This window comes from Aotus nancymaae, unplaced genomic scaffold (assembly GCF_030222135.1).
Source record: "Aotus nancymaae isolate 86718 unplaced genomic scaffold, 86718_ANA_hifiasm-v0.15.2.pri h1tg000016l, whole genome shotgun sequence".
NCBI lineage: Eukaryota > Metazoa > Chordata > Mammalia > Primates > Aotidae > Aotus > Aotus nancymaae.
The window spans coordinates 2,268,112-2,340,200 of NW_026988428.1; the positions used below are offsets into that span (position 1 = coordinate 2,268,112).

General features: G+C 41.0%; 1 protein-coding gene, 1 long non-coding RNA gene and 1 other non-coding gene across 5 annotated transcripts; 1 reads left to right on the forward strand and 2 right to left on the reverse strand.

The window, feature by feature from the left end:
* Positions 1-8,451: 8,451 nt before the first annotated feature.
* Positions 8,452-43,777, reverse strand: TMPO (thymopoietin). 3 transcript variants are annotated; one of them, XM_012469296.3, is made up of 9 exons: positions 43,230-43,544; positions 33,908-34,034; positions 28,791-28,949; positions 22,775-22,872; positions 14,506-14,625; positions 14,312-14,407; positions 13,795-13,905; positions 12,693-12,781; positions 8,452-11,225 (listed from the first exon to the last, which is right to left on the reverse strand). In XM_012469296.3, the coding sequence occupies exons 1-9, from the start codon at positions 43,506-43,508 to the stop codon at positions 10,940-10,942; spliced, it is 1,365 nt and encodes a 454-aa protein (XP_012324719.1). In that variant the 5' UTR covers positions 43,509-43,544; the 3' UTR covers positions 8,452-10,939. The 3 variants fall into 3 exon arrangements, with proteins under 3 accessions (XP_012324719.1, XP_012324720.1, XP_012324718.1); XM_012469297.3 differs by lacking the exons at positions 13,795-13,905; positions 14,312-14,407; positions 14,506-14,625 and having other exon boundaries at positions 43,230-43,774; XM_012469295.3 differs by lacking the exons at positions 8,452-11,225; positions 12,693-12,781; positions 13,795-13,905; ... (1 more) ...; positions 14,506-14,625; positions 22,775-22,872 and adding an exon at positions 24,411-27,160 and having other exon boundaries at positions 43,230-43,777.
* A 9,425-nt stretch (positions 43,778-53,202) lies between these two features.
* Positions 53,203-53,274, reverse strand: TRNAW-CCA (transfer RNA tryptophan (anticodon CCA)). Its single transcript has one exon. It is a non-coding gene; the product is annotated as a tRNA-Trp (tRNA).
* Positions 53,275-63,890: 10,616 nt separating this feature from the next.
* LOC105728924 (uncharacterized) lies at positions 63,891-68,741 on the forward strand. The gene is made up of 3 exons (XR_001110157.2): positions 63,891-63,996; positions 67,445-67,560; positions 68,520-68,741. It is a non-coding gene; the product is annotated as an uncharacterized LOC105728924 (long non-coding RNA).
* Positions 68,742-72,089: the final 3,348 nt, after the last annotated feature.

Genomic DNA, 72,089 nt, shown 5'->3' on the forward strand with positions numbered 1-72,089 from the left:
AAAAAAAAAAATCAGAAAGTGTGAGACCTCCAACTTTTTTCTTTTTTTTTTAGACTGAATCTGGCTCTGTTACCCAGGCTGGAGTGCAGTGGTGCGATGCAGGCTCACTGCAATCTCCGCCTCCCCGGTTCATGCCTCCCAAATAGCTGGGACTACAGGCATGTGCCACCATGCCTGGCTAATTTTTTGTAGTTTTAGTAGAGACAGGGTTTCATCATGTTAGCTAAGATGGTCTCTATCTGCTGACCTCATAATCTGCCCGCCTAGGCCTCCCAAAGTGCTGGAATTAAAGGCGTGCACCACTGTGCCCAGCCTGTTCTTTTTCAAGATTGTTTTTGCTATTCAGGTAAGACACCACTCACCTTTGTTTTTGTTTGTTTGTTTGTTTTGGAGACAGGGTCTCAGGCTGGAGTGCAGTTGTGCAATCTCAGCTCACTGCTCCTCTACCTCCTGGGTTCAAATAATTTTCCTGCCTCAGCCTCCCAAGTAGCTGGGACTACTGGTGTGTGCCACCATGCCTGGCTAATTCAGTATACAATTTCATGACCATGAAGCAACACTTATTTCACCACCACCCTGCTCAAGAAACACAACACTATACCCAGTTACTCCCTTCCTTCCATGACCCTTCCTGATCACAATCCCCTTCTTTTCACAGGTTGTCAGCATTCTGATTTTTTTGGTAATTCTTTTCTTTTCTTTATACTTTTAACACTTAAGTACGCATCCTCAAGCACTGTAATTTTACCTATTTTTCAACTTGAATTTAAATCATATAATGTATTATTTTTAACTTGCATATATTACTGAACATCGTGAAATTCATCCATGCTGTGTAGCAGCAATTCACACATTGCATATATCATATTATTATTATTTTTTTTTTGAGACGGAGTTTTGCTCTTGTTACCCAGCCTGGAGTGCAATGGCGCGATCTCGGCTCACCGCAACCTCTGCCTCCTGGGTTCAGGCAATTCTCCTGCCTCAGCCTCCTGAGTAGCTGGGATTACAGGCACGCATCACCATGCCCAGCTAATTTTTTGTATTAGTAGAGACGGGGTTTCACCATGTTGACCAGGATGGTCTCGATCTCTTGACCTCATGATCCACCCGCCTCGGCCTCCCAAAGTGCTGGGATTACAGGCGTGAGCCACCACGCCCGGCCCTATATCATATTATTCATATATATATATATATATATATATATCCATTTTACTGTTGATGGGAAGTTTTATTAAATGTCTGGCTTTTGCTAACTATGAACAGTACTGCTATAAACTTTCTTTACATGTGTTCTTGTCTGCAGATGTAAGAGTTTACCTAGAGGCTGGGCGTGGTGGCTCCCAGCACTTTGGGAGGCTGAGGTTGGCAGATCACTTGAGTCTAGGAATTCGAGACTAGCCTGGCCAACACGGCAAAACCCCATCTCTACTAAAAATATAAAAAATTAGCCAAATGTGGTGGTGGCGAGCCTGTAGTCCCAGCTATTCAAGAGGCTGAGGCAGGAGAATCATTTGAACCTTGAAGGTGGAGGTTGCAATGAGCTGAAATGGCACCACTGCACTCCAGTCTGGGCGAAAGAGCAAAACTGTCTCAAAAAGAAAAAACAAAAGTTTACCTAGGGTGTCTGTCTACCTAGGCATGGTATTACTCAATTGTTGGATACAGCTATACTCAACATATGTGTCAAACTGCTTTTCAGAGTTGTTCCAATTTATACTTCCACCACTGCACCTGGGTATCCCCATTATTCCACATGCTCTTTTTTTTGTTGGTTTGTTTGTTTTTTGAGACAAAGTCTCACTCCGTGTCCCAGGCTGGAGTGCAGTGGCACGATCTCAGCTCACTGCAACCTCTGCCTCCCGGGTTCAAGCGATTCTCCAGCCTCATCCTCTAAAGTAGCTGAGACTACAGGCACCCGCAAAGCGTCTGGATGAATTTTTGCTATTTTTAGTAGAGACAGGGTTTCGGCATGTTGGCCAGGCTGGTCTCAAACTCCTGACCTCAAATGATCCGCCCACCTCAGCTGCCCAAAGTGCTGCCCAGCCCCACATGCTCTTTGGCTATTGCACGATTTAAATTTTAGCGGGCTGAAGAGTGTGTAATGGTCGAACATTTAGGCATCCAGTTTTGTGAAATTTTTCAGTTTTGGATCACTTTTCTATTAGTTTTTTTTTTTTAATCAGTTTGTAGAAGTTCTTTATATATTTTGGATTATGAGTGCTTTGTCAGACCCATGTATAGCAAATATTCTCTCCCACTCTTTAGTTTGCCTTTCCACTCTTTTAGTGAACAGAATTTTTTTTTTTTTTTGGTAGATGGAGTCTTGCTCTGTTGGCAGGCTGGAGTACAGTGGCCCCATCTCAGCTCACTGTAACCTCCGCCTCCCTGGTTCAAGCGATTCTCCTGCCTCAGCCTCCCAAGTACCTGGGACTACAGTCGCGTGCCACCACGGCCAGCTAATATTTTGTATTTTTAGTAGAGACAGAGTTTCTCCATGTTGGCCAGGATGGTCTCCATCTCTTGACCTTGTGACCTGCCCACCTTGGCTTCTCAAAGTGCTGGGATTACAGGTGTGAACCACTGTGCCTGGTCCAGAAGTTTTTAATTTTACTATATATGGTCCCATGTATGAATTACTTTGATTACAGTTACTGCTTTTCAAAAACATTTAATAAAGTTTTACCTACTCAAAGTTTATGAAGATATATTCTTCTCCTAAGCTCTCTTCTAAAATATTTATTGCTTTACCTTTCCAATTTTAAGGATAATACATCTGAAACTAACTTTTCTTTTCCCAAAGCCTGTAATCCCAGCGCCCTGCCAATTTTTATATATTCTGAATACAAGTTCTTTGGCAGATGTATATAATGCAAATATCCTCTGTGTATACAGATATATGTGGTTATGTTGAATTTGCATTATCATTTGGTTCAAAATACTTTCCCTTGTGATTTCTTTGATCCATGGATTTAATGATGTTAATTTCCAAATATTTGAGGATTTTCCAAATATATTTTTTTGACTTTTAATTCTATTCCGATGAGTAAGTATGTAGTTTGTGTTTCAGTTCTGAGACTTTGAGACATTATATCCTTATGAATGCTCCAATGTGCCCTTGAAAACAATGTGTTTTCTGCTGTCATTGTATGTAGCATTCTATAAATGTCAAGTAGGTCAAATCAGTTGAAAGTATTGTTAATGTCTTTTATAACCTTGCTGAATTTTTCTTATACCAGTTACTGAAAGAAAAGTGTTGAAATCTCCAACTAGACTTCAGTATTTGTCTATGTCTCCTTTTGATTCTGTCATGATTTGCTTCATGTATTGGGAAGTTTTGTTATTGGGTGCATACACATTTAGGATTTTGTCTTCTAAATAAGTTGACCCTTTATGAATGTCTTTTTAAAAATCTACAGTAATACTACTTTCCCTAAAGCCTACTTTATTTGCTATTAATGTACCATAAACTTTCTTAAAACATGAGATTGTTTCTGCAATCTTTTTTTTTTTTTTTTTGAGACAAAGTCTGGTCACCCAAGCTGGAGTGCAATGGCACCATTTTGGCTCATTACAACCTTTGACTCCTGGGTTCAAGCGATTCTCTTGCCTCAGTCTCCTGAGTAGCTGGGATTACAAGTGACTGCCACCACGCATGGCTAATTTTTTAAAGCTTTTAGTAAAGATGGGGTTTCGCCATGTTGGCCAGGCTGATCTCAAACTCCTGACCTCAGGTGATCCACCCACTTCAGCCTCCCAAAGTGCTGGGATTACAGGTGTGAGCCACCGTGCTCAGCTATGATTATTTTTTAAGCTCATCAGCTATTGTTAGCGTCAGTGTAATTAATATGTGGCCCAAGACAATTATTCTACAAGTGTGGCCCAGGGAAGCCAAAGATTGGACACTCCTGCTTTGGACCACTTATAATACAATGATATACAGACAATTCCTAACTTAAGATAGTTCGAGACTGGGCACCGTGGCTCATGCCTGTTAATATCAGCACTTTGGGAGGCCAAGGCAAGCTGATCATGAGGTCAGGAGGTTGCGATCATCCTAGCCAGCATGGTGAAACTCTGTCTCTACTAAAAATACAAAAAATTAGCTGGGTGTGATGGTGTGAGCCTGAAGTCCCAGCTACTTGGGAGGCTGAGGCAGAAGAATTGCTTAAACCCAAGAGGCGGAGATTGCAGTGAACCGAGATTGTGCCCCTGCACTCCAGCCTGGGCGACAGAGCGAGACTCCGTCTCAAAAAAACAAGCGAACAAAAAAACCCAAACAAAATCTTTACCCATAAATTTACCATCTCTGGCACTCTTCATTCCTTTGTGTAGTTCCAGTTTTAAATCTAGTATTCTCTTCCACTGGTACATTTTTGTTTGTTTTTGAAATGGATGCTCTGTTGCCCAGGCTGGAGTACACTGGTGTGATCTCAGCTCACTGCAACCTCTACCTTCTTGGTTCAGTCAATTCTCCCGCCTCAGCCTCTGGAGTAGCTGGGACTACAGGCACACACCACCATACCTGGCTTAGTTTTTATAGTTTCGGTAGAGACGGGGTTTCACTATGGTAGCCAGGTTGGTCCCAAACCTGACCTCGTGATCTGCCCGCCTTGGCCTCCCAAAGTGGTGGGATTATAAGCATGAGGCATCGTGCCTGACCTCCATTGGTAGTTTTATCTGAAGATACGTTTACCTTGAAGGATATTTTTGCTGGTTATCTACACTGGTATTTCATCACTTTAAAGATGTTTCATTGGCTGGGTGCAGTGGCTCACACCTGTAATCCCGGCACTTTGGGAGGCCAAGGCGGGTGGATTGCTTGAGCTCAGGAGTTTGAGACCAGCCTGGGCAACATGGTGAAACCTCGTCTCTACAATAGAAAAAATTAGCCGGGCATGGTGGCATGTGCCTGTAGTCCCAGCTACTTGGAAAGCTGAGGCAGGAGAATTGCAAGAACCCAGGAGGCAGAGGTTGCAGCGAGCCAGGATGCCGCCACTGCACTGCACTCCAGCCTGGGTGACAGAGCCAGACTCCATCTCAAAAAAAAAAAAAAAGATGTTTCATTACTCTCTGGCTTGCACTATTACTGAGCAGTAGTAACTAACTGCTGTTTACCTATGTCTTGTGTACGGTTTTCTCTAGTTGCTTAGTTTTGCAAAACTTAAATTTTCAGCCATTTCTTAAACACTTTCTCTCCTCCCCTTGTATTACCATCTATGAAAGACTGCTAGATAGTGCCCCACAGTTTAGAGGCTTTGTTCAGGTTCTTTTCAGCCCTTTCCTCTCTCTGCTTCAGTTTGGGTAATTTTCTTTTCTTTTTTTTTTTTTTTTTAAGATAGAGTCTTCTCCTGAGTAGCTGGGACCACAGGCATGTACCACCACACCTGTATTTTTCCTATAAAAAATATAGAAAGAGGGTCTTCTTATGTTAACCAGGCTGGTTTCGTATTCTAGGCTTAAGTGATTACCTTGCCTTGGCCTCCCAAGAGCTGGGAATACAGGCTTAAGCCACTAGGCCTAGACAAGACACAAACAGTTCTACCATCCAAGAATCTCTCATACTCAGTTAACAGCCACTCCTCCTCAAAGTTATCTACTACTCTGACTTCTATAGCCACAGACTATTTTTGCTTTTCTACATTAGGAATTTTGAATGGAATAATGCACTACTTTATCCTAGGCTTGCTCCATTCAACGTTACGTCTGCTAGGTCCATCCATGCCATGCCATGTACAGATGCTCCTCAACTTATGATGAGGTATATATCCCAATAAATTCATCATAAGTTGGAAATGCATTTATAACTGCTAAAGGCTTACATCCTCTTCCTCCAAAAAGAAAGAAAATGTATTCACAAGACCAATGTGTTAATTTCTGGACAATAAAGTCATTAATGGTCTATTGTCAGGACTGAATTTTTATAATCAGCTTTGATTTATTCCAAATAAGCACAGTTTTAGTTCTTTGACTATAAGATCATTATTAGTTTCTCTCAATATAATGAACAATTAATAGTAATATTTAAATTGCTACATGGTTAGTAGTTAATGGAACAGTCAATATGTTTTAATTTTATTATATTTGAGATGGAGTTTTGCTCTTGTCATCCAGACACAATGGAGTGATCTTAGCTCACTGCAACCTCCACCTCCCAGGTTCAAGTGATTCTCCTGCCTCAGTCTCCTGAGTAGCTGGGGCTGCAGGCATGCACCACTACACCCAGCTAATTTTGTATTCTTGGTAGAGACAAGGTTTCACCATGTTGGCCAGGCTGACCTCAGGTGATCTGCCTACCTTAGTCTCCCAAAGTGCTGGGATTACAGGCATAAGCCACCATACCAGCTTCAAATGCTTTTAAAAAGCAACTTTCCCAAAGAACGCCTCAATGTAAGTTCAAAAAAAATTCTAAAACTGCACCCATGCACCATTAACTACATATAGTACTTCACAGAGGAAGCATCAAATGCCTGTTGCATTAAGTGGCAAAATTTGGTAACCAATAAATTTTAATCTATTTAAAAGCACTGTAAATACAGTATAACGGTTGTCAGTTCAACTAATGATTCCATAATCAGGAGAGCTTAACAGAATACATGGAGTCCCCTTGCACTCAAACCCTGTCTGCTCCTCTACTTTCCACCCAAATCTTTGGTGAAAAGGATATGTGAATTCTGAAAAGCTCTCAGTGACCATCAACTCAAGGCGACAGGCTGACCACAGGCTTATAGCCTCTTTCTACTGAGACTTGAATACTGATAATTAAAAGTGTTTAACACAAATGACAAAGGTAGAGTGAGACAGCAAAAGATACTTCAAAAAGCTGTTTGGAAGATTAAAAAAAAGAGAGAGAGAGAGACATTAGGCCTGGCATGGTGGCTCATGCTTGCAGTCCCAGCACTTTGGGAGGATCAACTGAGATCAGGAGTTCAAGACCAGCTTGACCAACATGGCAAAATCCTGTCTCTGCTAAAATACAAAAATTAGCTGGGCGTGGTGGTGCAGCTGTAGTCCCAGCTACTCAGGAGGCTGAAACAAAAGACTCATTTGAATCCAGGAGGAAGAAGTTGCAGTGAGCCAAGATGGTGCCACTGCACTCCAGCCTGGGAAACAGAGCAAGAAGACTGTCCAAAAAAAAGATTAAGAAACATAAAATGAATTAGCAAGGCTTACATTTATTATTTATTTGTTATTTTTTTTTGAGATGGAGATTCACTCTTTTGCCCAGGCTGGAGTGCAGTGGCATGATCTCAGCTGCTACCTCTGCCTTCCAGATTCAGGTGATTCTTCTGCCTCAGCCTCCTGAGTAGCTGGGACTGCAGGAACCCACCACCACACTGGCTAATAAAATTGTCTTGCCGTGTTGGCAAGGCTGGTCTTGAACTCCTGACCTCAGGTGATCCATCTGCCTTAGCTAATTTTGTATTCTTGGCAGAGACAAGGTTTCACCATATTGGCCAGGCTGACCTCAGGTGATCCACCTACTTCAGTCTCTCAAAGTGCTAGGATTACAGGCATGAGCCACCATGCCTGGGCAGAAGGTTTAAATCTAAATAGCCACAGAGAAAGATTAAGTGAGACCTTGCCTCAAAGAAAACAAAAACAAAAAACTAGGAGTGAGCTACTTTACCCAAAAGAACCCTTCAGCGGTTCAAAAGAGATACCACCAAAGTTGTGAAAAGAGCAGGGCTGAACACAGAAAAACTGGTTTAAAGCATGGAAACAGAGAATTGGTCTTTAAGGTTCCCTCTGCCATATTATATGCAACCAGACCCATCACTTCTCAGCTGTGTGCAAACATAATGAAATTTCTTAACATCTCTAACCATCAATTTTCTCATTTGTAATGAAATTAAGAAAATGCCTACTCCATAGGACTATCATGAGGCTGGAGTGAAACAATACATATTAAACACACAGAAAAGTCCCTGGCACATTGTAAGTATGCAATAAAACTTACTGTTGTTTTAAGCCTTTGATGCGATTTGCTTTCTAATTAATTATGGTGTCTATACTACCTTGACAAACACTCTTAAGTAAAATCACCTCTGGGGACACATGAATGGAGACAGAATGGCACTTTCATCTTGTGAGCACAGCGTCCTGATGTATCACAGTGACACTGGCTTAATCTCAAAGCAAGACTAACAATCATAAGGGTCATAGGTAAATACAGTAAAACTTGTAGGAAAAAGGAACTAGACTGACAAGTAGCAATCACTATACCGTAGAGTAGGAGAGTGCCTTGGAGAGCTTCCTAACGTCATTCTGCGAGTATAATAGCTACACATTGCTTACCTTTAAACAAATGAGGACCTGATTATGATTAGAAGTAAAACGTATGAACAAACTGAAATAAGAAAACCAAGTAATCCGTAAGTACCACATAAGAATTGTTATCTAGAAATCATAGTTTGTGCTATCTGAAAATCATTTATTGCAACGACAAAATTAGAGGTTAATTACTTTTTTATTATTGAATTATATTGTAAAGTCTACATCTACAATTTAATCAGGAAGAAATGCTTTGCATTTACATCAACGACACATTTATTCTAATGGAATAAAACAGACACACACAAAAGACCGAGTACATGTTTTTAAAAAATGACTACATGTTTTACCTGGTCCTATTTTTGCTATTTGGACCATACTTTTAAGTGAATTGATCTTACATACATGTTAAGTCTGATTTATCTCCCCACATTTTTAAACACTAAATGAAGCTCCTCACAATTTCTAATTATAAACAAAAGACTGAAAACAATATGGGAAAGAAAGTTTAAAAACAAAGAAAAGTTGAGTAAAAGGTGCCCCCTCTATGGCTCATCTCAAAGAAACACTTTTACTCAGAGAGGCAAACATTTCTGATCTAGGAGTAAGCTTCCCACTCACTCTGTAGGACCTGTACACTCTGCAGAAAGACCTCTAAGTCTTTCTGATCTCAATTGCAAAGTATGTGAAAATGTGTACAAAATATATAAAAGCTAAATATCAGAATAGGGCTAACTGAAATCAAAATTGTATGCTGGTCTAAATATACATTTTCAGCCTCTTCCTTTTTAAAAAGTATCTTTATTTCAGATGATATTTAAAAATAACTTACATTTTTAGTGTGCTTTATGGTCAATGACTGTAAAGTTGAAACTCAAATGAGTCAGTTTAAAATGTTTACGTCTTATTTAATTCTATTGAAATTTTCATCACCTACTACTTTACGTAACCAGGTTATTCATGAGGTAAGTTTCAGCTTAAAAAAAAAAAATCAACCACAAAGAACCATTTCAAGAGTACACAAATCATAATGCCAGCTGGGCACAGTGGCTCATGCCTATAATCTCGGCACTTTGGGAGGCCGAGGAGGATGGATCACTTGAGGTCAGGAGTTCAAGACCAGCCTGGCCAACATGGTAAAACCCCAACTTTACTAAAACTACAAAAATTAGCCGGGCATGGTGGCAGGCAGCTGTAATCCCAGCTACTCGGAGGCTGAGACAGAATTGCTTAAACCCAAGAGGCAGAGGTTGGAGTGAGCTGTGATTGTGCCACTGCACTCTAGCCTGGGTGACAAGTGTGAGACTTCGTCTCCAAAAAATAAAAATAAAATTTAAAAACAAAAAAATCATAATGCCCACCTCTTATTCAGAGTATACAACTTTATTAACTACTGCATATGATGTAAAATAAAAGCAAGTACTTTTTGTACTTTTTTTTGAGACAGTGTCTCGCTCTGTTGCCAGACTGGAGTGCAGTATTGTGATCTTGGTTCACTGCAACCTCTGCCTCCCAGGTTTGAGCGATTCTCCTGCCTCAGCCTCCCAAGTAGCTGGGACTACAGGCGCACGCCACCACGCCCAGCTAATATTTTGTATTTTTAGTAGAGACAGGATTTCACCATTTTGGCCAGGATGGTCTCAATCTCCTGATCTTGTGATCTTTCCATGGGGGCCTCCCAACATGCTGGGATTACAGGCGTGAGCCACCACGCCCGGCCCTTTTTGTACTTTCTAATCAAATTATGCTGGGAAATAGGGCAGAAAAAACTTGGCAAAATTTCTTTTTGGTAACAAGACAATGCAATAATGAATCTAAATGAAACATAAGACCAGTGTTTACAATATCTAACTTCTAAACAAACATACATACACTTACTTATCCAAAACATATTTTGGTTGCAAACTGGATTGACTGTGTTACAGCCTTATAGCTAGCTAACAGCTTTTTAAAACATATACAGCTAGCTAACAATTCTCTAAAATATGTGTATGTTACGCTAAATGATCTCTGCTAAAAATCAATTGTATGTAAATGGGTCTTACTGAAGTAGGACTTTCATGATACTGTAAGTCTTAAAAAGTACGATAGGGCTGCAACAATATTATTACTATTAATAAAGGTTACAGAAGAGATTATTGCTGTACTTTTCCTCATAAACACCATCAAACTTTGTTGCAGTTACAGAAAGTACAACCAAGTTACTTTTCCTCTTAACTGAATTTCATTGTTTCACGTTTGTAGTTTTTATTCAGCAGAGAATTCTTAAAATCTTTTCTGTAAGAATTCTAAGTATTTAAATGTGTTGCTTCACATTATACTACCATGTTTTGCCCTTCTTGTTTCCCAAATACACAAAAAACATATACATTTTTTCAAAAATGAAATAATATGCCCACATTAAAAAAATAAAGCCTACAAAAAGTTCCAGAGCTAAAAAAGATTATTCATATGGCACAAAGTGATCTCCTACTAGTCCAAAGTTCAAAAACATTTTAATGAAGTCCATTTATATATATTTTGTTTGCTTTTCAATGGAATACTATATTTATTGAGGCAAAATCACATTATTTTTAGTTCTTGGAGTCAACAAGCATACACAAATGTTTTTCAACACTGTTATTAAAAATAGGAGACCAAGTTGACTGTGCCAAAGAGATACCATTCAGTTGGATTTTGTAGCATTAACAGAAAGAAAATTAGAGAAGGGATTTACTTGGTTGGTTTCCATAGCTTGATAAACCAAAAACAAAAAAACTACCACAACAACAAACAGCAAAATTTTTATCCATACGGGAATGGAGCGTCCCTTTTTTGTCTTTTCTGACTTGACATCTGCCAAGGGAACATACTTAGGAACATATTTAGACGAAAAAGACTCCTCCATCCTGAAATCACTGAGTTCTAATGGTCGGCCTGCAGCCCCTTTGATTGGTCTGCGGCAACTAGCACTGTTGGGAGTGAAAGGAGGAAGAGAAAAATAATTTTAGATAAAGACATGATTTAGAGCAATAACATAAAATGTCATTGCCACTCCTAATTCCAAGCACATTCTCTGACATAACAGTAGAAAATTGATACATATAAAGCAGTGAGGTCAGTCAGCCTATTTAAAACTTCTACACATTTTCTATTTTAAAAGTTAGATGGGCCGGGCATGGTGGCTCATGCCTGTAATCACAGCACTTTGAGAGGCTGAGGAGGGTGGATCACCTGAGGTTAGGAGTTCAAGACCAGCCTGGCCAACACAGTGAAACCCTGTCTCTACAGAAATTAGCCGGGCATAATGGTGGGTGCCTGTAATTCCAGCTACTCAGGAGGCTGAGGCAGAATTGCTTGAACCTGGGAGGCAGAGGTTGTAATGAGCCGATTGCACCCCTGTACTCCAGTGTGGGCGACAGAGCAAGATCCGTCTCAAAAAAAAAAAAAAAAAAAAAAAAAAAGTTAAATGCATTCTTTATTAGAAAATAATATTCAAAACATGGATAGTCACTAAACCTGCCTTCTTAAAGGCTCTTCAAAGCTAATGTTTAGGAGTAAAGAGGAAAAACAAAACATAGTTTTGGTTTTGTTTCTTTCAGTTAAAATTTAAGATATACAGGCCAGGTGCGGTGACTCATGCCTATGATCCCAGCACTTCGGGAGGTCAAGGCAGATCATGAGGTCAGGAGTTCGAGAGCAGCCTGGCCAACATGGTGAAATCCCATCTCTACTAAAAATACAAAAATTAGCTGGCTGTGGTGGCATGCACCTGTAGTCCCAGCTACTTGGGAGGCTGAGGTGGGAGAACTGCTTGAATCTGAGAGGTGGAGGTTTCAGTGAGCCAAGATCATGCTACTGCACTCCAGCCTGGGTAACAGAATAAGACTTCATCCCCAAAACAAAACAAAACAAAACCAAAAATATATATATATATATGCATATAATATATATTAAATATATATATATAAATACAGCATTTTCAATTAGAAAAGAGAAATTTGGGGGAAAAAGTATTTCTTACTAGATTTTTGTTTAGATTTTAAAATATAAATTAAGTAGTAAGTAAATGATTTATTTAAAATCCTTTTACCAAAGTTAATTTTGAAACTCATTCAACTTTCAAGGATATTTACTGGTGGGCTTAGGGCAATTAAACTGCTCCCCCAAAAAACAGTTCATTCACTTATTTATTTAAGAGTCAGGGAGTAGATGGAGTCTCATTATGTTGCCCAGACTGGTCTCAAACTCCTGGGCTCAAGCGATCCACCTGCCTCAGTCTCTTGAGTAGCTGGGACTATAGGCATGCACTATTGTACCTGACTCCAAAAAAATAGCTTAATTCTGGGCACAGAGGTACATTAACTTTGTGATGAAGAATTAAAAATAAAGATTCCCTACTAGAATACACTAGTATTCATTTCAATGTATCTGAATACCTAATTCCTGTTGGTGTAGATGCTTCATAGGGGAACATTTCCTTAAGAATATCCCTTTCTACTCTTCTTTCCTCTGTTTTTTCTCCCACCTAATAAGAAAGAAAGAAACAAACAATCACAAATTAAAATTTAGTGTAAACGCACAATAATTAAAACATAATTTTAAATAAAGGTTTTAGAGAACAAAATGCCCTTAAACTCTATCATTTGGCAGATTTTAAAACTGCCATTTCTAAAGTATTATCTAGGTATCCACATGTTTCCAAGGCTCTCTTCAAGTTTCTTTAATATAAAGATACCTTATATATGTGGTTATTAGGGTGAAAAACTGCCACACATTCAAATTAACTGGGGGAAAAAAATTCAGTAACCTAACATGGCAGTGTTAATTCCCTCATTGATTTTCTATGTTTTTCACTATTAAGAGTATATTGTTTCTTCATTTAAGAATTCTGTAATAAAAGATAAAATTCAGAAGATACTCAATTAACATGAACCTTTAGCAAATTTTATGTTTTTAAACTATAGAGTCAATGCAATATGCCCAAATTTAAAAAATAAAGAATAATGTTTAGGTTGTTTTGCTATGTTTACCTTTATGTCCAGAACAAATAAATGTTTCAGCTCCTTTTGTAAGGATTCATCCAAATTAATATGCACCATGCAGTTAGTACTTTCAAGCTTAATTATACAGGAGTTAACCCATTCCAGCACCACGTAAAGTAACCTTAAAGTCTCTTATTTGACCCGTCAACAAAATAAAGTGTAGCCACCCTCACAGCCCAGCAGCACTTTCAAACTTGCATCCATGACAAACAGAACATATTTGTAAGCAGCACACAAATGACCACTCCCTTGAAAACTGGAGCTTAAAAGGGATATAGTAAGCAAAAGGATAGTATTAGCATGTCATACTATATTAGTTAATTTGTTTTCAATAATAAAAGTGTCCTTAAAATAATAATATATGCATATTTACACACACCACCCAATAAAGAAAGCTCTGCTCCCTCCCACTCCAAAAAAAAAAAAAAAAAACAAATATAAATATTTCCTCTTTGAAAGATCAATGATATCATCGATCTAAATTATATTCATTTACTTCAGCTCTTGTCAATGGTTTCTTTGGTGCTCTTCTGGATATGTCTGAGAATTCAGTGATTGGCAGAATAGGAGATGCATGCTTGAAATTTCCAGTCACCCTATTGACAACCTGCCAAGATTCAAATTATTCAGACTCAGAATTATCCAAACATAACACAGAACTTAAAAAGAAAAAGATATTTTATCTCTGTAATATTAGAAATTTTCCCTTAGTAAAGATTTAAGCAACAGCGGCTACAAACACAACTCCGTGCTTCATATACGAAGCCTCATTCTTCAAATATTTTAACAAAAATTATCCTTATACTTTCTTGTACATGAATCAAATGTCTGTACATAAATTGGATATTATAGAAAAATTCTAAAATTCAGAACTATATGGGGAAAATCAGTTTAGAACTTAAAAAAAAAAAACATGTAAATTTGAGATTTGCCAAAATATACCACCTCCCCATCTCCAATTAAAGGGTAATTTACAAAGAATACCACTTGTATAGTTTATGAAACATATTTACTAAGGATTCGTTGCTTGAAGCCATTATAGTTTCAGCTATGGGAGTACTCTCTGAAATTACTGCACCATCTATACGAAAATGTTCTGAAGTTTCCACCTGTTAGTTTGAAAACAAAACAAAAACAATAAATATAAAATAATACTAAAACCCTACCAATCTGAAAACCCAATTCTAAGGAATAAGCCTTGCATCACCCTTTTCCTTGGAGTTCTTCTTGACCCTCTTGTAGATTCCCTAGTTAATGCCTGCAGAGGTCCGCCTTTTGAAGATCCACTTGTCCATTCAGTTTCAGTTATTCCAGCTTGAGAATAGCTCTATTCAAGCATCAACACATTAAAAAGTCATATTCTAACATCAAATACTGTAATAAAGGCCATACTGGCACACTGAGAAGCCATAAAATAAAAGCCTCCAAATGCCAGCATTTACAAACAATGCTATGCCCTCTAAATATTCCTAAATGTATTAATTGAACTGATATTTAGGCATCAGAAAACACTTAAGTGGTAAAATACACTAAAGAATCCACCTATAATAGCTCACAAATTATAAAAATGATGGGAAAAAACGCACATCTATCACCAGTTCCTTTTTGACTTTTTGTTTCAGAAAACACTTAAAACGTGGTAAATACACTAAAGAATCCACATGTATTAGCTCATAAATTATCATAAAAATGATGGAAAAAAAGTACATCAACTATCACTGGTTCCCTTTTTGACTCACTGTTTGCTATTTGGCTCTAGAATTGGAGCTACATCTGTCCAAACAAAAAGCAGACTGATCATGACTTAGAACAAAGTCATCTATTACAAGTTAATTTCCTTTTAAAACAAAAATACAAACTTTTATAATTGTTGTATGAGGCCCCGGGTTCGTTCCCCGGCATCTCCACACACACACACACACACACACACACACACACACACACACACACACACACACACACACAAACTTTTATAATTGTTAGCATAGACTAAACATTATTTCAGTATGGTTAGAATCATTATAGTAGAATCAGTTTAAATTATAATCCCACATATAGCTTATTTGCACTAAAGAATTCACAGGTGTCAAACTTTTCCTGGAAATAGATAAAAAATTAGGCAGCCACAAAACCCATGTGGTCATTCTTATAATAAATATGCAAGCCTAATGTCACTTTCAAATCTCAATGCTATTCATATGTCATTACGGAAAGACAGAAAAGTAATAGCTGTTATCTTTCGGTCCCAGATTAATTTCTTTTTTCTTTGAGACAGAGTTTCGCTCTTTTACCCAGGCTGGAGTGCAGTGGCGCGATCTCGGCTCACAGCAACCTCCGCCTTCCGGTTTCAAGAGATTCTCCTGCCTGAGACTCCCAAGGAGCTGGGATTTACAGGCGCCTGCCACCATGCCTGGCTAATTTTCGTATTTTTAGTAGAGATGGAGTTACACCATGTTGGCCAGGCTGGTCTTGAACTCCTGACCTCGTGATCCGCCCACTTTGGTCTCCCAAAGTGCTGGGATTACAGGTGTGAGCTGCCTCACACAGCCAATCCCAGAATTTCTTTCACTGATCATTCCTCATTTACAAAAAATCCAGCAGTTCTTACATACTAATTTAAAACCCATTAGATCAGTTCTTAAATTGTAATGTGCCTATCAGTCATTTGAAGCTTTTGTTAAAATGCAGATTCTGATTCTGTAGCTCTTGGGTAGGGCCTGAAATTCCACATTCCTAGTAGCAAGGTTTTCAGTTTTGAACCCACTATTACCAGATGATTCTTTTAAATTATTTTAACTAGAAAACATCCATCAAATAAATAAAAAAAAAAAAAAGAAAAAAAAAAAGAAAAAAAAAAAGAAAGAAAACATCCATCAACGATTAGTATTATAGAATGTGTCTCTGTTGTCACTTTTGTTTTCAAGCTAATATTTAACCTAGATTACTAACTGATAGTTTTATGTCTCAGTCAGTGTCTATGAAATTTAAAGACAGATTTTTAAAAAAACTTCAATCCTGTGATGAGTGGTCATCCAACAAATATGCCTAAATGGCTGGAAGTAATGTTACCAAAAACAAAAATACTACGCAAGTTACAGACATAGTCTCATAAATCATGGTTTTGTATTTATCTATATTTGGAATTGACATCACAAGAGTTTTGAGGCCAGGCGTGGTGGCTCATACCTGTAATCCCAGCACTTTGGGAGGCTGAGATGGGCCTGAGGTCAGGAGTTCGAGACCAGCCTGACCAACATGGAGAAACCCCTTCTCCACTAAAAATACAAAATGATTGGGGAATGGTGGCACATGCCTGTAATCCCAGCTACAGGGGCGGCTGAGGCAGAAGAGTAGCTTGAACCTGGGAGGCGGAGGGCTGTGGTGACCCAAGATCGTGCCATTGTACTCTAGTCTGGGCAGTAAGAGCAAAATTCCCGTCTCAAAAAAAAGAGAGAAGAGTTTTCAGTCACAATCTGAATCTTTGGATTCCTTATCTTATCAATTAGGAAATATTTGTTGAATGCAAATTACTCCCAAAGAGAAATTTGTAAACATATTAAGACATACATAGAGTAAGTAATTTTTGTTTTTTTTTTTGAGACAGTCTAGCTCTGACACCCAGGCTGGAGTGCAGTGGCACAATCTCAGCTCACTGTAACCTCCAAACTCCAAGTTCAAGCGATTCTCCTGCCTCAGCCTCCTGAGTATCTGGGATTACATGCACTAGCCACCATGCCTGGTTGATTTTTTGTATTTTTAGTAGAGATGGGGTTTCGCCATGTTGGCCAGGCTGGTCTTGAATTCCTGACCTTAGGTGATCCACCCACTCCTCAGCCTCTCAAAGTGCTGGGATTGAGGGTGTGAGCCATTGCACCTGGCCAGAGTAAATACTTTTTAATAGTCCAATTTCTAAATATTTGAAAGGATAGTTTTATAATTTGAGATTCTCAATCCTGTGGCACAGTATCATCAAGGAAAGCTTAAAAAAAAAAAAATCAAATGCCCCCAACCCTACCATAACCAATTAAATCAGAATCTCTTCTAGAAGGGCCTGGGCATAGATAATTCCTAAAGCTCCTGAGATAATTAAAATCCACCTTAATCTAAAGAACCTACTATCAATTTAAGTAAAACATGACCAACATGGTTACTCATACTAAATTTAAACAACAACAACAAAAAAACAGCCTCATATTCCTCCATTAAAGAACAGTACTTTCAGATACTGCTGGTGGGAATGAGAAATGCTTCAACTCATATGCAGATGAATGTAATGGTGAGATCACCTAGCAATTTTACTTGCAGACATCCCCAAGATAAACTGGCAAAAAACATGCAATGACACATGTAAAATGCTGCTCATGGTTCTTCCTGGCATTATTCGTAACAAGACAGCTGAAAAAAACTCAAATATTCACCAAATGGAGAGTGGTTAAATTACAGCGCATCCATAAAATGCAACACATAAACTGCAGTTGTCCAAAGCAATGAGGAAGATGGCTACATCCTGAAATGGAGTAATATCTAGGATATGTGTTCAGGTTAAAAACAGAAAAATAAAGGTACAAAGCAGGTTGCCTTTTATGTAAGGGGAAAGCATATATAAATCTATATATTTACTTATATTTTCAAAAACAAAAATAGAAACCAAAACTTAATAAAAATGGTTATCTATAGATGGAAGGGAAAAGGATAGAAGCCAGAATTCTGACTCTACCTTACTTTGCCTACACAGAACTACATATATACTCTCAACACAATTAAAAATTAATAAAAGAGGGCCGGGCGCGGTGGCTCACGCCTGTAATCCCAGCACTTTGGGAGGCCAAGGCGGGTGGATCACGAGGTCAAGAGATCGAGACCATCCTGGTCAACATGGTGAAACCCCGTCTCTACTAAAAATACAAAAAAATTAGCTGGGCATGGTGGCGCGTGCCTGTAATCCCAGCTACTCGGGAGGCTGAGGCAGGAGAATTGCCTGAACCCAGGAGGCAGAGGTTGCGGTGAGCCGAGATCGCGCCATTGCACTCCAGCCTGGGTAACAAGAGCGAAACTCCGTTTCAAAAAAAAAAAAAAAAAAAAAAAAAAAAAAAAAAATTAATAAAAGAAAATGCAATCCTAATATTACAGAACAAAAAAACCTAACTATATATTAAGTTGGTGGCCGTATGACACAAAGAAAAAAATCCTTTCAAGTGAATTTAAGCACAGTAGTTTGACTTTACATTCTAGTGGGATATGTCCTAAAGACAAGGAAAACAAAATCCCAAATTGCATTTAACAGCCTTATTCTTAGTAGTAATACTGTATTATTTAGAAACACATATATGTTGTGATACTAACATAAGTAACAATATCATTTGAAGAACCAAGATATTCAGCATAAGAGAAAAAAGATACAAGTATAACACCCAAAATTAGCCTGTATTTGTAAATTTGAAATATCACCATGAATTAATGATTTACCTAGCACTATCTACAAAAAGACCCAGAAACAATGACAACCAGTAGGAATGAACAGGATAGCATCCAAATTGTTGTGCCTCCATATAGTATTTTCTATTAAAAGGATCAGGGTTCCTTGGAAACATGGCTGATTCCAGGTATGATACAGGAAGTATACAAGAGTCTGGGACATCTTAGTGTTCAAGAAAACAAGAAACTATCAAAGATAAATGGGGGAGGGAATTAAAAAATACAGGAACCAACTTAGTAATCCCTAACGGCTAGAGATGGTACAATGTGAACATGAAAAAAGAATAATGACCACAACTGATCATAAATTCAATACATAAAAAAACTAGAGTATTCAAAAAAAAAATTGGCCAGGCACAATGGCTCATGCCTGTAACCCCAGCACTCTGGGAGGCCAAGGTTAGAGTATCACTTGAACCCAGGAGTTTCAGACCAGTCTTGCCAAAGTGGCAAAACCTTCTCTCTATAAAAAATACAACAGTTAGCTAGGTATGGTGGTGTGTGCCTACGGTCCTAGCTACTTGGAAGACTGAGGCAAGAAGATCCCTTGGGCTCAAGGTTGAGGATACAGCAAGCCAAGATCATGCCACTGCAGTCCAGCCTGGGCAAGAGCATCTGACACACACAATTTTTTTTATTGATCACCTTTTGAAGTGACATCAATAATTTAATTTGAAAACTGATAAAAGGGAAAAGCATTTCTCCTAGTTCTCTTGTATGAATTTATTTCAAGTAAACTATGAAGTTTGTAAGGAAAAATTGTTTATAGAGGAATTTCAGTAAAAGTGAGAAAAATCAACATTTTTTGATTGAGGGAGACTCCATCTCAAATTAAAAAAAAGTAATTAAAGCTTACTTTTACTTACAAAATAGACCTAGGCAATAATCATCAATGGCTGTTAGAACCACTAAATGAAAGGGCAATGTGGCTTTATAATGGAAGGATTAGGCTTTTGACATCTAAACCAATTCTAATTTTGGCATAATCAAAAAGACACTCTATACCTCCTGAAACGATGTAACAGGAAGGCCACAGCATCATTTATTAAGTATTCTTGTGAAAGAAACTGAACGTGGATCTGAACAACCCTCTGGATCTGTGCCATCCAACATAGTAGGCCACTAGCCACATGTGGCCATTTAAATAAAAATTAAAACTTAAGTTTCTCAGCCACACTAGCCACCATTCAAGTAGTCAACAGCTAGTGGCTACTGTAATGAATAGCACAGATACAAAACATTTCTATCACAGAAAGGTCTACTGCATAGCTCACTACAGGTCTAACCCACTCTATGAAAATGAAGCGCAGAGAAAAGCAAATTAAATGACATAAAGAAGCAACTGCCAAATCCAGAATGTTGGGAAATTCTCTAACGACCTAGTTTTAACGACCTAGTTTCTTCACCAAATAAATGGAGGGAAGAGAAACAGTTACAGTGGTAAGAGTTACAGACTTGAGAGATTAAAACAACTAAAAATCAAACATGATATGTGGATCCTGTTTGGATCCTGATTTGAACAACATAATCATAAATGACACATTTATGAAACTAGAGAAATTTGAATATGAATTAGATATGAATAAATTAATTTTATTAGGTGTGATACTGACATTGTCACTGGAACAGCACTTTCAGAGATATATGCTAAAATACTGACTTTTTAATATGTGAAACAGTATGTCAGAGATTACTTAAATATATCCATGAAAAAGCAAAACAAAAAAATCAAAAGCAATTTAAGACAGGGCACGGTGGCTCATGCCTATAATCCTAGCACTTTGGGAAGCCAAGGCATGTGGATCACTTGAGGTCAGGAGTTTTTGAGATGCTTGGCCAACATGGTGAAACCCCATCTCTAATAAAAATACAAAAACTAGCCAGGTGTGGTGGCATGTGCCTGCAATCCCAGCTGAGTAGGAGGCTGAGGCAGGAAAATTGCTTAAACCTGGGAGGCAGAGGTTCCAAGTGAGCCGAGATCGCGCCATTGTACTCTAGCCTGGGCGACAGAGGGAGACTCCATCTCAAAAAAAAAAGAAAAAAAAAAGGGAATTAAAGCTAGAAGGTGTAAGGTGATGAAACAAAGCTGGTGAAACACTGACAACTGTGGCACAGCTGTAACTGGAAGGTCATTAACTCTTCCCTCCACTCTTCCACGTTTTAAATTTTCTGCATTAAAGCCACTGTCTAATTCTGCCTGTCATCTAAACCAACACTCCTTTGACTATTTACTCTGCCCCTCAGTTTAGATTCCCCCAACTCAATTATCCCTTAGACCATCTTTATTTTATTTATTTATTTACTTATTTTTGAGATGGAGTTTCGCTTGACATACAGACGAGTACTGTGGGGCTATCTCGGCTCACTGTAAGCTCCACCTCCTAGGTTCAAGCGATTCTCCTGCCTCAGCCTCCCAAGTAGCTGGGATTACAGGCACCTACCATGTTGGGCAGGCTGGTCTTGAACTCCTGACCTCAGGTGATCCGCTCATCTAGGCCTCCCAAAGTGTTGGGATTACAGGCGTGGGCCATGTGCCTGGACTAGACCATCTTTAATACCAAGACCATCTTTAACACCATGCCCCCTCCCCTTGTTTTAACCTATTATATGATCAGTCACATACTCTTGCTAACACCGTATCATCTTGCCTTCAAACTGGACCAAAATTTTCCATGCTTGTCTGTTTCAGTGTCCTTCACCAGATTTTCCTAAATTCTCTTGTTCTGTTATTTCCTTATTCTTCAACATGCTCCTGAAGCTCTTTGTTAGGACTACTACATAAAAGGGCAGTAAAATATGTATTCCAGTATTTGGTTCTATGTTAAACAAAATCTTCATTCATTCAATGCTCTGTACGTTCTTGTCACGAAGCTCATTCCCAAAAAATTGTTCTGAAATTCAACTTATCAACCACAGCAAATGAAGGGAGAGATTTGGCTTAAGGAGTCAAGAATAATTCCTCTAAGGATTTGATTTTAAAGCAAACAGGCCGGTGCGGTGGCTCACACCTGTAATCCTAGCACTCTGGGAAGCTGAGGCGGGTGGATCACCTGAGGTCAGGAGTTCATGACCAGCCTGGCCAACATGGTGACCATTTCTACTAAAAATACAAAGATCAGCTGGGCGTGGTGGCATGTGCCTGTAATCCCAGCTACTGGGGAGGCTAAGACAGGAGAATCACTTGTGGAGGTAAGGGGGAGGATGTGGTGGACGGAGGTTGCAGTGAGCAGGGATCACACCACTGTACTACAGCCTGGGAGACAAGAGCAAAACTCTGTCTCAGAAAGTAAAAAAAAGACAAACAGGAGATGGAAAAGATAAATAACCAACTAGGCAGATCTTTGAGCTAGATATAGTAGGGGTAAGTGACTCTAGGAATAGCTGTCTTATAAAGCATCAGTCAAATTAACGCTGGGTTAGTCAACAATTGGTTCTCTGTTCATTGACACCTACGCTTATTTTTTCCTTAGTTTCTCACATTTTGCTTTTGAAAAACTGAATTGCCTCTCCCACAATAAAAAAGGTAAATTTTCATCTGAAATAAGGGAAGAAAACTGTGGTCTTAGGACCTGACTAGCTTCAGAGTTTAGGGAAGAATCACAGAACACAAGACAGGCAAACATAAAATCAAAGCGAGAAATCTAGAGACAAAGACACAAATATAATACCTTTCCATTGCCTTTTAAAGAAACTGTGTCAAAAGTGCCTAGATATTTCCACCTTTTAAAATATTTCTTTCAAAACGCAGTATAAATGCCTTTGAACCACGCTTAGCACAGACTCACAGATGAGACATGTATTAAAAACTTGCTTTTGCTGTAATCAAAGGCTACACTACTGACAAAACTCACAAAGTTTAGATTTCTAATATCATTTAACAACAGAATTAAGTTTATTTAGAGTGCTGGAATCTGGGTGTCAACACTTAAAGGCTAAAACACAGATTAGTGTTGTCAGGAGATTATTTATAATTGTACATGTGATCATAAAACTAAAGATACCTGGTTGTGCTCAACTCTTCTTTGCTTGAGTGTTACTGGAGTCTTTGCTCTGCCCTTTAGTGGTTCTCTCTTCTCAAGCTTGAGCTCTATTTTAGAGTCTGGAAATAACATTAGAGAAACCATTACTCTCTGAAACATACAATAAACGATGATGTATTCCTAATATTAATCTGGAACCCTGGTTTTAGGCACATTAAAAGGTAAAAAACAAGTCTACTGGTAATACCTCACTAGTCAAAATTGTCTAACTGCAATTTATCTTGAAAACTTTTCCATTATTTGTACCATTTTTTGCTTATCTCCCTCTTTTATCTGACGACCATTTCTTCCTATTTCTCCTTTCCTTTTTCTGGGACTAATAGTTTTGAACATGAAGTGAATTCAAAATGCTCCCACAAAATCTTTTCACTAAAAAACAATTTAGATGTGGAAAAAGGCCATTTAAAACACATAGTTGTTACCATTGTTTTGTTCATACAGTATACTACTGTACAGCAAAGGTTGGCTCACTAAATTAAAATTTGGAACATGGAAGGGAAATTTTAAAAATGAAACAAAAAAAACCCTCATAAAGCACCAAGCTTTTCTAATAAATAACTGCCTTAACATTAGTAAGTGTAGTATAAAAGGTTTTTTGATGTAGTTACAAAAAACCTAAATACAACTGAGGTAAAGGAATCTTGTTCACAGAAAAGTATAAACAATCACAAATCACTTCTCATCCCATTCCATATAACAAAGATAACATTTCTTAGAAGAAAATATATTGTTTGACTTGTCACCATGATAGTTATTAACCTAACAACCCAGGAATATGTATTTTTTAATAGGCTTCAATATTCCATTCTCCTAGTCTTAAATTTATCATCATTTGAAGATCTAGATTTTGAAAAGACTGATTTAGTTAACATCCCTTTTTGTAGCATTTATCATAGTACAGCAAAATTGGTAAGTCAGCTGTTACTTCTAAAACTTCTACCAAAAATTTAAGTTAGATTACTTTCCTATCAAAGAGACAGAAAGGAATCAATTCTAAAATTTTACATGAACTTTATAAACTTGTGCTAAAAAGTGGTCAAGACAGCTATATGTGTCTTGCTAACTTTCCAGTGTTAATACTAGTTAGTCCAGAATCTATTTAATACTTGCAAGTTTCCCAAAAAAAGAACAGTGATTTTTACTAAGTTGTTTCAACAGTTCAATCTTTATTTAGGACTAAGACTTCAAGTCCATCTCCCAACACTTCTATTAACAGATCTATCAAATCTGTTTAGTACAACCCCCAGCAATACAAAATCCATTTTATGCTTTGTTAACTCAGAATCTAAGAATTAGAAACCACAAAGTAAAAAGACCCATTAGTAGTGGAATAGAAACTGATTAAACAAATAAGGTATCTGGTTACAGATAAATTCCTCTTATAAATTTAGATTCCAACAGCCAATAAAAACATGGGTCCTCAAACAGAAGAAAAACTATACAATAATCAGAGTATTTTCAATTATACTACTGAAATGTCAAAGTGAGTTTCAATGATGAAATGGAAAAGGGGTGTTCATATGCAAATGTTTAACTTGTTGCAACTCCGAGAATAAAGCACACATAACAACATGTTTCTGGAGACCACACAACACTGTTCAAATTTAACAACTTTATTGAATTTGCAGAAGCATTCTACAGTAATACATTTAAAAAAATCACATAGCACTCAGTAGGTACATGTATACATGTACATTTCAGAAGTCAACAAATAAAATTACTCTCACAAAGCTGCAAAGATGGACACGTATAATCTAAGAATGTGGTAATGGCCAGAGGGAGTACCCAAGAGACCATATTTTGTTATACTTAAGGCTATTATTTTCCACAATACCTCTACAGTTAGACTATTATCTTACAATCATAGAAATGAAAAGATAATACACTGCTTTATACAGATACACAGATACTGGAATATAGTATAATTTCTTATGGCTTAAAAAATTAAATTTGCTTTTAGATTCTGTATTGTTAAACTTAACTTTCCACAAAATACAATATATCGTGAAAGCAAAGTATTATTAGTATTTTTTTTAAAAAAGCACCATTATCTGACAAAATAGATGGTGAACATGCACTATCCCAGGATATCTACTATTATCCAAAGAAGTGTTTCTCAAAGTGTGGTCCATGGATTGGTACTGGTCCATGAATTGGTTGCTACCAGTCAATGAAAAGATAACTGACCTAAAAAGTATCTCTAGATTTAAATTCTTCTCCATGCTTATCTTGCCTGTGGATCAGTAACAGTTGTGGACTGGCATTTTGAGTTGCATTGATCTAGATTACTATGAATGATGTTGCAGACACGAGTAAATAAACAAAATATGAGCAAAAATATAGGTAAGTTTTAGAAAGTGAAAATATACTGAGATAAAAGTATCAAAAACAAAATCACTTCTGAATGTGTAAGAAATGTTTACTTCTGTCCTAGGTATAAAGCAGAATGCATATTATGCTATTAAACAGTAAAGACTCCTTATAGCCTAATTAGAATTCTCTTTTTTTGGAGAATTGTAAAAGCATAAGTAAAACAGGAAATAGAAAATCATTTAGAGACTAATATGTGATCTAGAAAGCTTTAAATCGTTTGTAGCAGCCTTCCTATCTATCCAAATCTGTAAAAAAGAAAAGTAGTTCTACACAGACAATTACTTTTATATTGTAATTTAATGGGTAGAAGCTTAACTTTTTGCAATTAGCCTGATCTGGAAACTAAAACAACCTTAACGGAAAAGAAAATGTTGGCATAAAGTACCTGAAATTCATAGAAAAGCTTCTGGGTTCCCCATATCAAAGATCAGATGTCTTTTTGTCTTAATTTTATTAGTGGGTTATTTCCACGTTTTTTAATTACTTTGTATACCTCTCCTCCAAATAATGTTCCACCTTTAAAGGGAGTAGCAGCCAGCTTATTCTTAGAAGCTAAATTCATTTTGCAATCCTTAAGCCAGAGATATCGACGACCTACAGTGGAATTTCCCATGGTATGGGCAGCCATCTTCACCTCATCAAATGCAGCTTCACAAATATATGAGGCTGCATCATATGTTTTGCTCAGAATCCCAAGTGCTTGGTGTGTACAACTAGGATCTGAGCTAAGAATTTGTGCAGCTTGACTAATGTCTGCCTGCATAGCCTTAGCTACAAAGGCAGTGTGGGTTGCAATCTGCAATGCTGATGCTGCAGCTTCATATGCTCTACAGAGTGCTAAGTCGAATTGTTTATCACAAGACTCAGTGGAGGCTGCTTGAATACCTCCTGGTGGAGTGGCTTCAGAAATAAACCCTAGGATTTCATCATCTACTTTTGGAACTGATAATATCCGTGTTGCCTCCCTAGATGAAACTGGATATTTGCATGCCAGTGAAGGCAGCTGCCTATCAACTTGCTGCCATTCTTCTTCAATTACTTTTAAAATAGATTCATGGAAGGGAAAAGAGAGTTCTGAGGCATCTATTTTATCATGCTGTGATTGCTTACACATTTCTAGACCTAAGGTAGTGAGCGAATGAGAGACAACAGTTTTGGCAGAAGAAGACATCAGTTCAGATCCAGGTATGTTTTGAAATGCCACAAAGGAACCTGAATCCTTTTCGTCCACTGACTTCTCACTCAGTCTAGGGACTTTTCGTGGAGGAGACTGGAATTCAGTTTCTTGAAACTTAGACTGATCAATTCTCTTCTGTATGTTTTCTACATCCAGTTGGGGTGTAGATTTAGAAGTCCCAGGCAAACTACCTACCCCACCCTGGACCAACAGAGAATTGACATAATCTCTGATTGCCTCAGCAAGTGGTGGAGAAATTAGTTGTGAGCTCTCAGACTCTTCTAGTGCTTTCCTTTTACTGGAGAGAACCAACTGATCTGAAATATGGGACCTCTCAGGACATAATGGTTGAATTCCACTTTTCTGTCTACCGCAAATATTTTCTACTATGTCTTTATAGTAAGCAGTGGTTGTTTCTTTAATCAGTGAAGGAGAAGCTGCAGCAGAGACCAATATGGCAGTGTGTTCAGGCTGAGAAGATGACGAAGAACTTTTCTCTAAACACCTATCATGACTAGACTTGGATGAAATGATCAAATTCCCTTCAGAGGCTAACTTCTGCAACTGTCCCCTGCCAGGCAAGTTTGTGGCAACAAGAGGCTCCCTATGTAGGTCTCGCTTAGAAGTATGTACTTTCTTAGCTGCCTGTAGTTCAGTACTGCCCAAAGGAGGACGGGTGGAGATTTCAGGAAATGAAATACCCTGAAAAAATCCACCACCAGAGGGAGTAGTTCCAAGTTCAGAAAAAGGAACAAAATCCCTAGTGGACTTCACTTTCTTGTGTTCTTTCTTCTTTCCTGTAGGGGCAAAAGAGGCAGGAAGTTTAAGCATTACCTGTGTTTGAGCTCATTTTATTCTTTGCCTCTTTGCTAAAAATAGTGCTGTCAAAGGAAAAGACTATAATTTCATATTCTGAATAACTAATCTGGCAGATTTGCCCTGATAGACAATGCTTACGGAGATATAAATAATTTGGGTCAAAATAATCACAAGACATATGAATTAAAAGTTTACAAAAATCAAGTTGTACTTATAATTTTTTTTTTTTTTGAGACAGTTTTACTCTTGTTGCCCAGGCTGGAATGCAGTGGTGCAATCTCGGCTCACTGCAACTTCCAACTCCCAGGTTCAAGCTATTCTCCTGCCTCAGTCTCCCAAGTAGCTGGGATTACAGGCATGTGCCCCCATGCCTGGCTAATTTTTGTATTTTTAGCAGAGACGGTGTTTCACCATGTTGGCCAGGTTGGTCTCAAACTCCTGAACTCAGGTAATCCACTGGTCTCTGCCTCCCAAAGTGCTGGGATTACAGGCGTAAGCCACCAAGCCAGGCCACTTATAATTTTTAAAGGACACTTATTTAATGTACTAAAAAAATATTTAAACAGCATGATCAAATTTTTTTTTTTTTTTTTTTTGAGACGGAGTTTCGCTCTTGTTACCCAGGCTGGAGTGCAATGGCGCAATCTCGGCTCACCGCAACCTCCGCCTCCTGGGTTCAGGCAAGTCTCCTGCCTCAGCCTCCCGAGTAGCTAGGATTACAGGCACGTGCCACCGTGCCCAGCTAATTTTTTGTATTTTTAGTAGAGACGGGGTTTCATCATGTTGACCAGGATGGTCTCAATCTCTTGACCTCGTGATCCACCTGCCTCGGCCTCCCAAAGTGCTGGGATTACAGGCGTGAGCCACCGCGCCCGGCCCCAGCATGATCAAATTTTAAGATACCATAGTCTACTAAGAATATGGTCAAAATATTTGCTTTAAAGTTGCCTTGAGGTCAGATTAACAAAAACTCTACTTAATTTAAATGCCTATCAATAGAGACCAGAGAAAATATGCTACATTTAAATGCTACCACTATGTATTAATTATGAGGAATAAACAAATAGAGATGTAATTAATAGGATTAGATTTTAAAAATACCGAGTAAGGAAAAGCAAGTGCTAAGATTTAGCATATTGTTTATATAAATTTTTATTATTAAAGTACTAAATAATAGCATGTATTAGATAAATGTATATGTAAAAAATAAAAACAAACTGGAAAGATAGGCATCGAATTAATAACAGTAGTTACTTCTGTGGAGGCAATAGGTACAGGTAAGTACAAGAAACTTTGCCTTTACTTGTAATACTTTATTCTCTCAGAAAAATGGAAAAAAGAAAAAAAAAAGAAAAATGAAATTTGAAGCAAAAAAGATAAGCTAACTGGCAATTTCAGGTTATGGAAAATTAGAAATTTGTACTATGTTGTTTCGTAGACTTCTCAATAAAAAGTATTTAAATCAAATTACTTACAGAATTATTCTAATGACATGAATCAAAATTGTATACCTTATCAATATTGTTTTAAATTTTACCTTCTTCATGGTCACTGTATTTTATGTGTGAAAAAATTACATACATTTGATTACATCATTTAAAATTTTACCTTCTTCATTGTCACTATATCTGTCAGAATCATTACTTCCATTCTGCCTTGTACTTTCTGCTGAAGAAGAAACTGTTGGCAGAGGAGTAGAAGATCTTGATTCTGTTCCTTGTTCCCTCAGTTTCAAAAGCTTTTTCTCATATAGCTTCCTGGTTGTTCCTGAATTAAAGCAGAATTTGCTTTAGTACTTGTATTATCTCATTTAGGGTACAGCTCAGACAGTATCTTCAGCAACATTTTAAGTTTATTTTCACCTTTTCTTTTTCTAAACTCAAATTCTTAAAAACACTATATAATGTGGCCAGACACAGTGGCTCACGACTGTAATCCCAGCACTTTGGAGGCTGACGCAGGTGTATCACTTGAGGTCAGGAGTTCAAGACCAGCCTGGCCAACATGGTGAAACTGCATCTCTACTAAAAATGCAAAAATTAGCCAGGTGCCGTGGCACACACCTGTAATCCCACCTACTTGGGAGGCTGAGACAGGAGAATTACTTGAACCTGGGAGGCAGAGGTTGCAGTGAGCCAAGATTGCACCACTGAACTCCAGCCTGGATGAAGGAGTGAGACACTGTCTCAAAAGGAAAAAAAAAAAAAGGCTGAAAAGGCTGGGCCCAGTGGATTACCTGAGGCCAGAAGTTCGAGACTAGCCTGACCAATGCGGTGAAACTCTGTATCTACTAAAAATACAGAAAATTAGCCAGGCCTGGTGGTGGGTGCCTATAATCCCAGCTACTCAGAAGAATTGCTCCAGGAGGTGGAGGATGCAGTGAGCTGAGACTGCACCACTGCACTACAGCCTGGGCAACAAGAGTGAAACTCCATCTCCAAACAAAAAAACAAAAAACAAAAAAACAAAACACGTACCCACAACTATATAATGGACTCTTTTCTACAATAGGTGTTTTTCTGAGAAACGACATTTCTTTCAATAGCATGCAATACAGAGTAGATTAACATAGGCCTTACTGTAGATGACCTACTAAAGAGCCATATATGACTATTTTTGACTAAAGTCTTAAACTTGTATATTTTCTCCATTACTATGTAATAGTACTTACCAATGTAGCAAGATCACACATAAGCAGATTGTACATCTATGAAGAATAACTATGATTAAACTTCCATAACTCAAAGATATTAATATGCCTGTAATTGGCCATTTAGTTATAGGGGAAATTTCTATAAATCACATTTAAATATACAACTTTGCAGTTAAAATGACCTTTCATGGAAAACACATATCACAAAGCAAAACTGATTACAAATTCTTAACAGATTTCAACAGCAACGACAGTTTAAAACCAAAATAGATTTTATTTTGTTTTACACTAGCTGTGTATCTTTCCTTAGCTTCTGAAGGATGAGCAAAGTAACAATGAGTATCTTTTTAGAATATGTGTCCAGAAATGTAATATAAGTAGCCTTAAGATGAACAGGTGATATATCAACATGTAATTTAATGTATGCTGATATTATAAACACACATTTTTCAGTTTCCCTTTTGGAATTTCTTCTTTTTTTGGGTCTAGCTGTTTCCCAAGCTGCAGTGCAGTGATGCAATCATAGCTAACTGCAGCCTTGAACTTGTGGGCTTAAGCAATCCTCCCACCTCTGCCTCCTGAGTAGCTAGGACTACATGTATGCACCACCATGCCTGGCTAAATTTTTTTGATAGAGATGAGGATTCACTATGCTGCCCAGGCTGCTCTTCAACTCCTGAGCTCAAGCAATTCCACTGCCTTGGCCTCCCAAAGTGCTGGGATTATAGGCATGAGCTACCATGCCCAGGCCTTTTAGAATTTTAAATTAAAAAATGTTAAGAGTATGATATATCTGTTGATAACTAACTGTACATAAATAGGCTTACTATTATTTGGAAGCAGTGTATACATTAAAACAAAATGTTCTAAATCTTTATTTGCAACTACACCTATAGCAAAACCTACCAAATCTCTAGTATCCACAATTTTATGTAACTTAGAATATCAAGACCACATGCAGTGGCTCATGCCAAAAACCTAGGATTTAGGGAGGCCTAGGTGGGAGGACTGCTTGAGCCTAGGAGTTCAAGACCAGCCTGGGCAATATGGTGACACCTCATCCCTACAAAAAATACAAAAATTATTCAGGTGTAGTGGCATGTGCCTGTGTTCCCAGCTACTTGGGAGGCTGAGGTGGGATTGCTTGAGCCCAGCAGGTTGAGGCTGTAGTAAGTTGTGACTATGCCACTGCAGTCTAGAGTGAGCAACAGAGCAAGACCTTGTTTCCAAAAAAGAAAAGAAAAAACATCAAAATAGGCCAGGCATGGTGGCTTATGCCTGTAATCCCAACACTTTGGGAGGCTGAGGCAGGTGGATCATGAGGTCAGGAGTTCGAGACCAGCCCGGCCAGCATGGTGAAACTTCGTCTCTACTAAAAATACAAAAAATTAGCTGGGTATGGCGGCACATGCCTGTGATCTCAGCTATTTGGGAGGCCGAGGCAGGAGAATTGCTTGAACCCAGGAGGCCGAGGTTGCGGTGAGCTGAGATCGTGTCACTGCACTCAAGCCTGGGTGAGAAAAGCAAACTCTGTCTCAGGAAAAAAAAAAAAAAGATAAGCTAGGAATTTAATAACTTCATTAACAAGTCAGTCACACAGTCTTGCTTTGTCACCCAGGCTGGAGTACAGTGGCGTGTTCTTGGCTCACTGCAGCCTCTGCCTCCTAGGTTCAAGAGATTCTCCTGTCTCTGCCTCCCAAGTAGCTGGGACTACATGCGCATGCCACCACGCCCGGCTAATTTTTTTTGTATTTTTGGTAGAGACAGTGTTTCACCATATTGGTCAGGCTGGTCTCAAACTCCTGACCTCAGGTGATCCACCTGCCAAGGCCTCCCAAAGTGCTGGGATTACAGGCATGAGCCACTGCACCTGGCCACCTGTGTTTCTTTAACTCTAAATGAGTGAAATAAAATGGGAGGATTGAATTAGATAATCTCCAGAATTACTTCAGTTTTTGAGATTTTGTTGTTTTTGTTTGTTTGTTTGAGACAGAGTTTCGCTCTGGTTGCCCAGACTGGAGTGCAGTGGCATGATCTCGGCTCGTGGCAACCTCCTGGGTTCAAGCAGTTCTTCTGCCTCAGCCTCTCGAGTAGCTGGGATTATAGGCATGCACCATCACGCCCACCTAATTTTGTGTTTTTAGTAGAGACGGGGTTTCTCCATGTTGGTCAGGCTTGTCTCGAACTCCCAGCCTCAGGTGATCCACCCGTCCTAGCCTCCCAAAGTGCTGGAATTACAGGTGTGAGCCACTGTGCCCAGCTGTTGAGATTGTTTTTTATGATGCTCATATCATACTTCCGCTGAGACATGGGTCTTATATGACAGTTGAGGAAAATCTGAGGTAACATAGCTGGCCAAATTTGTGCGAATAAATAAGTTAGTGGCTCGGTGCAGTAGCTCACACCTGTAATCCCAACACTTTGGGAGGCCAAGATGGGAGGATTGCTTGTGCCCAGGGTTTCAAGACCAGCATGAGCAACATAGGAAGACCTCATCTCTACAGGAAATTTTAAAATTAGCAGTGTGTGGTGCCACAAGTCTGTTGTCCCAGCTACTCAGGAGGCCGAGGCAGGAGGATTGCTTGAGCCCCTCATCGTGGGGCCAGGGGTGGGGGGTTGTCAAGGCTGCAGTGAGCCATGATGGCTATTGTACTCCAGCCACAGCAGTGGAGCAAGACCCTCTCTCTCAAAAAAAAACAAAAGGTGAGTTAGTGACTGACTTGTTAATGAAGTTATTAAATTCCTAGCTTAGTATCTTTTTTTTTTTCTGAGACAGAGTTTTTTTTTGAGAGAGAGGGTCTTGCTCCACTGCTGTGGCTGGAGTACAATAGCCATCATGGCTCACTGCAGCCTTGACAACCCCCCACCCCTGGCCCCACGATGAGGGGCTCAAGCAATCCTCCTGCCTCGGCCTCCTGAGTAGCTGGGACAACAGACTTGTGGCACCACACACTGCTAATTTTAAAATTTCCTGTAGAGATGAGGTCTTCCTATGTTGCTCATGCTGGTCTTGAAACCCTGGGCACAAGCAATCCTCCCATCTTGGCCTCCCAAAGTGTTGGGATTACAGGTGTGAGCTACTGCACCGAGCCACTAACTTATTTATTCGCACAAATTTGGCCAGCTATGTTACCTCAGATTTTCCTCAACTGTCATATAAGACCCATGTCTCAGCGGAAGTATGATATGAGCATCATAAAAAACAATCTCAACAGCTGGGCACAGTGGCTCACACCTGTAATTCCAGCACTTTGGGAGGCTAGGACGGGTGGATCACCTGAGGCTGGGAGTTCGAGACAAGCCTGACCAACATGGAGAAACCCCGTCTCTACTAAAAACACAAAATTAGGTGGGCGTGATGGTGCATGCCTATAATCCCAGCTACTCGAGAGGCTGAGGCAGAAGAACTGCTTGAACCCAGGAGGTTGCCACGAGCCGAGATCATGCCACTGCACTCCAGTCTGGGCAACCAGAGCGAAACTCTGTCTCAAACAAACAAACAAAAACAACAAAATCTCAAAAACTGAAGTAATTCTGGAGATTATCTAATTCAATCCTCCCATTTTATTTCACTCATTTAGAGTTAAAGAAACACAGGTGGCCAGGTGCAGTGGCTCATGCCTGTAATCCCAGCACTTTGGGAGGCCTTGGCAGGTGGATCACCTGAGGTCAGGAGTTTGAGACCAGCCTGACCAATATGGTGAAACACTGTCTCTACCAAAAATACAAAAAAAATTAGCCGGGCGTGGTGGCATGCGCATGTAGTCCCAGCTACTTGGGAGGCAGAGACAGGAGAATCTCTTGAACCTAGGAGGCAGAGGCTGCAGTGAGCCGAGAACACGCCACTGTACTCCAGCCTGGGTGACAAAGCAAGACTGTGTAAAAAAAAAAATATATATATATAGATATAAATATAGATAGACATTCAGATAGATAGATAGGTTCTGCTAATACAAACGATTAACGACAAACCAGTCCTTAGAACCTAAAGTAACTGCTAAGCAAAAGGAGAAAAAAATTTGGGGTCTCACTTCAGAGAAAAGACACTGTATTTGAAATTTTATCAACTTACCCACAATAGGACCAGGATTCACTCCATATTTCACAAGCTGATCCAAAAGGTCTTCATTAGTTAGCTCTGTTACATCTAGATCATCTTTATCATCTTGTCTGGGTTTATCAGTTTTCTTTGTGGCTTTCTGTAAACAAAGTTCAGTAATCATTTCCACATGAATTAAAAAGCGTCCACTTATTAGATAACAACACTGGATAACATAAACATACAATTCACCACCAAGTTAGTTTATAGTAACATTAGGGCTTAGCAATTTAATTAAGAGCAATTCATTATTGGAAAACATTTTCTAAGTTGAACTGTAATCATACAAACCTAATAGACAAGCAAGTAACTTAAATCTTAAAGACATTATTGTTAAAGTAGTCCATTTGGATTACTTATCTAAAAGAGCAAATAAAAGTAAAACTAACTGACTTTAGATAACATTTTCTTTTAAATAACTATTTTTTTTCCTTTTTTTTTTGGAGATACAGTCTCCCTCTGTTGCCCAGGCTGGAGTGCAGTGGCACCATCTCAGCTCACTGCAACCCTCACCTCCCACCTCAGTCTCCCAAATAGCTGAGACCACAGGTGCATACCACCAACCCTGGCTTTTTCTTTTTTTTTGTAGAGATGAGTTTTTTGCCATGTTGCTCAGGCTGGTCTTGAACTCCTAGACTCAAGTGATCAGCCCACTGAGGTCTTCCAAAGTGCTAGGATTCCAGGTGTAAGCCACCACACACAGCTTAAGTAACCAAAAATTATATTTCATTTCTTAAAGCATATAACTCCGATGGCAAGGGATGGCAACTAGCTATTAAAATGTTACAAGGAGTTTCACTACATTTGTGAATTCAACCAATCACAGATCAAATCAAAAATACTCGGGGGGGGGGATGACAATACAACAATAAAAATACAAATAAAAAATACAGTATAACAACTATTTACGTAGCACTTACACTGTATTAGGCATTATAAGTAATCTACAGATGATCTGAAGTACATGGGAGGATGTGTGTAGGTTACTACAACACTTATATTAAGGGACTTACTAAAGCATTCCCAGAGTTTGATATCCATGGCCGGGTCCTGGAATCAATCTCCATCCCCAGGATAGGAGAGAGGACTGTAAACTCCTTATAACATAGTTACTTTAGTAGCTAGTTTACGACCAGGAAGAAATCTGACAGACTTCATGGTTATATTATCACCTGTGACAGTTTAGTCACCAGATTGACTTCTGTACCATCTGTTTACTAAAAATAATCAAAATAACGTGAAACAAACTTTGAGAGAAATTTTTAAAGTATTAAAATTGATTTATACAATGGCAGTATTTACTGGGAAAACTATGTATTTCCAAAGTTGAACAAGTAAAAAGGAAGCAAAAGTATGGATACCTTTTAAGGCTGTGGCAAACAACCTGACAAATGGGTCAGTGACCTCAGCAAAAACAGAGTACTGAACAAAAAGTGGCTGTTAAAAGAATGACAACATCAAAGAGAACTGTATGAAAAAGGCTTATGTTATCAAGTTGTACGGAATGCTCACTTTCCAGTCATATTAGGGGGGGAAAATCAGGCAATATTTGGCTATGTACTACAATCCGTTTTTAACAAATAAAAATACTCTGATCTAAAACTGTCAGGCTCAAATCTTTTTTTTTTTTCCTTTTTTTTTTGAGACTATGTCTCATTCTTGTCCAGGCTGGAGTGCAGTGGCACAAATCTTGGCTCACTGAAACCTCTGCATCCCAGGTTCACGCAATTTCCCTGTCTCAGTCTCCAGAGTAGCTGGGACTACAGGTGTGCACCACACGCCCAGCTAATTTTTGTATTTTTAGTAGAGATGGGGTTTCAGCATGTTGGCCAGGATGGTCTTTAACTCCGGACCTCAAATTATATGCCTGCCTCAGCCTCTCAAAGGGCTAGGATTACAGGCGTGAGCCACCGCACCCAGCCTGAAATACTTCACATAAAGCAAGCTATGAGAAATTCTTTTTTAAAAAGCTGTTAATTGCTAATCATTCTATAATCAGAAGCCAAAAAACCCTCACCAAAAAGATAGTTGCTCATAAGAATAATTATGTTAACTCAAGAAAAATCTTTAATAAAAAGATGGCTATGGAGAGTTACAGTCAGGGTACTTTCAGCAGGCTTTTAATTCACACACATTGCACTAACCTAGAACTGCCAGGCTCAAATCTGGAAGCAGCCCACACCATAATATCCAAATAGTTGCCTATAATCTAAGAGTTCTAAGACTTACTTCTTTCAAGAAAAGATTTCATCAAACAAACTCAATCCTTTGTTACTGACTTATTCGAACTTTCCAAAAAGTGCAGTCTGGTAGTATAGAAAAACTAAATAATGCTTAAAATAAAAATAAAATACGGAAAAACAATCAATCAGGTTCAAATTATTTGTAAATAATCCCCGCTACCACAGAATGTTCAAATTTACTATCAACAAAACACCCAGGAAATTCCAACTTTTCATACGTGCCTGAGAGATTTCCAGGAAATCTCTTGGAGCTGGGCAAGGTGGCTCACGCCTATAATTCTCAGCACTTTGGAAGGCCAAGGCAGGCGGATCACTTGTGGCCAGGAGTTTGAGACCAGGTTGGCCAACATGGCGAAACCCTATCTCTATTAAAAATACAAAAATTAGCTAGGTGTGGTGGTGCATGCCTATAATCCCAGCTACTCAGGAGGCTGAGACAGGAGAATCACTTAAACCCGGGAGATGGAAGCTGCAGTGAGCCAAGATCATGCCACACACTCCAGCCTGGGCAATAGAGCGAGACTCCATCTCAAAAAATATCTTGTCTTTTTTTTTTTTTTTAAGGCGGAGTCTTGCTTTGTCACACAGGCTAGATGGAGTGCAGTGGTGCAATCTCGACTCATCGCAACCTTCCGCCTCCCAGGTTCAAGCATTTTTCCCGCCTCAGCCTCCCGAGTAGCTGGGATTACAGGTGCACACCACCATGCCTGGCAAAGTTTTGTATTTTTAGTAGAGACAGGGTTTCATCATGTTGGCCAGGCTGGTCTCGAACTCCTGACCTCAGGTGATCCACCTGCCTCGGCCCCCCGAAGTGCTGGGATTACAGGTATGAGCCTCTGTGCCCGGCCAAATATGTGATTTTTAATCTGTCAGGAAAAAAGTTCCAGAAAAGTAATGTCATTTTATAAATCTCAAATTTAATAAGGATAAAAAATTAGGAGACAGTGTGTTATACATGATTAGCAGTTTCAGTCAGGAAAAAGGAAGCATTAGTTGTATTAAATTCTGCCTCCAGAAAGCTTTGTTCCTTTAAGTAGATCACTTATCCCTTAAGAGTTTCACTCAAAAATACTGAGTACCTATTACGCCACCTGATGATCTCTAATGTATTTTTCAACTTTAAAACCCAACAATTCTGGCTGGGCACGGTGGCTCACACCTGTAATCCCAGCACTTTGGGAGGCTGAGGTGAGCAGATCATGAGGTCAGGAGTTCGAGACCAGCCCTGCCAATATGGTAAAATCCCCTCTCTACTAAAAATACAAAAATTAGCTGGGCGTAGTGGCATGCGCCTGTAGTCCCAGCTACTCAGGAGGCTGAGGCAGAAGAATCACTTGAACCCGGGAAGTGGAGGTTGCAGTGAGCTGAGATCATGCCACTGCACTCCAGCCTGGGTGACAGAGAGAGACTCCATCTCAACAAACAAACAAACACACACCCCAAGAGTTCTTTGATACCACCCATGAGCTACTCTGACTCCTTTAATCTCTACCTCTAGTATCAAAGATGCTGGACTGTAACAGTATTATAACAGATTCTATTGAGCACTTATTATATACTAAGTTGTGTTCCAGGTGTCTGTATTAACTTAGAGAATCCTAAAATACTCTATGGCATAAGATACTAATATCCCCACCTGACAATTTAGAAAACTGAGGTTCAAGCATGCATTTCACTAACTCAGAATATCTGCATGCTATAATATACACATTACTTACACATATCCATGTTATTGGCTTCCCAAAATTATATTTTAGTAACTTTACACTGTATTGCCCTGACATTAAAGACAAAAAATTCAGAAATCATTTGTTGTAATAGGTATTAATTACTGAGCACTAGACACTTCACATATGCAACTGCATGTAATCCTCAATCTGACTAAGTAGCTATTGCTATTAGATTATTTCTCTATTTCAGGTGAAAATGGAGGATCTTAGATTAAGACGCTGTTCAGTGTCATATGAATACATGGTAGATCTGGAATTTGAATGTATTAACTCTATGATTCACAAGTCTGCATACTTAACACTTTATTATAATAGTCATGGTCAATTTGTGATTTAATTAATATTTCTTAATGGCAGCCAACTTTTTATTGTTCTTTTCCAAGTCTTCAAATATTTCCTATTGAGAATACATAATTTAGCCAGGAGCAGGAGCTCACACCTACAATTCCAATGCTTTGGGAGGCCCAAGCGGGTGGATCCCTTGAAGCCAGGAGTTCAAGACGAGCCTGGTCTTGAACTATAAATAAAATTCTAAAAATATTTGGGAGGCCGAGGCAGGCGATCACCTTAGGTCAGGAGTTTGAGACCAGCCTGACCAACATGGTGAAATCTCGTCTCTACTAAAAATACAAAAAAAAAATTAGCTGGGCGTGATGCTGTGTACCTGTAACCCCAGCTACTAAATACAAAAATTGGCCTGGCATGGTGGCGCTCGCCTGTAATCCCAGCTACTCAGGAGTCTGACGCAGGAAAATCACTTGAACCTGGAAGATGGAAGGTTGCAGTGAGCCGATATCATACCACTGAACTCCAGCCTGGGTGACAGAGTCCAACTCCATCTCAAAAAAAACCAAAAACCAAAAAAAAAAAACCCACCCAAACACACACTCATAATTCACCAGACCAGATCATTCAAGAATATTATGCTCCACTAGATTCAAATAGCTGCGCCTTCATGCTCTGCCCCTTACAACAAAAAAGCAGACTGCCAACTCTGTAAATGTTTATTTTTGTGTCCACAATCTAACACCTAAAAATATTCGTACCAAGATGCATAAAATAAAAAGCTTAGAAATAAGAAAACAAAATCAAAGCAAAACTTTTAATGTGCAAATTTTTGTCATGTTATACCGAGTGAATCCAAGAGTCTATGGTAGAGGCTGAAATGAAACAATTTCTTCTGTAATTAAAAATATTCCTCATAAACCCATGATTAAATAGAAGGTATATGCTATGCAAATATTTAATCTTGGCCAAATCCACAATGATGATTGATTTGTCTTAAAACGTTAAACATCTGTCTTATCTGCAATTCTCAAACATAATTTGGCTTTCTCCTATATTATAAACATTTTTTTTTTCTATTTTGCCATCCCATTATGCAGAAGATTATAAAGATTCTTTAAGAAATATGACCTGGTATTATTTTTATATGGGGCTAAAATGACCAAAACATAAAACACAATATATATATAAGAGGAATCTGACATGAAGAATATATATATATATATATTTTTTGAGATGGAGTCTTGCTCAGCCACCCAGGCTGGAGTGCAGTGGGGCAATCTTGGCTCACTGCAACCACTGTCTCCAGGGTTCGAGTGATTCTCCCATCTCAGTCTCCCAAGTAGCTGGGATTACAGGCACCCACCATCGTGCCCAGGCTGGTCTTGAACCCCTGACCTCAGGTGATCTGCCTGCCTCAACCTCCCAAAGTACTAGGATTAGCCACCGCATCCAGCTGAAGAATAATTTTATACATAAATTATCACAAATGTCCTAAGATTCTTTTCCTGTAAATTCAAAATTATTTTCCCTATGCCTGATAAAAACATGACCAGATTCCTAATTATAACTCACTTATATTTAATGTACTTTAAAACAGAAAATGATGCTACTGACTACCAATATTTTTTCTTCAAGTTGTTGGAACCAATATGAAGCCCAGTCAAGAGTAGACACCTCTGAGTTTTTTTTGTTTTTGTTTTTGAGACGGAGTTTCACTCTTGTTGCCTAGGCTGGAGTGCAATGGCACAATCTCAGCTCACTGCAACCAGTGCCTCCAGGGTTCAAGTGATCCTCCTGCCTCAGGCCTCCCAAGTAGCTGGGATTACAAGCACTTGCCACCACGCCCAGCTAATTTATTGTATTTTTAGTAGAGACAAGGTTTCATCATGTTGGCCAGGTTGGTCTTGAACTCCTGACCTCAGGTGATCCACCCGCCTAGGCCTCCCAAAGTGTAGGGACTACAGTCTTGAGGCACCTCGACCAGCCACCTCTGAGTTTTAAATACTTCAGGTAGCCGGGAGCGGTGGTTCACGCCTATAATCCCAGCACTTTGGGATGCTGAGGCAGGTGGATCACCTGAGGTTAGGAGTTTGAGACCAGCCTGTCCAATATGGTGAAACCTCAACTTGAAAAAAAAAAAAAAAATTTCAGGTAGAAGACATTTAAACCTATAATTATGAAGTAAGTTTTCTCTATATGGATAAAATCATTAAATGAAATACTAACAGCTTAATTACCATGCCAATAGACCTACTAGGTACTCTTAAAAAACGTTACTTCCATGACACGCAGTGGCTCATGCCTCTAATCCCAGCACTTTGGGAGGCCGAGGCAGGCGGATCACCTGAGGTCAGGAGTTTGAGACCAGCCTAGCCGACATGGTAAAAATCCAGCGCTACTAAAAATATAAAAATTAGCCGGGCATGGTGGCTCTCGCCTGTAATCCCAGCTACTTGGGAGGCCGAGGCAGGAGAATCATTTGAACTCAGGAGGCAGAGGTTGCAGTGAGCCAAGATCACGCCACTGCACTCCAACTGGAGGGACAGAGATTCAGTCTCAACACAAAACAACACTCTTTGCAAATCAGTCAGAGAAAAATTAAAACAAAAAACAAAACCAAAACAACAACAAAAATTACTTCCTTTTATTCACAACTTATTTACAGGGTGCTTACCAACTTCAATTAACATATGAATTGGATAAATGAGTAAATAAACACAATTCATTTTTTTAAATCCCCAAAGTTAAATCCAGTAGTCAAGAACACATGGTAGGAACTCAAAATTGCTGGATAATCTGAATTTAAAAATTTTTACATTTAGTCTTCTTACCCCCAAAGAACACTAGGTAGATCGGGACGTAAACTCTTTTACCAAGTGGCTGATAGAACAACATTAAAACTGAGATGGTTGCTGCCGTGTAAAAGAAATCGTCCCCAAAATAAATAGGAACCAAGGCTGAGGCAGGATTGCTTGAGGCCAAGAGTTCTAGACCAGCCTGGACAACACAGAAAGCCCTCGTTTACAAAAAAAAAAAAGATTAGTAGCACATGCCCCATGGCCTTTGCTACTAAGGGAAGCTTAGGCAGGAGTATCTCCTGAGCCCAGGAGTTTGAGGCTGCAGTGAGCTATCACCCCTGCACTCCCGCCTGGGAGGCAGAGCGAGATCCTGCCTAAAAATAAGTAAATAGCCAGTAATTCTATTATAAGCATACAACAAAAAACTTGACGTTTTAAGACATTTGCACAGTGGACCAACACAGGGTTTTACAGACAGAACTAGGTTTTTTTAAAAACTGTGCTGATTTTTTCAACCAAATTATTACTGAAAGAGTTTCTTTTTTTGAGACAGTCTCACTGTCGCCGAGGCTGTAGTGCAGTGGAGCGATCTCGGCTCACCACAACCTCCGCCTCCCGGGTTCAAGCGATCCTCCTGCCTCAGCTTCCCAAGTTACTGGGATTACAGGCACGAGTTACCACGCCTGGGTAATTTTTGTATTTGTGGTATAGATGGGGTTTCACCATGTTGGTCAGTCTCGTCTCGAACTGCTGACCTTGTGACCCACCCGCCTTAGCCTTCCAAAGTGCTGGGATTACAGGTGTGAGCCACCGCCCCCGGCCTTTACTTGGGTAACAAGAGTGAAACTCTGTCTCAAAAAAAAAAAAAAAAAAAAAAAAAAGTTTAAATACTACTTTCTTTTTCAAAGCAGATATCAGAAACAATAAGGTGTGATTGGTCTTTTATTTGTCCAACATTTGGCACTACTATTTGTCAGACACCGTACTCAAGACGTTAAAACTTTGAACTTCTCTAAAGCCCAGGCTAAGATTTTCAATTAAATTTACATGTGTCTATTACATTTGTCTTTCATTTCCGCCTGAGTAGCCAAGAAAACACATTAGACAGGTTCTTTAAAAACCAAAGTGTTGTAAACTTTGAAGGAAGGAATAATTTTGGTTTACACTAGTGATAAGTCGCAACAACTTCAAACACCACATTGACTGTCTTACACCCATTACTAAAAGGCATTTTAAGTTACACCCATTACTAGGTTTAGCTTCATCCTATTACGATGTGAAGCCCTGTAACTCGGCAGGCATAAGCAAACCCACAAAAAGCATTTTAAAATCCACAGAACAAAAAGCAAACTACTCTCAAACAAAACATGCTTTGCTAGAGGCGATCTGAGATTTAACCGGGATCAGACATTCAAAAATTGCAATATCGATACACCAGAATGTCATGAAATAAATTTTTCCTGAATCCTAAGTCTTTCCTTTCCTTAAGCAAAATTTACCAATAACGGGGGAAAACTCAATCCAAACTGTGAGTAATTTTTAAGTAATTTACCCAGATTTTTAAATATTTATAAGTGCTTAAAAATGTAGTTTCAAATGCTCATTGTAATTTAGCGTGAAGCTGTCCCGCCAAAAGATGGCCTGTTGCTAGGAAAGATTAAGACAAACTAGAAAACATGAAAGGTTCAAAAAGCCCTCCATATGCAAAAGTATAAAAAGGCGGGAATTTCCTTATTTCAAATTTTGGTTAGAAATTAGTGTGTCATCAGTTGCCCTCCAGGGAGCGCTCTGAGACTCTGTTGCGAGTCATTTCGGTTAATAAAGCGGGAAAACGCTCGAACTTAACCTATCGCATTTTGGGGCCACCCACCCAGAGCTTTCGAAAGGGCACGTAAGTCCCCGTCTAAACGCTCGCTGCCAGCGGCTGGTGGTCGACGGACGCGACATTGCCCGCGCGTGGGCCCCACCACCCGCGTGCAAAACAACCGCCGCCAACGCAGCTCCACACCTCCCAGACCACACGTCAAAGAACGCTAACCTCGCGGCCCCAACTTCTGACTTCTCCGCTCCGGCGCCTGCAGCCAAGCGGGGAAGGGGCGGCGCAAGGGGGCGCAGGGACAGCCCCGCACCTGGGAGGCCCGAAGGGACGCTCAGGAGGGAGGGGCTGCGGCGGGCGGCGAGCGCGCGCGGCAACCGCCAAACGCCCGCCTTTGTGGCCCCATCCCGACGTCCTTACCCTGCCAACGGTGGCCCGACTCCGGCCCGCGGCGCCGGCCCCAGAGCCGAGGACCGGGGTGGGCTCGCGCTCCTCGTCACTGGAGAAGTCCGGGGACCCCTTGCTGTTGGCGCCGGCGGCGAGCGGCGGCCGGTTGCGAGCCGTCAGGTGCTGCAGGTAGAGCTGGACGTACACGTCTTTGCGCTGCTCCCCGACCGGCAGCGTCACATTGTTGGCGACTAACTCACTCTTCAACTTCTCTTTCGTCAGGACCGAGGGGTCTTCCAGGAACTCCGGCATCTCGGGGATCTGCGAAGCCCCCTCCCCGCAGTCTTCGCCGCCGCCGCTCACGCCGGCGCGCTCGCTCCTGGTTGGGGGCCGCGGTGTTGCCTCCGAGCCTCACGGCTCCTGCCCAGGAGGAGGGCCGCGGAGAGAAGCAAAAACTCACAGACACAAGGCCAAGCCAGACCCGGACACAAAAGCCCCCGGAGCCGAACTACGGACCAAGTGCGGCCAAGCTAGAAGCCCGCACCAACCCCAGCCCACACACTACAGGCAGAAGGCGAGCAGCCTGCTTCGCCCACGCCCCAAGAACGCGCGCCGCCATTGGCGGGCGACGGGAGGAAGCGCGGCGCTGATTGGCGGGAGGGCTCGCGCGGGTTCCATTAGCCGCCGCGCTGAGCGAGAGGAGGTAGAAACGCAGTTTAAAAGGCGCTGGGGCGGGAGCCGAGGCAGCCGGGCTGCTTCTGTTTTCATTTTCTCCACCCTTTCCCTTAGACGCCGATAAGGGACAGGTCGTACTGCTTTTGTGCGCCGCTTCCTCTCCCTCCGGCAGCTTAAGAAACAGCTTTCCTCTTTGGGGTCGATCGCCTACGAACGGGCCGAATTCTACGCCAGCTGTGAGGACCCTTGGCTGGGCCTTTCTTTCTCCCGGGACACTGAAGCACCGAAGAGTACCCACAGCCTCGCCTTCCCCAAACGCTAGCCCTGAAGGGGAAGAAAAGAAGCGAGGCTTGTCTGTAGGCACTCATACTCCTTGATTTGATTTACTTTGGGAGGGGGAGGGCAGAGAGTTACGCACTCCTCTCTCGACTCGCGAACGCTTCTTTTGTTCCAGAAACCCAGGAGAAACCAGACCTCTACCATCGGGCACTTTAGATTGCCCTTGAATTTGTGACAAAATTCAAGAAGTGAATGGTACTATACCATTCACTTCTTAGTCTTACAGTTGGGGCATGTCTAAATTGTTTAATTTAAACGGTGCGTTGAGACTCAAGACAAATTCACGCATGCAGTTTGTTGAAAGCCATCTCTGGCTGTGGATCCCACCACCCATAAGAATCTTAAAACAACAAAACGAAGCAGAACCCTTGGGAACCCCCTCTCTGGTCAATTTAAAATAACTGATATTGTACATAACCGTAAACGAAGCCTAGTGACCTATCATTAGGCCTAGAACCCTAATCAAACCCATATTACTGATCCGAGTTAAAACCTGATAGAAACTAACAAATTTACTACAATTAAAATGTTTTCCTGGAAATTTGCATCACTCATGACAAATACTTGTATTTCTGATAAATATGTATGTTTAAAGAAGCTTTCGTTCTAGAAAGGAAAACCTGGCACGGTGGCTCACACTTGTAATCCTAGGAGGCTGAGGCAGGCACATCACAAGGTCAGGAACTCGAGACCAGCCTGACCAACATGGTGAAACCCCTAATCTACTAAAAATACAAAAATTAGACGGGCACGGTTGGCGCGTGCCTGTAATCCCAGCTACTCAGGAGGCTAAGGCAGGAGAATCGCTTGAACCCAGGAAGCGTAGGTTGCAGTCAATCGAGATTGAGCCACTACATTCCAGCTTGGGCAGTAGAGCAAGACTCAGTCTCAAAAACTAAAACTAAATAAAGGAAAGGAGACCTTGGATTTAGGGTGTCCTAATCATTTCCCCAGAATCTGAGCTCCAAACTATGTTTTAGAAACTGGTTAAATATATTTTTTTAATGTTTAGTTGCTTTCTGCACTGTTAAGTTAGAATATATTTAAAACAAATGCCTTCACTAAAAATGTTTCCTAGGATTTAAGCCATTTACTTTTGTTCAAATTGAGGAGACATTATTTCTTTTAGTGATAATTATTTAATTCCTTTATAAAAATCTCAGTATTCACTGAGTATTAAGTATTAAGCAATGGTATTAAACTTAGTAATGCAAATTAAAAATCAAGTTTTTTTTTTCTCATTAAACTTTTTTAATGGGTCTCAAAATTCTGTGACAAATTTTTGATCAAGTTGTTTCCATTAAAAAGTACTGAAAAAAATCAGGGTTTTTTTTTTGAGACGGAGTCTAGTTCTGTTGCGCAGGCTGGACTGCAGTGGCACGATCTCAGCTCACTGCAACCCCTACCTGCCAGGTTCAAGTAATTCTCCTGTCTTAACCTCCCCAGTAGCTGGGATTACAGATGCACGGCACCACGCCCAGCTAATTTTTGTATTTTTAGTAAAGACAGGGTTTCACTGTGTTGGCCAGGCTGGTCTCAATCTCCTGATCACAAGTGATCCTCCCACCTCAGCCTCCCAAAGTAACGGGATTACAATTGTGAGCCACAGTGCCCGGCCTAAAATCGGGTTTTAATTAGCAAGTTGTTAGGTAGATTTTTATGATCCCTTGTAAAAGTTGTTTGGTTTTTTTTCCCCTCAGCTTCCCTGGACACAGGCAAATGTTTTTATCTTCAGAAGGGGAACTGAGCTGAGAGGCAAAGGACCATGATTTTGCAATGACTGGTAACCCAGCACATATAATGCATGTGGGACTGTCCCAATCTGCAGTGTGCCTACCACAGTTCAATTATTTCTTCCAGTATAATCTCACATTATAATGGGTGGAGCAACAAAGTCCCGAGCTTCATCTCTGCAGGGTCTGTTGATGAGTCTGTTCTATCCTATTTGAATTAACAAATTACCTTGTTAAATTGTTAGCTTGTTAGTGGAAGAATTTGGTTCTAGCTTGACTGTACTAATGGTTTTTAAGAAGTAGGTTTTGCTGTTCCGACTGAAAAGGGTCGGAGTCACCAGGGCTAGATTTTATCTGACAAAGGTGGAATACATAGCAGGTTCTCCAGGCTCTGACAGTTGCCCTATGGTATGACAGTACCTGGGCAGCCAGGTCCCTTAAGTGGATCCTCAGAGGAGGAGGCATCACTGATATTTCAAGATAATATTCTTCTACCTAAGTTTGATGTGTGTAGAGTACAATATCAGAGTCTCAAAGCCCCCTGGGGATGCTACATTGGAACTCTATTCATAGGAATTTTCCCCAGAAATTTTCCAGATAGTTTAATCCTTAGAGACAATAACTCATCTTTTTTTCCCCACAAGCAAAAAAGTCCAAAATCCCTCACCAACCTGTTGGGTCTAAAAGTTGTTTTGAATACACAATATCATGTCCTACAGGCCAACATTCAAGATATAATTCACAAAGAACTGCATTCTACTGAGGCAGGAGAATTGCTTGAACCCAGGAGGCGGAGGTTGCAGTGAGCCGAGATCGCGCCACTGCACTCCATCCTGGGTAACAAGAGCGAAACTCCGTCTCAAAAAAAAAAAAAGAACTGCATTCTAGATGCCTGAAATTAATGTTCCCTGAGCAAAAACATTTTCATTATCTCTCTTCTTATCCCTGGACATTAGCTATAGGTGGTTACTTGAAGATTTACTGCTGTAGACCTCCAGAAGTTGAGGTTACATTTATCATATTTTGTGTACCCTAAGGCTAATAAGAGGTTGGGCTATTGAGTTGGGTGGTCTCTTTGGTCCTAATTACTACTTCCAAACTATTTCTCTTCTTCTTCAAAAATATTTGAAGTTCATATCTTCTGATTAAATCACCTTCTACTATCTTTACTGCTATCATCCACGAGCCTACTGGCCACTTCCCAGAAATTATAGAGCTGCTTGCCCTAGGTTTTCCTCACTGTCCCTCTTGTCTACATTCTATCTGAATTCAACATCCTTGTAGGTGACCCATGCAACACCAATGCTTGGCCTCTTAGACCTCTGACCTCTTCATCTCCAACAATTTGTTCCTCTATTCAGTCTTAACCACTTCTGCATCAGTCAGACTCTGAACCTTGTCATCAGTTGAAATCTCAGTTTCAGGCTTCCCAATTGTCAATCACTAGCCTTTTTTCCCAGCTAATTTTTTGTACTCTCACTTACCTAATTAAGACCTCCACTCTATTAACCCCCACACTTTAAAAAACTCAACTCTTCTGCCTCTGCCATCATATAATCATTTTGCAACTCACCTGACTTAAATTCCCTGATCAGTCCTTGTCATAACAAACATTTCCTTATTTTTTTCTCCCAATCAATGCATATTTGCAAAATACAAACATTTTCAAATCTCTAATCTTAGTGTCTCCTTTTTTGCTTGAAAGAATATCAACCTTGCTTGGACTAAACCATGCTCCAGATGACCTTTCTCATTGCTTGCATCCAAACAGCAAAAGCTGCTGGAGAAAAGTCAGTCAGTCATATAACAGTCTAGCTGGTTTTAATTCATGAGCTCAGTTCTCTCAGGAGCTCTCAACACTGGCTGGCAATGCTATTCCAGGCTCTGGATTAACCATTCATACGTTCACTTCTCAAATGTCTCACATCCTTTTTCCTCACCTCTCATTTTTAGCTGGTGACCTTGCCTCAACTTCAGAAAATAAAAGCCATCTGTGGGGAATGCTTCAACATCAGACTTTCAAATCTGCATTCATTTTCTCTTGCATTTTTCTTTTTAGTGGAAAGATGTGTCTTGTCAGAAGCAAATTCCACCACTCTGGCTCTCACCTTCCTTAAGGAATTGACTCTTTTCGTCATCTCCTTTCTTATGCATCACTAGTTTCTATTGGACATTCTGACCAAAGTGAGAATATCAAGACTTCTAAAAACTCTCATTTCCTTGTGAAATTTTCTGAATTAAAAAAGTCGTTATTAATTTAGAGACAGGGTTTCACTCTGTCACCAAGGCTGCAGTGCAGTGATGGGGTTATGGCTCACTGCAGCCTCAACCTTCCAGGCTCAAGTGATCCTCTACCTCAGCCTCCCTAGTAGCTGGAAGTACAGGTGGGCACCATGCTGGCTAATCTGGGTATATTTTGTAGAGATAGAGTTTATGGTGTTGCCCAGGCTGGTCTTGAACTCCTAGCTTCAAGCAATCTGCCCGCCTCAGCCTCCCCAAATGCTGGGATTACAGGCATGAGCCACCATGCTCAGCCTTTTGTGTTGCATTGATCAAATATTTTTAAAGTTATCTTTTATGTTTAAACAAGTATTAACATTTTAAAAAATCCTTAAAAATACCACAGAATTGATGCCTACGAACCTTGAGAAGTAGTGAAAAGATATTTCTGTGTGAAGCTAAAACTTGAAAAAAAAATTGATGCGTTTTTATTTATTTATTTATTTTAGAGACGGGGTTTCACCATGTTGCCCAGGTTGGTCTTGAACTCCTGAGCTCAGGCAGACTGCCCACCTTGGCCTCCCAAAGTGCTAGGATTGCAGGCGTGAGCCACCAAACCCGGCCTCGACATTTTTTTTTTTTTTTTTTGAGATGGAGACTCACTTTGTTGCTCAGACCAGAGTGCAATGGTACAATCTTGGCTCACTGCAACCTCTGCCTCCCAGGTTCAAGTGATTTTCCTGTCTCAGCCTCCTGAGTAGCTGGGATTACAAGTGTGTGCCACTATACCCGGCTAATTTTTTAATATTTTAGTAGAGACGGGGTTTCACCATGTTGGCCAGGCTGGTCTTGAACTTCTGACCTCAGGTGATCCACCTGCCTTGACCTCCCAAAGTGCTGGGATTACAGGCTTGAGTCACCACGCCGGGCCAGGAACAGTTTTATGGAAGTTTGTGGATATGTGTATATTTTTAAAAAATATGCAAAGAAGCTGGATGCAGCCTTGGGGCTGCTCTGCCCATAGAGTAGCCATTCTTTATTCCTTTACGTAATAAACTCGCTTTCACTTTATGGATGCACCTTGAATTCTTTCTTGTGTGAGATTCGAGAACCCTCTCTTGCAGTCTGGATCAGGACTCTGGTAACACTGAGATTTGTTTTTCTTTCACAGGTCTTAAGCAACTAAAATAATTTCAGAGGGGAAAGCTAGGCTATTAAACAGGTGAAATAAATGCTCAGAGCATTCTGTAATAGTGGAAAGTCCTCTTGGAAGAATAAATGAACAGACATTTCTTAGTGAAATAGAACAAATCCACAGAGGTGTCTGTTCTAGACATGTCCATGTTTCAGTTCCCAAGTACTGATACTTAATAGCTCTTAATAGCTCTTTGTTTCCACCTTTACTATAAAACTCTTCCTCTGTATCATCCCTATATCATGATGTGTAGAAGATTTAAGTTAAAAAGTGTTGGATCTGCAGTCACTTCAAAGTTACAGCAAATCATCAGATGGAGCATTCTAAAAAACTACATATGCCAGCATTGGGAAAGAATCTGGGAGCTGGGAAGTGACAGTTTTAGAGCCATAACAGTATTAATAATGACATGTGTAACAGCTTAGAAAACATTCTGATGTATGTTATGTTATTTGATCCTTTTAACCTGTGAAGTAAGTAGGACCTCTAGTCTTGCCTTGCTTTATAGGCTAGAGGTTCTCAAACTTCAGCTTGCATCAAAATGGCCTAGAAGGTTTGTTGCTGTGCCCCACACCCCATATTCTGAGTCTGTAGGTCTGAGATGAGGGGTGAAAATTTTCATTTCTAACTTATTCCCAGGACGCTGGTCCAGGAACAGTTTTTGGCCATTTTTTAGTATTTGTGAAGCTGGTTGGATTGTCTCAATCATGAATTATAGTTCTGGGTTGCCCTCAGAATAAAATCTAAATTAGTTGTAATGGCACACAGGTCCTGTATGCTGACTCCTATTTACTCTCCAGCTTTATCTCTTTTCCTCTCCAGCCATTCTATAGAACTAGTAGTTCTTCACAGAAGCTGTATTCGTTTGCTAGGGCTGCCATAATAAAAGTAAACAGATATTTATTTTCTCAGAGATCTTGAGGCTAGAAGTCCAAGATCAAGAGGCCAGCAGGGTTGGTTTCCTCCCAGACCTTGGCTTGTGGATGGCCACTCTCTTGCTTTGTCCTCACATGGCCTTTCCTCTGTGTGCACACATCCTTGGTGTCTGTGTGTCTAAATTTCCTCTTCTAAGTATGACACCAGTTAGATTGCATTAGGACCCACCCTAATGGGCTCAGTTTTCCTTAATCATGTCTTATGGTCATTCTGAGGTACTAGGAGTGAGGGCTTCAACATATGAATGTTGGGGAGATGAAATTCAGCTCATAACAGAAGCCATTTCTTCTCTCTGGCACCATTTGCACATGCTGAATATCATACATCTTAGCTTGGACCAAGCATTTAAACTTATTTGGACAAAACCCTATTTTTGTGATGTAGATGGAGCAGGTTGTATTACCTTGTTATAGCCTGATACAACCCAATGTGGAGTTAAAGTCCACTGTTTTAGCACCCCCATACCACTCTGTTCATGCTACTTTCATGGTTCTTACCATGTTTCTTACCAAGCAGCATGAACTTACCCCAACACATTATGGCATTTGGTGGCTTAACATATCTGTCTCCTGATGCTCAAAAAAAAAAAACACCATTTTTACTCAGCGTATCCTCATCCTCAGTGCTTAGCACAGTATCAGGCTCATCGGAGTTGGCAGTCATAAATATCCATTGAAATGGATGATCTTATTTTTATTTTTAATTTTTTTTTTGAGATGGATTCTCGTTCTGTCACCCACGCTGGAGTGCAGTGGTGTGATCTCAGCTCACTGCAACCTCCACCACCACCTGGGCTCAAGCAATTCTCCTGCCTCAGCTTCTGGAGCAGCTGGGACTACAGGCTCGCGCCAATACACCCAGCTAATTTCTGTATTTTTAGTAGAGACAGGGTTTCATCGTATTGGTCAGGCTAGTCTTGAACACCTGATCTTATGATCTCCCCACCTCGGCCTCCCAAAATGGTAGGATTATAGGGGTGAGTCACCGCGCCTGACCTGATGATCTAATTTTAATCCAAACAGGAGAGGGAAGAACAAACCACATCATGTGCAAATATAATTTCCAGGTATACTGCTACATTAGGTTGAATCAAAAGAAATTAGTGTTTGATGTTTTCAAAATACTAAGCAGAGAACATCAGGATTTTTACAAAACATAACGTCAAAATCTAAAACTATTAATTTCTCATAGTCTTGCTATTCATTTTTTGTTCAACAAATCTTTGACACTTATGTGTAGGGCACTATTTAGTACTAAGAGTCCTGGAGCTTACAAAGGTGAATGACTGAGCTTTGCTCCCTGCTATTAAAGAAATTAATAGTCAAAAGTGGGCCGGGTGCAAAAAACTCCGTCTCAAAAAAAAAAAGTGTCAAAAGTGGTGACTACTCATTACTCGCATGAATCGGTGAAACATAAAAGGTGCTCAGTCCAACAGCTTTTCGCACATTCTTTTTTTTTTTTCCCAAGAGGAAGTCTTGCTGTGTTGCTCAGGCTAGGGTGCAGTGGTGCAATCTTGACTCACTGCAACCTCCACCACCCGGGTTCAAGCAATTCTTCTGCCTCAGCCTCCCGGGTAGCTGGGATTATAGGGATGCACCACCATGCTCAGCTAATTTTTGTACTTTCAGTAGAAACAGGGTTTCACCATGTTGGCCAGGCTGGTCTCGAACTCCTGACTTTGTGATCCTCCCATCTCGGCCTTCCAAAGTGTTGGGATTTGTGAGAGATGGTAGAGGTCTTCAAAGTTTTTATCTTAGACTACATTATAAGGAGTTATAATCTCTTGCTCTATGGCCATTATCCGCTATTAACGTAAACATATACCCATGAATATATATTCTCTAAATCAGCTACATCTTAAGTCAGCTACCTTGACTCACTCTGGCATGTCTGAACAGAACTGGGCAAGCTCCAAACCCTGGTGCATGCCATTCCTTATTTGGAAACCCTCCTGACCTTCTTCTAACTAGCTTCCTCTTCTTCCTTGCCTTTTTTTCTCCTTATCTATTCAGGAAATTTCCAAGTTTTTAGCCAATCGGGTCAAGCATAGAATGTGAGGTCCCTTCCGGCCAATGGAAACTGGACACAGCAGTAGGGTGATTGCGCCAGGTTGTGAAAGTTATAAATGTCCCTGTCTCCTTGTTCAGTTGTGCTCTCGTGGCAAGACTGCTGGCGAGTTGCTCCCTTCCTGCAGGAAGTAAACTAACCTTGCTGAGTGATCCATTGTCTCGGTGTGGATTTTTCCCGACGTTATAAACCCGTTTCCAACAGGATTACAGGTGTGAGCCACTATGCCCAGCAGTCGCACCGTTTGTTTCCACCTTTATTATAAAGCATTTATAAAGAGGGATCCAGAGTCACTCACCTGGTTCAGAATCTTGAGTGACCCTTGGCAGGTTACTAACCCTGTGTGCCACAGCCACATCTGTAAAAGTGGGATAATATTCGCACATTGTGAGGTTGTTCACCGTGTTGGCACGGTACGGGCTAAAACACTTGATTAGTAAATAATTCAAAATTAGAACTTGTACACTATTGTACTGGCTTCCAAAAGGCAAGCAGCCTAAAACTGTTTGGAAAAACAGCTTGTACAGTATATTGCACACTTCCTGTGATGGACCAGTGGACATGCCCACTAATGCACAGCAGTAATAGTTCACCTCTTTACACATTATGCATGTTAAGTGACAAAAAAAAAACACCTCACTTTAAAAATCCAAATGATACAAACATCAGCCTTGAGGCTCTTTGATACAGAGTAAACCGTATTTTCTTGCAAACAAAAGATTACTACCAAAACACCTGAAAGAGGAAAACTTAATTGTAACGTTCGAGAAAATTGGCGGGAATACACGGCAGCTTCTAGAAGTCAGTAGTTTAAAATATGGAAGAAAAAAACAAAAACCCTTGACCCCGACGTGATTCGAACACGCAGCCTTCTGATCTGGAGTCAGACGCGCTACCGTTGCGCCACGAGGTCCTGCTGGGCTGTGGCTCGCGCAGTTTCTTAGGACACCAATAAGTGGCGTTTCTTCCAAGAATACCCAGCTTTCTCTTCAATTCACTCTCTGCCCCTCCACCCCAGTATCTGTTGGACCAGGAGACCGATTCCTTCAGCGTCCAAACTTTCCTGACTGATAGTCCTCCACCAAGGCTGGGAGATAACCAGCGGAGGCGGGTGAACCGAGCTTCCCATTTAGTCTCCAGGATCCAAGTAAATTGGCTCTTCCTCTTTACCAAATGATTTCCGTTATACCCGCCCTGCCCCCGCCCTGTTAGGCGCGAGACTCCGCCCTCTCTCCCCTCACCCAACGGGTTGGGCGCGCTGAGTTCGCGACCTCTAGTTGTAGTCTGGTGGGGCGCCACTGCGCAGCCGCAGGCCTTTGCCAGCTGGTGACTGGAGGCAAGGACAGAGGCGTCTAGAGCGTTTTCTTTTTCCCTTTCCTCAATTCCTGCAAACAATATAAGGCGTTTTCTTTCAGGAGAGGCTTTCATTTCACGGTGAACGTTAAGCTTAAAAGTCACCATTTTGAAAAGACATGGTTGTGAACTTACAAGAGCTGGTTTAGCACATTATGTTTATTTAACAGGAACGTCCTGTCGGAAAACAATAACGTTGAACAAAACGCCAAACCCCCTCCCCGTCGGGGAATTGAACCCCGGTCTCCCGCGTGACAGGCGGGGATACTAACCACTATACTAACGAGGAGCTGTGGGGTTGGGTGCTCTCAGATAGCTCTTCAAGGAGCAGTAAGGTCCTTCCAGCCTCGGTCAGCCTCCGCCTGCCGCTGAGAAAGTACTAAAGCCCTGTTTCTTGGAGAGGTTGATAGGCTTATTGTGCTCCCTGGGCGCCTTGGACTCTTGATGTTGGTGGGAAGAATGAACGGTTTGGAATATGTGAAGCAAACGCACTTCCCATATTAGTGCTAGGGAAGTGTGTGAAAATAGTTTTTCCCAGGACTCTTGAGCTTTCTAAATGATTTAGGTTGCCGGCCTGAGGGTTTTGTTTTGTTTTGTTTTAATTTTGACCACGAGTGTGTGAGTTGCGGCGGAACCTCCCCCTTACAAATTTATACTTTCATTCTGAAGTTCAAGTTCAAGGTTAGCATATGGCTGCCAGATGTCTGGAACAGTTAGGATTGCCGCGGTCTCCGTGCCTCTTCAAACAATTCATGAGCCATTTTTTTTTTCTTTTTTTTTTGAGAGGGAGTCTTGCTCTGTCGTCCAGGCTGGAGTGCAGTGGCACGATCTCGGCTCACTGCAACTTCCGCCTCTCAGGCTCAAGTGATTCTTCCGCCTCACTTCCCGAGTAGCTGGGATTACAGGCGTTTACCACCGCGTCTGGCTAATTTTTGTGTTTTAGTAGAGAGAGGGTTAGCCACGTTGGTCTCGAACTCCTGACCTCTAGTAATCCACCCGCCTCGGCCTCTTAAAGTGCTGAGATTACAGGCGTGAGTCACCATGCCAGACCAATTCACACACTTTTGTAACCAAAGGTGCTCAAATGAAATGACCAACTGCGGTCAATTGAAATGTTATCAGCCAACTTCTGTTTTGCTCTCTGTAGGTGGCTACTGTTTACCTGGAAGTGACAAATGAAGCACATAAATGGCTAAATAATAGTAAGTTTAAATAATTCAAAACTAGGATGTGCCACTGATTAAACATAGGGTTAGGAAAGTGCACTAATCGGATAATTAATGTCATCCTAAGCCCTTTCATAGACAGGATCAACCCTCTTCCCAGGAATACTAAAAAAGCCTCGTATGTAAACTTTTTTTTTTTCGAGAGAGATTTTCGCCTTTGTTCCCCAGGTTGAAGTGCAGTGGCGCGATCTTGGCTCACTGCCACCTCCGCCCCACGGGTTCAAGCGATTCTCCTGTCTCAGCCTCCCGAGTAGCTGGGATTACAGGCATGCGCCACCACACCCGGCTAATTTTTTGTATTTTTAGTAGAGACGGGGTTTCACCATGTTGGCCAGGCTGGTCTCTAACTCCAGACCTCGGGTGATCCATCCACCTCGGCCTCCCAAAATGTTGGAATTACAGGCGTGAGCCACTGCACCCTGCCGTAAACTTTTGACTTTTCTCTAAAGGAGCGTGTTCATAGGCACAGATGAACTGACACAATTGAAAGCATTTCATTATGGAACTTAAACTTAACGCCGTCTCATCTCCGACCCAACCAATCAGTACTCCCGACTCACTGACCCCTACCCACCAAATTATCCTTAAAGATAATAAAATAAAAATGAGCCGGGCGCGGTGGCTCACACCTGTAATCCCAGCACTTTGGGAGGCCGAGGTGGGTGGATCACGAGGTCAAGAGATCGAGACCATCCTGGTCAACATGGTGAAACCCCGTCTCTACTAAAAATACAAAAAATTAGCTGGGCATGGTGGCGCGTGCCTGTAATCCCAGCTACTCAGGAGGCTGAGGCAGGAGAATTGCCTGAACCCAGGAGGTGGAGGTTGCGGTGAGCGGAGATCACGCCATTGCACTCCAGCCTGGGTAACAAGAGCGAAACTCCGTCTCAAAAAAAAAAAAATAAATAAAAAATAAAATAAAAATGAAAAAACCCTCATATGTGCCTTAAGGAATCCCTTGTTTCTAATGTGCTTACGAATTAATGTATTATCGATAATAAATTGTAAGATTTTTCATCTGATGGAAGGGATAATTTTTTAATGCAGATATTAAACAAATGGCAATTTCTGAGGCTTGTTTGGCTTTTTTTTCTTTTTTGCTCTTTTTATTATTGTTATTATTTGAAACAGAGTCATGCTTTGTCGCCCTGGCTGGAGTGCAGTGACTGTACCTCCGCTCACTGCAACCTGGGTTAAAGTGATTTTCCTGCCTCAGCCTCCTGAGAAGCTAGGATTACAGGCTTGAGCCACCACACTCAACTAATTTTAGTAGAGACAGGGGTTTCACCATGTTGGCCAGGCTGGTCTTGAACCCTTGACCTCAAGTGATCCACTCGCCTCGGCCTCACAAAGAGCTGGGATTACATGTGTGAGCGGCTGTGCTCAGCCCTTTTTCACTCTTATTTATTTCTTTTCTTTTCTTTTTTGTGTGCGTGTGACGGAGTTTCGGAGTTTCGCTCCTGTTGCCCAGGCTGGAGTGCAATGGCGTGATCTCGGCTTACTGCAACTTCTGTATCCTGGGTTCAAATGATTCTCCTTCCTCAGCCTCCCAAGTGACTGGGATTACAGGCATGTGCCACCACACCCAGCTAATTTTGTCTTTTTAGTAGAGAAGGGGTTTCACTATGTTGTTCAGGCTGGTTTTGAACTCGTGACCTCAGATGATCCACCCGCCTTGGCCTCCCAAAGTGCTGAGATTATAGGCATGAGCCACTGCGCCCAGCCCCTTTTTCACTCTTAATTACACCAAAAGCCTCAAAACAAACTCTAAGTGTGCAAGGGCCTCTTTCCACTTTGTCCCTTCAAAAACTTTTGCCAGGGCCAAAGGGCACTGTGATTGCTATGATGATGTCCTTGTCCTGGTAAGATGGAAGGGACTTCCCCAAATCTCTCATTTCCTAGAGCTATGGGGCAGTGAACTCAGGTCTCCTGAATCACCCGTTTGCCCCCTGTTCTGCACTGTGGGAGAAAAGTCTTCATCTTTTCCTTTGGAAGATACATCCTGTCCATTGAAGCTCTCATAAAGCTATGCCAGTGCTCACACACATGTTGTTACTGCTCCTTTTTCATTCCTGGTGAAAGTAAGAGGCTGCCTGAGTCAGCGAGATCAGGGATCCTGGAACACAGCACCTGCTGTCCATCTTCCAAAAATGGAAAGGAAAAGGGAGGGCAATTAACCTGAACAGGGTGAGGGAGCTCAGAGATTCCTCCCTGTCAGCACTGGGCAAAAATAAAGGTTAAAATCTGATCGGCAGTACAGAGGTCAGGCAGTACATGGCAATAGGTGTTACTGAGTTTCAAATCCTGCTCTTCCTAAAGAACTATGTTGCATATCTCAGCTTGCTAAATGATTCACATTCATTTTATTTTCTCAACAGCCTGTTTGCTTATTTATTTATTTATGAGATGGAGTCTCACTCTGTCGCCCAGGCTGGAGTGCAGTGGCACGATCTCGGCTCACTGCAACCTCTGCCTCCCGAGTCAATGGGACAAGTATTTTTACTCCTATTTTTCAGGTGGACCAAGGGAATCTTCTGCAAGACCATACAAATAGGAGATGGTGAAAGGCCAGGAATCACCCAAGGTCTGACTGCAAAAACTGCAATTTTCACCCTGCTGCACGGTTCCATATACATGTATGTTAACAAATAAGTACATAATATGAAGAGAAAAACTTTATAACTAGTATCAACCTATGTGTCACCCTTATTCCCATATTAATATTTGCTAATCTTTAATTACTTGGCAGATACTGTAGTTATTCATTAACTTATTGAAGCTACAATGTGCCAGACATTGTTTTAGATGCATGGGGAGGTTTTCATAAATAAATCTTGTTCTTCTGGATCTTTTATCCTAACAGAAAAAATACAGATAATAAACAATTGTAAAAATACAATTTTTGTATTTTTAGTAGAGACGGGGTTTTGCCGTGTTGGCCAGACTGGACTCGAACTGACCTCAGGTGATCCACTTGCCTTGGCCTTCCAAAATACTGAGATTACAGGCGTGAACCATCGCACCTGGCCTAGAATTTATTATATCTGATTGTATGTTTATACTCATTAACTAACCTGTCTTCATCTTCCTCACCTTGCTCTTTCCCAGCCTCTGGTAAGTATCATTCTACTCTACCTTCATGAGAACTGCAGGGTTTTGAAGAGAATAGTGATATGGTCTGATTTATGTTTTAAAGGGTCTTTGGCTGGACAACATAGCAAGACACCATCTCTACTAAAAATTAAAAAAATTAACTGAGTGTTGTGGCTCACACTTACAGTCCTAGCTACTTGGGAGGCTGAGGTGGGAGGCTCACTTGAGCCCAGGAGTTTGAGGCTGCAGTGAGCTATGATCATACCACCGCACTGAAGCCTGGGCAATAGAGTGAAACGCTGTCTCAAGAAAAAAAAAAAAAAGATCAGACCAGGCGCAGTGGCTCACGCCTGTAATCCTAGCACTTTGGGAAACCAAGGAGGGCAGATTACCTGAGGTCGGGAGTTCAAGGCCAGCCTGACCAACATGGAGAAACCCCGTCACTACTAAAAATACAAAATTAGCTGGGCATGGTGGTTCATGCCTGTAATCCCAGCTACTCTGGAGGCTGAGGCAGCAGAATCGCTTGAACCCAAGAGACAGAGGTTGTGGTGAGCCGAGATCATGCTACTGCACTCCAGCCTGGGCAATAAGAGCAAAACTCAGTCTCAAAAAAAAAGGAGAGAAAAAAGAAAAGGATCTTGGATTGAGAGTAGATGTAGGAGGGCAAGAGCAGAAGCAAGAACTATAAAGTCTATTGCAATAATCCATATAGGGGATGTTGGTGGGTGGTTCGGGCTACAGTGAAAGTGATGGAGAAAGTGAGAGATATTTTGTTTGTTTATTTATTTATTTATGAGATGGAGTCTCACTCTATTGCCTAAGCTGGAGTGCAGTGGCATGATCTCAGCTCACTGCAACCTCTGCCTCCTGGGTTCAAGTGATTCTCCTGCCTCAGCCTTCTGAGTAGGTAGGACTACAGGCATGTACCACCACGCCTGGCTAATTTTTGTATTTTTAGTAGAGATGGGGTTTCACCATGTGGGCCAGGCTGACTTGAACTCCTGACCTTGTGATCCACCACCTTGGCCTCCCAAAGTGCTGGGATTATAGGCGTGAGCCACTGCACCTGGCCATTTATTTATTTTTTTGAGACAGGATCTCACTTTGTCACCAGCTAGAGTGTAGTGGTGCAATCAGGGCTCACTGCAGCCTCAACCTCCCGTGCTCAAGAGATTCTCCCACCTCAGCCATCATGCCTGGCTAATTTTTGTATTTTTTGTAGAGACGGTTTCACAATGTTGCTCAGGCTGGTCTCGAACTTCTGGGCTCAAGGGGTCCTCCTACTTTGGCCTCCCAAAGTGCTAGTATTACAGGCCTGAACCACTGTGCCTGGCCCCAAGTGCTGATGTATTTTCAAGGCTGAGCCAATAGAATTTCTTGGTAGAGTAAATGTGTGATATGAGTTAAAAAGAGGAGTCAAGGATGCCTCCAAAATTTTTGGCCTGAGCAGTTGGAAGGCTGGAGTTGCCATCACTGAGGTTGAGAAGAGTAATGCACAGCTTCAGAGGGTACCATTCATATTGACAGTCGTGTGAAGGGCACAACTGGGAAGAACTTGTTAAAAGATAAACTTCAGCTGAATTAAATGTAAAGGAGTTTGGCCAGGTGCGGTGGTTCATTCCTGTAATTCCAGCACTTTGGGAGGCTGAGGCGGGAAGATCAGGAGTTTGAGAGCAGCCTGGCCAACAAGGTGAAACCCCATCTCTACTGAAAATACAAAAATTAGCCGGGCGTGGTGGCACATGCCTATAATCCCAGCAACTTGGAAGCTGAGGCAGGAGAATCGCTTGAACCCGGGAGGCGGAGGTTGCAGTTACTGCACTCCAGCCTGAGCAAACAGAGCAAGACTCCATCTAAAACAAAAAAATAAATATAAATGAGGGCCGGATGCGGTGGCTCACACCTGTAATCCCAGCACTTTGGGAGGCCAAGGTGGACAAATCCTGAGATCAGGAGTTTGAGACTAGTCTGACCAACATGATAAAATGCTGTCTCTACTAAAAATACAAAAATTAGCCAGACGCAGTGGCAGGTACCTGTAATCCCTGCTACTCAGGAGGCTGAGGCAGGAGAATCACTTGAACCCTGGAGGTGGAGGTTACAGCGAGCCAAGATCGCACCCTTGCACTCCAGCCTGGGTAACAAAGTAGGACTCCGTCTCAAAACAAACAAACAAACCCCAAAATAAATATAAATAAATAATTTTTTTAAAAAAAATAAAGTAGTTTATAAGAGCAATAAACTATTTGCGAATTGGGCAGCCTTCAGAATCACAGCAGATTCAGAGAGACTCCAGGGATGCCTGGAAGACAGAACAAATTTACAGGCAAAAAAAGGGGAGTGAGGTACAGAAATTGGAAGTGAGGTACAGAAATAGCTGGATTGGTTACAGGTTGGCGTTTGCCTTATTTGAACACAGTTTGAACACTCAGTCTAGGAGTGGTTGAAGTATGGCTGCTGTGATTGGCTAAGACTCAGCTATTGTTGCAGGTGCATATTCCTAAATTAGGTTTTCAATCTTGTCTACCTATTAAGTTAGGTTACGGTTGTCCACAAGGACTCAAATATGGAAGTACGGGGTCCTTCTCTGGCTATATTTAGTTCGCTTTGACAGAGGCAAGGTACCATCCATAGACTGTGCTGTGGATGGCACTCCTTGGAATTGTGCACCATGGCAGCCCTGCATGTGGTGTAGTGACCCTGGTGGGAGCGGGGGATGATCTGCATTTCAGTTTTGAATGTGTTAGGGGTGAGACATCAAAGAGTCAGTTGAATGGTTGAGTACTCATTGTGTAGGTTCTGGAGATACAGTGATGAACAAAGACCCCGATCAACAGGAGCTTTCATTTTAGTGGAGGAGACACATATCACTAGTAAAAGAATAACAACAACAAAAAAAGTAAAATTACAGGCTGGGTGCGGTGGCTCATGCCTGTAATCCTAGCACTTTGGGAGGCCAAGGTGAGTGGATTGCCTGAGCTCAGGAGTTTGAGACCAGCCTGGGCAACACAGTGAAACCTTGTCTCTACTAAAATACAAAGAATTAGTAGGGTGGCATATGCCTGTAGTCACAGCTACTTGAGAGGTTGAGGCAGGAGAGTTGCTTGAATCCGGGAGGCGAGGTTGCAATGAGCTGAGATTGTGCTATTGCACTCCAGCCTGGGTGACAGGTGGTGGTGTTGGGGGGCAGGGGCTCCCCATGTTCCCCAGGTTGGTCTTGAATTCCTGAGCTCAAGCTCAGCACCTGCCTTGGCCTCTCAAAGTGCTGGGATTACAGGTGTGAGCCACCAGGCTCCACCCCTCTCCTGATTTCTTCAAGGTCGGATAAGCAACTTATTTTCAGCTTGGTGGTGTGGAACTCCAGCATGAGTGACTTTATTTTGGTTTGTCTGTTGGGCCTCGTGTAGGAGCTCAGTTCAAACCAATGATTTACTATAAATTTTATTTAATACTATTTAATCCTTATTTAAGTCCTATGAGTTTGCTATAATAATTTTCTCCTTTTTACAATGAGGAAACTGAGGCGCTGGATGATGAAGGCTACAGAGGTAGAAAGTGATGGACATGTGTGCAAAATACTATGGGATCACAGAGAAGGGAGGACTGGTGTGGTCAAAGACCTATTTTTAGCTGGGCCTCCAAAGAATGATGATGAACTTAGAAAAAGAATGGGGGAAATGTTTTCTAGCACTTAGGGAACAGAGAAACATTAATACAAAGGCTCAGAGCATGTGGCAATTTGAGAAATGTGGCAATGTGGGACAGAGTATATGGTGGAGGGGCTGCTGCTTAGGGGACCAGAGTAGCAGGAGGCAGGAAATGTCTTCACCTTTCATTATAATGCACAACTGGGGAGAATTAAACATCGTAGACTTCGAGGAACTGGCAGGAACCTTACCGATCTTCTTGATCCTTTCATTATACAGACAAGGAAATTGAGGCCAGACAGCTCCAGTGATTTAACTAAATTCCTGTGGCGGAGAACATCACCTTTATCTGTTGCTGTAAATTAAGGAATCTGTGGGCTTAGTGATTAGGTGTCCCTCAGAGGTTTCCAGGCCTCAGATCTTGCCATCAATTTCCTTAGAGTTATCTGTTCCTGGGCTGGCCTAGGCTTCTTTTCTTTTAGGGAACCAGCCTGCCATCATTGGCCCCAGGCCAAGAGGAGATCAGTGACCCTCCCTGTTCCTGACTTTTTTCCTGCCTTGCTGACCACCTGCTGACCTATCTGGGTTAATAGCTTTGCTAATCTGGTTGGCCTTAAGGCAAGCTCTAGCCCTAGTGCCAGGAACAAAGGGGCCTAGTGACCCACACTCTCCTCTGGCCCTTTGGCGTTCAGTCCTCAGGCTACTGGAAAGGACAGATTCTTCAGCCTGTTTGGAGTGGGATGGAATAGTTTCTACTTCTTTTCTTTGTATTTTTTTAGACCTGTCTCATTCTGTTGCCCAGGCTAGAGTGCAGTGGTGTGATCTTGGCTCACTGCAACTGGTGCCTCCCAAGTTCAAGCAATTCTCATGCCTCAGCCTCCCCAGTAGCTGGGACTACAGGTGCGGGCCATCATGCCCAGCTAATTTTTGAATTTTTAATAAAGACAGAGTTTCACCACTTTGGCCAGGCTGGTCTCAAATTCCTGACCTTGTGATCCGCCTTGGAACCTCAAAGTTCTGGGATTACAGGCTTGAGCCACTTCGTCCAACCTTTTCTTTAGTCTTTACCTGTTTTCTAAACACAAAGCAACAGTAAAACTTCTGCTTCAAATGCATGACTCAGGTCTGGAATTCAAGTTGCTGCTATCTTAGGAAAAAAGGTGCCTGTAGTGTTTTTGAAATTTCTTATTCTCCTGCCTGTGATTATGTGATCAGCAAAGTTTTATCATCAGAAATTATCAATAAAATGAAGTTAGTGATCTAGTAATAAGAAGAGAACCAGCACAAGAGAGTACTCAGAATTACATTTTTTTTTCTATGCGTTTGTAAGTATTGAACATGTCTGGTGGCTCACAGGTGTAATCCCAGCACTTTGGGAGGCAGAGGCAGGCAGATCACCTGAGGTTAGGAATTCAAGACCAGCCTGGTTAACATGGTGAAACCCTGTCTCTACTAAAAATACAAAAATTACCGGGTCATGGTGGCACGTGCCTATAATCCTAGCTACTTAGGAGACTGAGGCAGGAGAATCGCTTGAACCAGGGAGGCGGAGGTTGCAGTGAGCGGAAGTCGCACCATTGCACTCCAGCTTGGCGACAGAGTGAGACTCTGTCTCAAAAAAAAAAAAAAAAAAAAAAAAAATCTGGAAAGAAGTAGCTGAAAATATTAAAAGCAGTTATATCTAGGTAAGAGTGTGTTGATCTCTGTTCTTTTTGCTTTTCCATCTTTTCAAAATATTCTACTATGTGCAAATATTATTCTTGAACTCAGAAAAGCAAATAATATTTTCTTTAAAGTTACTAATATTAGGCAAAGCAAATAGCTCAACTGTACATTTGTGATAGTCCTCTTAGCCTATTACATGTTGAGTAACATATTCTAGTTTGGCTTTCCTTGTTAGCCAAATATTTCATTATTTTGCAGCTGAAGTCGTTTATTTCTAGTTTCTTAAGGCGGGGAGGAGGTGAGGAGGTGAGGAGGGTGAAGAAGCAAATTCAACTTCAGTAAAACAGGGCGTGCAGCCTTTTCCCCTGGGTCCCTTTGTCTCAAGGCCCCTGTGTTCCGGGTCTTTTGTTGTTCTCTGCATGGACTTTGTATTCGAGATTTAAAGAAAAACAAGTGCTGGCCCTCCTTGCGCCCTCTGGTGTCCCAGTGAGGTATAACCGGACAAACCCCACAAAGATCACAGCCATTTTCACACAGCGCTCTGCCGACACAGTGATGCCTGGAGACGGGAATGACTGGAATCTTAGAGGAGGGAATCGTACACCGACAAGCACGGCAGGCTTAGTCTTTGAAACTTAATCAGAGCCTGTAAGTATGGATACTTCAAAAAAAAAAAAAAAAAAATTAAAAGCAGTATCTGGGCTGCAAGCATTTAAAAAAAACCTAATAGTAAATAAGTCAATTTTCAAAGCATTTGGCACAGCTTTCTGGGTTCTAAAACTAAGAAAATCTTACTAGATATGTTGTTTTATAAATACAGCATAAACCAGTACATTGTTATTTGCTTTTAAAATTTCTTTTAGAGACAGGGTCTTGCTTTGTCACCCAGGCAGGAGAGCAGTGGTGCAATCTTAGCTCAATGCAGCCTCGAATTCCTGGCCTCAGGTGATCCTCCCTGCTTCCGCCTCCCAAAGTACTGGGATTACAGGTGTGAGTTACTGTGCCTGGCCTAGGACTTTGGGTTAATTGCAAATAAATTAGGTGAAAGAGGTCTGGATACCTAGGCTTCAGCTTGACTGAGGATAGTGATTTCTTCAACTTTAAGCTTTACCATGTAAACCAAAAATAAAATTCTAAGCTCCCTAACCAACTGAATGAATGCTTCTTCGTCCAAGGGCGTTCCAAAGTTACCTGAAACACTAGTTCATGCCGTGATGAGACCAGGTGGTCAGACAAGCCTTATTATATTCTCCTCCCTTTGGGATTCACATACATCTGACCAGCATTAACATTAAACCAGAGACCTTAAGTCTGACAAAGCAGGCTTTTTATAGCAGTAAGACACAACATGACAGACAGCAGGCCCTGAAGTAAATTGAAGTATTTTACCCATATATATGTATATAAACATTTATAATTATATAATTAAATGTATATATACACACATACGTATGTGTGTATATATGTATAATACACACATATATATGTGTGTGTATATATGTATAATACACACATATATATGTGTGTGTATATATGTATAATACACACATATATATGTGTGTGTATATATGTATAATACACACATATATATGTGTGTGTATATATGTATAATACACACATATATATGTGTGTGTATATATGTATAATACACACATATATATGTGTGTATATATGTATAATACACACATATATATGTGTGTATATATGTATAATACACACATATATATGTGTGTGTATATATGTATAATACACACATATATATGTGTGTGTATATATGTATAAACACACATATATATGTGTGTATTATATATGTATAATACACACATATATATGTGTGTGTATATATGTATAATACACACATATATATGTGTGTTTATATATTTTGACACATTTTGAAATGAGCCTGCAAAGGTGTCTCTTGTGGAGAAAATCTGCTTTCGGTAGAGAATTGTCTTCCCTTTCCAGATCTTTTTCCTTAACCAGGAGAGAATTAACTAAGAGTCTTGCACCTTAAAAAGGTAAAAAATAAAATTTTTACAATCTGGCCTGGTGCAGTGGCTTACGTGTGTAATCCCAGCACTATGGGATGCCGAGGCAGGTGGGTTGCTTGAGCCCAGGAGGTCGAGACAAGGCTGGACAACATGGTGAAACTCTGTCTCTACTAAAAATACAAAAATTACCTGGGCATAGTGGCGCATGCACCTGTAATCCCAGCTACTCCAGAGGCTGAGCGGTACGAGGATGACTTGAGCCTGGGAGGTGGAGGCTGCAGTGAGCTGAGATTGCACCATTGCACTCCAGCCTGGGTGATGGAGTGAGACCCAGAAATATTTACAGTCTGTTTTCTCTGAAGCCTGCTACCTGGAGGTTTTATCTGCATAGCAATAACCTTGGTTTTTGAGGTTGGGTGCGGTGGCTCACACCTGTAATCCCAGCACTTTGGTAGGCTGAGGGGGGTGGATCATGAGGTAGGGAGTTCAAGACCAGCCTGGCCAATATGGTGAAAACTCATCTCTACTAAAAATACAAAAATTAGCCTGGCATGGTGGTGCGTACCTGTAGTCTCAGCTACTTGGGAGGCTGAGGCAGGAGAATCACTTGAACAGTAGGCAGAAGTTGCAGTGAGCCGAGATTGTGCTACTGCACTCCAGCCTGGGTGACTCTGTCTCAAAAAAAAAAAAAAAAAAAAGAACCTTGGTCCCCATCCCTTATCTTAACCCAGGCACTCCCTTCTACAGATATCAAACTCTTTCAACTAACTGCCAGTCAGAAAATCTTTGATTCCACCCATCACCTGGAAGCACCCTATCCACCTTCACTCAGTGTGGAGTTGTCCCGCCTTTCTGGAGGGAATGAACGTATATCTTACATGTATTGATTGATGTCTTATGTCTCTCTAAAATGTAAAATAAAAAGCTGTAGCCTGACCACTTTGGGCACATGTTCTCAGGATCTCCTGGGGCTGTATCACTGGTCATGGTCACTCATATTTGTCTCAGAATAAGTCTCTTCAAATATTTTGCAGAGTTTAACTCTTTTCTTCATCGACAATCAATATGTGAGAGTTGATACTGAAGGCTCCTTTCGTCTATAATATATTTTATTCTATCACATTTTTCACCAAGCTGTTTTGTTGGGTTTTTATAGAGATGAGATCTCACTTTGTTCCACAGTCTGGTCTCTTGGGCTTAAGAGATCCTCCCTCCTCAGCCTTCTAAAATGCTGGAATTACATGTGTGAGCCCTGGCCCTCAAACTGTGCCTTTTTTTTTTTTTGAGCTGAAGTCACTCTGTCAACCAGGCTGGAGCATAGCGGCATGATCTTGGCTCACTGCAACCTCCACCTCCTGGGTTCAAGCAATTCTCCCTACCTCAGCCTTCTGAGCAGCTGAGCAGCTGGACATGGTCTGCCACCATGCCTGGCTAATTTTTATTTTTTTTAATATTTTTAGTAGAGACAGGGTTTTGTCATGCTGGGCAGGCTGGTCTTGAACTCCTGACCTCAAGTGATCTGCCTGCCTCAGTCTCCCAAAGTGCTGGGATTACAGGCGTGAGCCACTGCGCCTGGCCAAACTGTGCTTTTAAAAATTATATTTCCACTACAAAATGTAGATGTAAAATATTTTTGGTTTAAATATTTGACTGATAAGATCTCAGGCATTAGGCCAGGCGTGGTCTGGCCTGAGGTCCTGAGGTCAGGAGTTCGAGACCAGCCTGGTCAACATGATGAAACCCCATCTCTACTAAAAATATAAAAATTAGCCGGGCATGGTGGCACGTGCCTGTAATCCCAGCTACTTGGGAGGCTGAGGCTGGATAATCACTTGAACCCAGGAGCGGAGATTGCAGTAAGCTGAGATTGTGCCACTGAACTCCAGCCTGGGTGACAGAGCGAGACTGTCTAAAAAAAAAAATCCCCCAAAAAACAATAAAACCCCCAAAAATCAACCAAACAAAATCTCAGGCATTATAGTTTTATTTGAATAAGCAATTTATGCACACAGAACAAAGTTCAAAAAGTACCAGAAGGTATACAGAGGAAAGTCTCACTTCCTTTTTTTTTTTTCTTTTGAGACAAGTCTTTTTCTGTCACCCAGGATGGAGTGCAATGGAATGATCCTGGCTTGTTGCAACCTCTGCTTCCTGAGTTCAAGTGATTCTTCTGCCTCAGCCTATGGAGTAGCTGGGATTACAGGCATGCCACGACGCCTGGGTAGGTTTTGTATTTTTTAGTAAAGATGGAGTTTTACCAGGTTGGCCAGGCTGGTCTCGAACTCCTGGCCTCAAGTGATCTGCCTGCCTTGGCCTCCCAAATTGCTGGAATTACAGGTGTGAGCCACCGTGCCTGGCTTCTCTCTCATTTCTAATTCATAACATTCTCTTGAGTGATGTCAGGTTGATCTGGCAGCTCACTAAGGCCATCAGAGGCTTTGAGTACTCTCTTCTTATTCTAGGTCTTTCTTCTCTGCTACCTTTAGCAAAGGGACGTTTCTTTTTCATGATTTGTTACTTCATGTGAGTCATCTACAAGATAGCTGCTGCAGCCATCATAGCCACTTTCAAGGCTAGAACATGAAGCAAGAGGCAGCTCCAGCACACTTGCCTTTTTTTTTTTTTTTTTTTTTTGAGATGGAGTTTTGCTCTTGTCACTCAGGCTGGAGTGCAATGATGGGATCTTGGCTCACCACAACCTCTGCCTCCTGGGTTCAAGCAATTCTCCTGCCTCAGCCTCCTGAGTAGCTGGGATTACAGGCATGTACCACCACGCTTGGCTAATTTTTGTATTTTTAGTAGAGACAGAGTTTCACCATGTTGGTCTCAAACTCCCAATCTCAGGTGATCTGCCCTCCTCGACGTCCCAAAGTGTTAGGATTACAGGCATGAGCCGCCACTCTCGGCCTACACACTTTCCTTCTGAATGTCCCTTTTAACTGAGAGAAAACCTTCCTAGAGGAATCCTGGTGGTTGTTTTCCTGTTTCGTTAACCACCATTGGGTCACGCAGAGGCTGGGAAAGTGACTCTCAGGCAAAAGGGAATGGATAGTGATTCTATTATCAGTTTTTTTGTTTTTGTATTCTAGTGTTCGCTGCTGGGTGTAAGAATGGAAATTTGTTAGTGTAACACCATTTCTCCTCAATTCAACAATGATGTTTTCATCTTTTTTGTTTCAGGAGATACATCCAGAAAACTGAATTACAATTTCAAATCCAAGTTGGACAAGTTTTTTTTTTTTTTTTTTTAACACAGATATCACCATGTTAGAAAAGTTGGACAAGTTTTGAAACCATTCTGATCCTATCCTTCTTGTCTTCCAATTCCTTCCAAGGCATCTTATTATTCATTTGTTTCTAATTTTCCTCATTATTAAAGAAGTTGAGTATCTTTTTCCCAGAGCTAGTTTGGATTCTGATTTTCTTCACTTTCCTGATGGAGTTATTTTAGAATTGAAGGGCATCATAGCAACTGAGGCAGTATTGACATCATCAATATTTTAGGATTACAGTAACCATATTTCCCAGTTGACTTGAGACAGTGCTAGTTTATACCTCTTGTCATAGTGTGTGTGTGCGTGTGTGTGTGTGTGTGTGTGTATGTGTGTTTTCTGAGACAGAGTCTCGCTCTGTTGCCCAGGCTGGAGTGCAGTGGCATGATCTCGGCTCACTGCAACCTCTGCTTCCTGGGCTCATGCGATTCTCTTGTCTCAGCCTCCTGAGTAGCTGGTATTACAAGCAAGCACCACCAAGCCTGACAAATTTTTGTATTTTTAGTAGAGACAGGGTTTCACCATGTTGGCCAGTCTGGTCTCGAACTCTTGACCTCAAGTGATCCTCCTGCCTTGGCCTCCCAAAGTGGTGATGGGATTATAGGTGTGAGCCACCACACCTGGCCCTAGTATATTTTATAATAGGATTGCATTCAATCTTAAAAGTGTCTGAGTTTTGATGAAAAGTCATTTATTAGGCTGGGCACCTGTAATCACAGCTACTCAGGAGGCTGAGGCAGGAGAATCACTGAACCCAGGAGGCAGAGGTTGCAGTGAGCCAAGATCAGGCCACTGCACTTCAGCCTGAGCAACAGAGCAAGACTTGGTCTCACCAGGAAAAAAAAAAGTCATTTATTATCTGAAATACACATCAAAATACCACTATTGGCATTTTGCTTTGGTGTCTCCACCAGCAGGAGCAGGATCGTCATAAAGGGTGGGGTTTGTTCTGCCTCCTTCTCTGTTGTATCCCCAGAGCCCAGAACAGTACCCAGCACCCAGTAAGTGCTTAATAAATATGAATACATCTGTGCATAAATTCATTTCTTGGGACTTGGCACATTGCCACTTGAACAAATGGATTCTATTAACAAGGAATATGGAGCAATGATTTAGGGGTACACAACTCATGGTGCCTGCCAAAACATGCATTTTAGATTTTGATAGATATAATCAAGTTGTTCTCCACAGGGGTTGAGCCGGTTTACACTCCCACCAGCAATATGTGAGAGCATCTGTTTCTCTAACCTTCAACCACATGGTGTTATCAAAATTTTTATCTGTGCCAATCTGGTAGTTTAAATTTGCATTTCCCTTATTATGAAAAGATAGAGCATACTTTCATATGTTTAAAAGCCATCTGAAATTTCTAAGAACTGTCTGTTCATATCCTCTGCCCATTTTTTTTTTCCAGTGAATTACTGGTCTTTTTCTTATCAATCTGTAGAAATACAAATAGTTGTTCCAAGGTTTTCATGTCTTTGCATTTGTTTACGGTGTTGTAGTAAGCACAATTTAAAACATGCATTTATATTTAGCTTCTTTCCTTTCATTGCATCTATATTTTGCATCAAGCTTAGAAAGACTTTCCCAGATTGTAAAATAATTCTCCCATATTTTCTTGTCTTACTTTCAAGTTTTCAGTTTTTTCTTATGTAAGTCTTTATCTATCTGAAATTTATTTTGGTGTAAGATTTGAGATGTGAATAAAATATAATATTGTTTATTGAATAGCTCGTCTTCTCCCCACTAGTGGAAACTCTGAAGTGTTCCTGATATTCAGAGACTATTTCCTATGAAACTTTTAACACTCTGCAAATTCTAAGGAAAGAAACTCAAGGGCAAAGCAGTCAGGATGGAATTTTAATTTGTAGTTTCATGTCTTCCACTTCCTCAATTTATAATAATGCTATCTTTTATTAAGCATTTATATATTAAGCATAATGGCACAGAAGATTGTATAAAAATATGGACAATTTGTAGAACAATGGTAAAATGAACACCTGTGTACTTATTATCCAGATGAACACGTAAAGCTGCCAGGGACTTGAAAATCCTCTGTGCGCTCTACTTTTATCGTTTTCTTCTTCCTCCTCAAGAGGTAACCACTGTTCTGATTTTCTGATAATTATTTCTTGCTTTACTTTGTAGTTTTACTATCTACATGTATCCTTAAATACTATATTGTTTATTTGTTAATTTTTTATCTTTGATGAGAACAAAAAATATCGCTGTTGATGTTGTGTTTTGAGACAGGGTCTTGATCTGTTGCTCAGGCTGGAGTGTAGTGGCACAGTCACAGCTTACTGCAGCCTTGACCTCCCAGGCTTCAGCAATCCTCCCACTTCAGTTTCCCAATCAGCTGGGACTACAGGCATGCGCCATCATGCCTGGCTAATTTTTGTATTTTTTTTGGTAGAGACAGGGTTTTGCCATGTTGCCCAGGTTAGTCTTGAACTCCTGGACTCAAATGATCTACCTGCTTCAGTCTCCCGAAGTGCTAGGATTATAGGCATGAGTCATGGCACCTGGCTTCTTTTTATTTTTTTGAGATGGAGTTTCGCTCTTGTTGCCCAGGCTGGAGTGCAATGGCATGATCTCAGCTCAAAAATATTGCTTATTGGCCGGGCGCGGTGGCTCAAGCCTGTAATCCCAGCACTTTGGGAGGCCGAGGCGGGTGGATCACGAGGTCAAGAGATCGAGACCATCCTGGTCAACATGGTGAAACCCCGTCTCTACTAATACAAAAAATTAGCTGGGCACGGTGGCGCGTGCCTGTAATCCCAGCTACTCAGGAGGCTGAGGCAGGAGAATTGCCTGAACCCAGGAGGCGGAGATTGCGGTGAGCCGAGATCGCGCCATTGCGCTCCAGCCTGGGTATCAAGAGCGAAACTCCGTCTCAAAAAAAAAAAAAAAAAAAAAATTGCTTATTTTTGACAACTGAGTGGCAAGCCCAACCATTGAGACAGGCTCTCAAAAGATAAGCTCTGGGTCAGGCGCAGTGGCAGTGTTCCTGAGAGAATGCAAGAGCTCCTTTAGGGAAGTCTGTGGTCAGGGTCAAGAGTGAGTTCTGGGAAATGGGATATATCACAGCTGGGATATCTGGCAGGGCTGTAGTTTGGGTCAGGTAATAAATATCTGCAGAAACATAGTCAAGAAGTGGGAGGCTCTCTATCTGCAGCTCCCAAGCTCTCCATGGTTTCTCACCTACTTTCGAGAAGAAATCAAAGAAAATCCCTTCTATGGGGTATAGGGTAAGGCAAATTTCCTCAGTTCATGCAGACAGCATGTCATGGTGGGTGTGTTAGTTTTCTATTGCCACATAATAAATTATCAGCAATGCAGCAGCTTAAAGCAACACACATTTATTGTCTCATGGTTTCTTTCCTTTTTTCTTTTTTTTTTTGAGAGGGAGTTTCACTCTTGTTGCCCAGGCTGGAGTGCAATGGCGCGATCTTAGCTCACCGCAACCTCCGCC

What these genes read in the sequence shown, in the direction of transcription:
- TMPO (XM_012469295.3), bottom strand. Translation starts at nt 43,508, where the DNA reads ATGCCGGAGTTCCTGGAAGACCCCTCGGTCCTGACGAAAGAGAAGTTG. An exon ending in GTCGGGCCACCGTTGGCAGG is followed by an intron (nt 34,035 to 43,229) that starts GTAAGGACGTCG and finishes CTTTGTTTACAG; the next exon opens with AAAGCCACAAAGAAAACTGA. An exon ending in ATATAGTGACAATGAAGAAG is followed by an intron (nt 27,161 to 28,790) that starts GTAAAATTTTAA and finishes TTGCCCCTACAG; the next exon opens with GAAAGAAGAAAGAACACAAG.